This window comes from Ammospiza caudacuta, chromosome 14, assembly GCF_027887145.1.
Source record: "Ammospiza caudacuta isolate bAmmCau1 chromosome 14, bAmmCau1.pri, whole genome shotgun sequence".
Classification (NCBI taxonomy): Eukaryota; Metazoa; Chordata; class Aves; order Passeriformes; family Passerellidae; genus Ammospiza; species Ammospiza caudacuta.
This window is the reverse complement of record NC_080606.1, coordinates 2,447,257-2,504,029: the sequence shown is the minus strand read 5'-3', so window position 1 is coordinate 2,504,029 and position 56,773 is coordinate 2,447,257. Positions and strand designations below refer to the sequence as shown.

Genomic DNA, 56,773 nt, shown 5'->3' with positions numbered 1-56,773 from the left:
GGGTAATCAGAGGGCAGGGGAAGCTCTGTCTGTGCCTGGAGGAGCAGCCGGAGCTGTTCCCTCCCAACCCCTCTGTGTCTCCAGCAGCTCTTGAGCTCATCCAGCTCCTCCTGATCCCAGGGGAAACACAGACCCCGGGTGAGGGAAAGCAGAGATCTGTTCTGGACTCTGAAATAAAAACACAGACACACAGAGCATGGCACATACCTGGGCCAGCAGCCCAGATCTTCAAAGGTTTTAATTTTACCCCACGCCCCCTCCCCAGATTTTTGGATATCCTCTTGACAAATCACTTGAACAGTTTTATTTACAGTAATAAAAATAAATTACTCTTACAGATGAATGTATAATATTATACACAATAGAGATACAGTGCAATAACAGCATTGATTTGTTTTCACTCATAAAGTGCATCGAAGGGGCTTGATTGAACCATAACTGGATGACAACTGTATATTTCCCTTTGAGATCCACTTTCCCAGTCAAGTTTAAATGCTCATGACAGCACTGACAGCAAACAAGGTGCTGTCCTGATTGCTGAGGGGTGGCCTCATTCCTGGGAAATCAGGGAGGTAGGGAATGGGGGATGGATGGATGGATTCCCACCCTGCCTGTGCTGCTGGCAGTGCCCAGCCAGCCTGGCCTGGGGCTCAGCGCCCAGAGGGAGCACAGGGCAAAAAAACTCATCAAAAACACCAGAATCCCACCCCTGCCTCGGGGCTGGAGGGCTCCTTGCCCGGGAAGGACTCTCTTTATCACCGTGTGCTCTGTCCCTCCAGCCCCTCCTTGTGCTGCAGAGCCCAGGGCTGCAGCCAGACCCTGCCCAGCTGGAATAAAAGCTTTTCCTGGGACCAGCCAGCTGTTTTCCAGCTGCCAGAGCCTGCAGTAAGGCCATAAACCTGTGCTTGTGGTTCCAGTGGCCAGGGGCAGGATGTGCTGTCAGTGCCCTGCCTGCTGCAGCCCCTGAGCAGGGCAGGATCCCCCTGGAGCCCACAATTCCTGAAGGCAATGAGCTGGAGACAGCTCACTACACCCCTCCAAGGCAGGGAGTGAATAAAGGGCATCACAGCACCCCTCTGAGCTGGGTTTTGTGCTGAAAAGCCCCTTTTCTGTCTGTGCTGCAGAGTTTCCAGGGGGAATGGGGAGCTCTGGTCCCAGGGACACTGGGGGTGCTCAGGGGGGTTTTGCAGTGGGCAGCTGCACTGACAACACAGGAGATACAGGTGGAGCTGCCTCACCTCACCAGAGGCAAGGCTGAGAGGAGTTACAGGGAATACCATGTGCACCCAACAATTATTCCTGACAATTAGAAGTGAACTGTTAATTCTTCATTAGCAATGATGTGGGTGTCGATGCTGGTCAGGACACACCAATACAAGTGAGTACCAATGGCCTTGTAAAAGGTCTCCCCACCCCAAATTTGATGCTTTTACAAGAAAGAGATACTTCATCACCTCATGAGAACAGTAATGGTTTCTCGGGGGGTCATTTCAGGTTCAGTGAAAACTCTGATGTGAGCAGGAGCAGGCTGGGGCTGCCACATCAGGACTGAGACCCTTGGAACCTTTACTGCTGGTTACTGGCATGAGGCTGCCTTAAGAGAGACATTTTCACTGCTCAAAGTCCCAAACTGACCAAAAGGGAAAAGGAAAAAAGGAAACAAACCCCAAAATAAAACTAAGCAGCTTTGTTGGTAGAGTCTATACAATTTAATAGGGATTTTTGTACTTTTTTTTTTAAATTTCTCATGCTGGGGCAGGCACAAGGGCTTGTTGTAAATGCACAAGCTCCCCCCAACCCTGGCACATCTCCAGGAACCTCAGGGCAGCTGTGGTTACATCCCAGCCCACAGGTGGCCCTGGCCTTGTCACAGTGTATTTGAGGAATGTTTGCTCCTTCCTTCTCCTCCTCACCCTTTCCTCATCCCCCCAACCAGCCAAGCACCAGCACCAAAAGCTTTGCACCTCTACATTCTGCTGGCCACCAGCTCCTGGTGGAAAAGCCAAAGGCACCTAGAAACCTGTAAATAAATCAGCAAATAACCATGGATTCATTTCCCTGGCTGTGCTGATCCCTGCCATGGGCTCAGGGCTGGTTGGATGCCACCTGGAATTACTCAGGACCAGTTCTCTGCCCATTTCTGCTGCTGTAGATCCAAACCAGCTCCTGGAGAGTCCAGGAGTGACAAGAGCTCAGCCTGGCTCTGGCCTCTCATCCTTTATCATTTGCAAAGCTCAGAGTTTGAAGATGCAGAGGCAAATCCTGGCCAGGGTGAGCACAGGGAACAAACACCCCCAAGCAAACACCCCCAACCAAACACCCCCAACCAAACACCCCCAACCAAACACCCCCAACCAAACCCCCCCAACCAAACACCCCCAACCAAACACCCCCAAGCAAACACCCCCAAGCAAACACCCCCAAGCAAACACCCCCAACCAAACACCCCCAACCAAACCCCCCCAACCAAACACCCCCAAGCAAACACCCCCAACCAAACATCCCCAAGCAAACACCTCCAACCAAACACCCCCCAACCAAACATCCCCAACCCATCACCCCCAACCAAATACCCCCAACCAAACACCCCCCAACCAAACACCCCCAACCAAACATCCCCAACCAAACACCCCCCAACCAAACACCCCCAACCAAACATCCCCAACCAAACATCCCCAACCCATCACCCCAAACCAAACACCTCCAACCAAACATCCCCAGCCCTCTCCAGGCAGCTCCAGCTCCCACCTGGAGGGGCCAGGGGGGCTCTGTGGACATCAAGGGACACCTGCAAACTTCCACCAAACCAGAGACCCTGTGCTTGGCAGGGCTGCCACTGTCTCAGCTGAGCAGCACAATAATTGAATCAGAGGCTTTCAGAGCCCTCAGTTTAACAGAGATGCAGAATCCCAGGTGGAGGAGGCCTCCCAGTACATCCAACACCAGGAAAATGGAGCACTGGGTGTGCTCCAGGTGCTCTGTGTCCTTCTGGTGTGCCCAGGAGGGGGACAGGGGCTGCTGGACTCTTCTCACCAAGGTTTGGATCCTAAATGAATCCACAGAGGATCCATCATGGAAACCCCATTTTTCTTTTGGTGATTCCCTGCCCATTGGTGCCTCATCCACATGGGATTCCTTTACATTCATGGGAGCTGCTCCCTCTTTATGGCAGCAGAACCCCATCCTAAAGCCCTGAATTCCATCCTAAACACCTCCCCAAGCACCAGGACATCCCACCCTGCACACAGCAACACTGCCCCAGCAAGTCATTTCAGGTTTTAAATCAATTTTGCTGCTGCTCAGCATGAGGAGGCTCCAAAATCCATCATCCCCCTGATGTCCAACATTGCCAAACTCCAAACTTTCCCAGTAAAAGGTTTTCTCTGTGGGAAACAGAACCAAAACAGAACCAAAGCACTGCAGTAAAATGGTCAGAGGTTTCCACAAGGCAACACATGGCAGAGGAACCTAAACCTCTTTATCCTCTTCCTCACTTCCCCTCATTTCCTCTGACAAAACAGGAGAGGAAAAACAGCAAAAAACCACCTGGAAATTGCACTACTTTTATTTAGGGCAATGACTGAAAAAATGCCAATTTATCAAAATGGGGTTTTTAAGAGGAGATTTCTTAAGACTTTTCCTGCAATCTAACAAGAGTTTTTAACAACTCCCATGGGCAGCTTTAGCATCTCAAAGAGAGAGGTGCTAGACCATCACACAAAAAGAAATGAGATTTATATTTTACAGTAATTCTGAGCATGGAATGGGCTTGTACCACATCCTGGTGCTGCTGTGAGCTGGGTCAGGGCACTCAGGGAACTCAGAGTTTGCCTTTGCCAAAGGGGCTGGAAATGAGTTTGGGTGAGCACCCAATGTCCTGCCCTTAACCCTTAACCTCACCTGGCAGGGGCTGTGTCCCAGCTTTAGCTCCTCTCATCCCAAATCTTTCTCCTCTTGCTGTGGAGGGCCACAGGGAGAAATTTTTCATTGATTCTCATTTGACTTTGGCAAAAATCATCAGTGCATCTCTCAAACTGAGACACATTTTACACAAGCAACTAAACTCTAAAAGGAACATTGTTAAAATCAAGCTCTTCAGCAACAGGGAATTTATTGGAAAGCCAAGAAAATGCAACTTTTTTTGTGTCAAGGTTTCTCTGGAGCTGATTAGTTAAACTACCTTTCATCTAAAGACACAAAATGAGCTGCCCAGAGAAACAAATCCTGGCTTCTAGCTAGGGTGGTTGTAGAAAAACATTTCAAATGTTCACAATGTTTCAAAAAGGGTTTAAGCTATTGAGTTTGCACACTGAGGAACTGCAGGGACCTGGCTGCACTTTAGAAACCAGAAGAAAAAGAATGAGTAAAGTGTTTATATAAATATTAGTCTCACATATATATTTACTTTAAAACTTACATTGATTCCCCATTGTGCCAACTGCCCATTCTCCAAGGAATTCATCAGAGAAAGGAAATGGAAAAAAAACCCCAAACCCACAAAACATAACAACTCCCAAGACTGGCCACCTCTCACAGGCAGACAATAACTCCAAGCCCCAGGCACAATTGGGAACCTCGGAGCTTTCTCTTGTGCACTTGGCTCCGAGGAGCAAGAGATTCATTGCACAGATCCAGGGGCAAAACCCACCTGGAATGTCTGTACCCAGCCATAAAGTGACTCTGTACCCTCTGCAGCCACACAAAGCAAGAACAATTCTTCCACTATCACAGACTCACAGAATGTTACAGGTTGGGAGGGACCCCAAAACCCACCCAGAGCCACCCCTGCCATGGCAGGGACCCCTCCCACTGTCCCAGGGTGTCCCAGTGTCCAGCCTGGCCTTGGGCACTGCCAGGGATCCAGAGTGGGCACCCTGTGCCAGGGCCTGCCCACCCTCACAGGGAACAATTCCCAATTCCCAATATCCCATCCATCCCTGCCCTGTGGCAGTGGGAGCCATTCCCTGTGTCCTGTCCCTGCACACCCTTCCCAAAGTCCCTCTCCAACACCACAACAATTTCTCTACAGCAAAGCAGAATATTTGGGGTCTACCAAGCCCCCCATGCCAGGACGCCGGGCAGGACCCTCCCTGTGCCCAGAGCCACCCTGGATGTGCCACCCCAGCCCTGCCCCTCCCCGAGGCTTGCCTGGCTTCTCCCTTTCTCCTTTCTCTATCAGTGAATGCACGATTCCACCTCCCGGCCAAAAGAAAGCCCAGGATAAAGGACACTTCATCATCATCATCGTCATCATCACGGCCTCACCACCAGCACAAAGCAGAGCACACAGCTCGGGCATGTCGGGGCTGAGGAAGCGAGCTGAGGTGGCGGCGCCAGCAGTGACACGTGTGGTGACAGAGGCTCCTCTCTCGGGGACCCCGGAGCCCTCTTTGGATGAACGCCCAGCCCCTGTGAACAGCGGGTGTGGAAGGGGGGACAGCAGCCCCCCAGTGCCCAACTGGGCCCTTCCTGGGCCTCCCAGATTTGGGGTGCAGGGCACCCCCTCTGCCTCGAACCCCCACACCCCAGCCCTGCCCCACCACATCCTGGGCAAGGGGGAAGGAGGGAAGGGATTCCCGGGTGCCCCCAGCCCTGCCGCAGCCCCGACCAGCCTCACCTCGAGTGTCCCTCACCCGCAGCTCCTCAAAGAGCTCCTCCAAGCACAGAGGCACGGGCAGCCCTGTCCCTCCTCCCCCGTTATTGCATAGCAGCATCGCAGGCCCTGATTGCGCGGGACGGGCACTGCCACCCCACGCTGGGGACCAGCCCCGCCGGGGGACGCGACCCCTCCCTGCCCATCCCTGCTCCCGTGGGATGTGCCCATGGATGTGCCCCGAGGGCCCCGCTGCTCCCCTGGCTCCTTACCCCGAGAGCAGACAAACGCCATCGTGCGAGGATCCTTTTTCTTTGCTTTTTCTCTTTTTTTTTCCTTTCTTTTTTTTTTTTTTTTTTTTTTGGTGTTTTGTGTTTTTAAATAAAAAATAAAATGTGTAAGAAAATAACATTTCTAAAGGAAACCATTATCATTCTATCATTCTACTCTCTCTCTTTCCTTTTCTCTTTTGCTGCCTTTTTTTTTTTTTTTTTTTTTCTCTTTTCTCTTTTTGGCCATCTTTCCATGGAACGAGATGTGCTGACCGGGGAGGGGACTCCTCCCGGTAGGAGACAATAACGACAGAGGGGAAAAAGAGAAGGAGCAGGAGAGCCAGGGAGCGCCTCTGGCTGCGTGCTCAGTCCTCACACGTCGCTGGATGTCCTTGGTCTGGAGGAGAACGTGGAGGGGATGCACCCGCAGCAGGCCAGCCACAGCGACTTCTGGATGTCCGGGTTTCGGAAGGCGTAAATGATGGGGTTGATGAGCGAGTTGCAGGTGGCGGGCAGCGCCAAGGAGTAGGTGTACACCGCGGGGTAGCTGGAATCGGCCACCAGCGAGTAGATGGCGAAGGGGATCCAGCAGAGCGCGAAGGTGCCGAGGATGAGCGAGAGCGTGGAGAGCCCTTTGCGGGTGGAGGTGGCCTGCGCCGTGGCGATGAACTGGTGCTGCACGGCGATCTGCTGGGCGTGCCGGAAGGCGATCTTGCAGATCTGCAGGTACAGCTGCATCATGAGCGCGAAGAGCAGCAGGAAGGTGACGGCCAGCACGGCCGCGTTGTCCTTGGTGACGGGCCGCAGGATGCTGCAGGAGCTCTGGTCCCGCAGGCAGTTCCAGCCCAGGAGGGGCAGCAGCCCCACGCCCAGGCACAGCAGCCACATCAGCAGCACCATGGCGCAGGTGAAGCCCAGCGTGCGCTCGCTGTGGTAGGTGAGCGCGTTGTACAGCGACAGGTAGCGGTCCACGGTGATGGCCAGCAGGCTGCAGACGGAGGCGGAGAAGGCGGCGAGCAGCAGCCCCGCCGCCGCCAGCTCCGCCGCCTCGCTGGGCGGCCGCAGCAGGTAGCGCACGGCGAAGTTGGCCACCAGCCCCAGCCCGGCCAGCAGGTCGGCCAGCGCCAGGCTGCCGATCAGCAGGAACATAGGCGCCCGCAGGCTCGGCGTGTAGAACAGCACGGCCAGCACCAGCGCGTTCTCGCCCGCCACCGCCGTGCCTGTGGCGCACAGCGCGATGTCCCAGGGGCTCACGGAGCCCGCGGCCGCGGCCCCGCCGCCCGGCGCCGCCGTGCCCGGCCCGGCCGCCGCCGCCGAGGGCCAGGCTGGGGGCTCCGAGGCGTTGCCGAGCCCCGGGAGCCGCTGCTGCTGCGGCTGCGGCGGCCACGGCTCCCCCATGGCGGCGGGGCCGTGCAGCATCGCTGGGGAGAGAGAGAGAAGGGGGCGGTGAGCGACGGACCCCGAGCCCCCCGAGAGTCCCCCGAGAGCCCCCCGAGAGCCCACGAGAGCCCCGCGCCCAGCCCGGGCAGCGCCGCGCCTCGACCCCCGCCCGGAGCCCTGACCGAGCCCGGAGCCCCCGGGCCGGGACACCGCGCCCCGCACCGCCCCCGCCGCCGCATCCCCGCCAGCCCCACTGCAGCTTCCCCCATCCCCGGCTCGCCGTGCCCCCGCCCCACACGCACCCCTGGCCGCTATCTCCCGCCGGGCTGAGGCCGAGCACAACTCATCGCCCCGCTGCCCGCAGCCGCCTCCGTGCGCCCGGCTCCATGCAGGGTCCGCAGCCACTGCGCACCCGGTGAGGAACCGGCCGCCCCCTCCTCCTCCTCCCCCTCCTCCCCTCCCTGGGGCACGGCCACCTTTGCTACCTATTTATAGCGCAACCCCCCAGCCCCCCCTCCCGCAGCCCTTTCTTTTTTGCGTGCGGTGAGTAAAAATAAACACTATTAATAGGCCAGCGCCTGTATGCGGAGCCGCTGATGGAAGGAGAAGGCAGCGGCAAGGAACAGCCTACGTTAAGTTTCTCCTTCCTCCCCGCCTTTCCCTCCTTTGGAAAAGGCTGCTGCAGGATGCTCCCGGCCGGCGGCAGCATCCTGCCGTGCCCGCAGCAGTGAATCCCCGCCCGGGGCGGGCAGCCGAGGTGTGAAGGTCGGGGCTGTGCCCGCTGCCATCCCCGCCGCCACCATCGCCCCTTCCCGCATGCAGCCGCGCCGCCGGAGCTTGTTGTTTTACCTGGTTTTAATGCTCGAGGATCGGCTCGCTCCCCCCACCCCGTTTTTTTTTTTTTTATTTTTTTTTTCCTCGCCGGTCCTTCCAGCCCTCGGTGCGAAGCCTCATTCCTCGGCGAGCATCGCTAATAGCGTTGGCAGAGAGCTGGCATCACTTGCACTTAATATTCCTGCCCCATTGGATCTGCTGATAAATCTCAACTCTGACGTCAAAGTCTTCACTTATATTCATGATCCAAGTCTGTGAATCAGAGGCGCTGTGATCAGAATAACAACAAGGCTGGCTCCGCGTTCGCTCCCCATCCATCCCCGCACACCCGCGGGCACGCCCCGCGCCCTCCGTTCATTCATCAGCCTCCCGCCGCCCCGCCAAGGTCGGGCCCGCTGCACCTGCGTCCTGCGGATGCAGCTTGGGCACCGGCCAGGCCCGGGCTCCTCGCTGGGTTTATTTTTACCGCTGGTGCCGAGGGACGCGGGCATGGATGCGAAGGGAGGGCGGCGATCCGGCCCGGGGCCGCGGTGCTCAAGGACAACGCCCGGGACAGCGGCACCGAGCGGGCGCGGCGGCTGAGGCTGCTCGGGGATGCAGCCCCGACCAGGGGCATCCCTCGGCCCCGGAGCCCTCGCCCCACACGGGCTCCCTCCAGCCAGCGAAACGCTGGGATGAGGAGGAGCTCACGGGAATTGGGACCTGCCCAAGGACGCTGAGCATGGGGTCTGTCCCCCTCAGCGCAGCACCCACCCATCCCCAGAGCTTCCTCCCCGACTGTTTGGGAAAGGAACAGCCTGGAAAGGAACAAATCCCAACGACACGAGTATTTTTCCAGCTATAAATGGCTCCGTGATTCATCTCGGGAGCAGGATCATCAAAGCAGGGATGCTCAGCTCCTGGATCCACAGCATTTCAGCTACACCTTCTCCCCTTTTTCCTATTGGTTTCATAACACTCCAGCTTCCCCCTCTCATCCCCCTCTCTCTTCCAGGCTGCTGCAGCCAGCTCAGCGCTGCATTTCCAGCTCCCGGTGTGCAGAGATATTTGGGTGAACGGCAGCGATTGTGGCTGAACCCAGCCGCCCCAATTTGGAGCATCTGGGTTGCTAATCAGGCCAAGCCCCGTCCCGGGGGATGCGAATCCTCATCTACCTGGGGCCGCGTCACCGAGCGCAGCACAAAGGGCGGAGGAAAGCCGAGCAGCGAGGAGCTGAATGAATGAATGAATGAATCCCTCCCGCTGCCGGGAATTACGCACGGCCGAGGATGGGGAGAGGCTGAGCAGCCCTGCCCGGCTCCCCCGGCAGCAGCTCAACACAGAGTTATTATGAGAATTATCCTGAGAGATTCAGGGCCGAGAAGCACAAGCAGGGACTGAGCTCCTGTTTCTGGCAGAACATGTGGCACAGCTGAGTACCGGGGTTTCATGTCACTTAAAAGCAGGAGCTACAGATGACACAGAAAATCCGGTGAATATCAGCCTATTCCTTCATCATACAAAATAAAACCTGCCAATAAGCAAAAGAAAAAGTTTGTCTTTAACTGGGGCCTTCCCTTCCCTTCCCTTCCCTTCCCTTCCCTTCCCTTCCCTTCCCTTCCCTTCCCTTCCCTTCCCTTCCCTTCCCTTCCCTTCCCTTCCCTTCCCTTCCCTTCCCTTCCCTTCCCTTCCCTTCCCTTCCCTTCCCTTCCCTTCCCTTCCCTTCCCTTCCCTTCCCTTCCCTTCCCTTCCCTTCCCTTCCCTTCCCTTCCCTTCCCTTCCCTTCCCTTCCCTTCCCTTCCCTTCCCTTCCCTTCCCTTCCCTTCCCTTCCCTTCCCTTCCCTTCCCTTCCCTTCCCTTCCCTTCCCTTCCCTTCCCTTCCCTTCCCTTCCCTTCCCTTCCCTTCCCTTGTAAGACACAGAAATCAGCCCCAGGGCTGGTGTAGGTGTAGTGGTGTAAAACTATCCCCTAAACCAGGGGTAAAGGTGGCAATATTTCAGAAAATTCAGATAACAGTGTATCATCAGCAGCACTTTTTTTGACTCCTTCTGTGGTTATCACTTGATTCCATCCAGGCTGGGAAAACGGTGTTTGTGAAGCATTTCTGAAGGAGGTGAGAGGATAACGGGAATTCCAATGATGATTTCCAATGATGACCTCAGCCACTCCCCTGCTGCAGGGAGCGCTGGCGGCAGAGGCAGAGGGGATGCTCCGGCCGTGCCTGGTGCTCTGTGGGGCCGGGCAGGGCTGTCCCCGCTGTCCCCAGGTGCGGCCAGCAGGGCTGAGCAGGATGGGCACACCCAGCACACACCCTGTGTGTGTGACCCGGCCTGGCCCCTGGCCCCTGAGCTGCCCTGGCAGGGACACTGTCAGCGTTCAGAAACACATAATCACAGAATGATTTTTATTGAAGAGCTCTGGGTGTCAGGGGTACAAACCCAAATCGGACCCCGACGTGTGTTTGTATTCTATCGTTATATAACTTTCTTGTTAATTATTAAACTGATGTTGTTCTGTTGTATACATAGATTTCATCCAAGCATGGGCTCCTCGTGGTCCCCCTCAAACTTCTAACATAGCTTCTAATGATTCTTCTTACGATTAAACAATAATATGTTTAATTACTAAACAATCATCACATCTAACAATTATACCATTTATCATACACTGCTTACGCAGGTGCAATTTCACATGAGCTGGCAAACACAAAGCCTCACATTTTCAGAGTCTATTTTTGACATTTTTCCAGGGCCCCACTAAGTCTAGCTTCTTTCTAATTCCCCGAATTTTATGATTTTGAAACCTTTTACTATCACACGAGCGCTCCAGAGGGTCCCGGCTGATCTCAAACCCCGTGGGTCACTGCAGCTGCCTTGGCCCCATCCAGCATCCCACCCTTCCTGCCCTCTCCCCTCAAACACCCACAGCAGCCCCTTCCCTCCCAGCTCCAGCTCCTCCCTTCGCCATCCCAGCACAGATTTGCCCCAATCCTGGGATGTTTTTGCTGTGTCCTACAGGAACACCAGTCCCTGCAGTGTTACCCCTTGGGCTCCAGAAATTCCCTTTCCAAACACACATCCCAGTGGATTTCAGCCAGCACTGGGAGCTGCTTGTCCTCCTACCCAGGGAAAAGCAGCCCCATCTCTCCAATGGGATTTTTTGGGGGTTCCCCTGTGCAAGGGGGAGCAGTGGATTGGAAAGGACCCCAAGAATGCTGAGATTTTTGGGTGACAAATATGACATTATCTTGCTGTGCCCAGAGCAGCCCTGTTGCACATGAGAGGATGGGCCACTGCATACCCTGTTTTCAAGGCTTGACAATCTACTTTTTCAAGTTGTATTCAATATTCTGAACTCCCTGAGTAGCTGCAAGACTATTCTGGGAATATTCATATATTAGATATAGGAATTTATCTGTGTTTAAATTATAGACTCAATAGAGAGGAGCAAAGATCAAAGCTAAGCAAAGACACAAGCCTGACACTAATTACAGAGCAAGAGGCCACCAGCCTCACCTGGGAATGCTGTTCAGCATGGAAAAAGTCTCCCACCTTCATTCCTCACCATTGTCCTTGGATTTTGGCCCTTGGGAGAAAGCTCAGTGCTGAACAAGGCAGGTTTTCCTGTGGGGCTGCTGGGTGCTCCCAGCCCAGAGCAGGGCTTTACCTGGGGCCCATCCTCCCTTAGAATTTGTGCTTTTCTGGTTAAAACCAGTGGGTGGCAAGTTAAAACCGGGCTGGCAGTCACTGATGGCATGGTGTCCCAAGCCCAGCCCACTGGGAACCAAAGCTGGAGCAAGAGCTGCTGTTTAAGGCACACTGGTAGTACAGAGGGATAACCACAACTCCAATTCTCCAGCATTTTCACCTCCACAAGTATCAGCTTTTTATCTTTGCTTTGGGGAAACATCATCACCCCTGGCATCCCACCAGCTTTTCCCAGCCCAGCTCCCATTCCTCTGGGAGCATCCTGTGGCTGAGCTGGCACATCCATGAGCTCCTTGTGCCTTGTGCCCGCTGAGCCAGGCCCAGAGCTGGACATTCCCCACATTTTATTTCTCTTTTCTGCAGTGAGTGGATCCAGCCCCGTTCCAGCACCTCCCTTGTTCCTGTTACTCCAACGGTGCTTGAGGAGCTGGAAGCAGGAAAAGCTCAGCTATAATTAGCAGTGCTGACTAATCAGGGTGGCAAACAAGCCCTCCCCAAAACGGGGCCGTGGGGGCTGCGCTGCTGCGAGCGATGGAGCCCTACATTCACAGGCTTTGCATAATTCCTGCTGGAAATGAGGCCATTTTCTCACTGCTGCCACTGGAAAGATGGGAATTCTCCAGCTGCAGCATCCCAGCCTGGTGGGAAGGACCAGGGCTCTGTGGTGGGTTGGGGTGGTTGAGATGTAGGTGCCAAAGCCAGGCATGGGAGGGTGGCAGGCAGGAGTGTGGCTGACGAAATCGTCCAGCTCTGTGGAAAAGCTGCTGATTTGCCTGGAAATGCCTCTCCAGGTGGCTGGGGTGGGCCCTTCCAGGTCCTGGCTTGCAAGGGTGCCCTGTGGCACAGCGCTGCTGCAACCCTGACTTTGCCTCTTGGAGAGCCACGGGCGGATCTTTGGCTCTGCCAGCAGCAGGGATCACCTTCCTGCCCCTTCCCTCTGGGCTGCCCAGCCTGGGGACAGTGGGGACACCGTGTCCCACTGCCCTGGTGTTGAAGATTGTAATGCAAGATGTTTTCCATTACCATCTGTATGACAGATTGTCTTTATCAAGTGGGCAGTTTGCCTTATCTCTCTCTCTGAGTAACCACATTCACACCTCCCTGGGAGGGGACATTGCTGATAACAGCTATTGAATGTCACTGCATAGCTGATAAGAACTACAGCATCCCACTGGGAGATGTGAGCCCAGAGGGAGGAGCCAAGCATTCCTACCCAGATATAATCCAGAGGTTTTGAGACACCAGCAAGGCTTCTCCACTGGATTCCCCAGAGGAACAGCAGCTGCCTCTCCTTCCACTGGATCTTCAGAGGAAGAATCCATCCTTCTCTCCAGGATCCCTGCTCCAGCAGAACCACCCCTGACACTGCAGGAGGGCTGAGCCACAATTCCAATGGGACTGCTGCCAACACCCTGACCCACAGGGTGTCAGGCTGGGTTCTGACTCTGTCAGTGTTGTTCTAGTACTGCATTGTTTATTTTATCCTCTTATTTTTTTCCTTCCTTTTCCTTCCCTATTAAAGAACTGTTATTTCCTGCTCCCATATTTTTGCCTGAGAGCCCCTTAATTTAAAATTTATAGCAATTGGGAGGGGTGGGGAGGGTTTACATTCTCCATTTCAGGAGAGGCTCCTGCCTTCCTTAGCAGACTCCTGCCTTTCCAAACCAAGACACCTGGTCCTGTTACACATGCAGGGAACAATTCCCATTTAGGGGGACAGTGCCTGGCTGTGCCAGGAGGGAAGGAACAATCCCAAGTTCACTCCAACCTCTTCTCCTTAATTCCCACCAAACAAACACTCAGCCAAGCCAGGGGGAGGAATTCTGCTCCTTCCATCAGTGATATCATCCTCATACAAATGGTTTTGCTCCAAGTCCTTTCCTGAGCCAGAGGGACACGTTTTGGAGCACCTTTGCTGGCACATGCTGTGTCACCATATGTTGCTGAGAAGGGCTTCTGGGAAAAGGGGTTTTTTTGTTTGTTTTGTTTGTTTGTTTTTTGTTGGGTTTTTTGTTTGTTTGTTTTGGTTTGCTTTGTTTTGTTTTGGTTTTTTTTGTTTTGGTTTTGGTTTTGTTTTGTTTTGTTTTTTTTTTATTTTGTCTTTTCTTTTGTTTTGTTTTATGGGGTTTTTTGGCTTTTTTTTTTTCAAATAAAGGGTTTTGCACTGTGTTTTACTCCCTCTCCCAAGCTCTGTGTGCTGCTCTGGCTGGGTGCCTCACCAGGAGTGACTGTTTCCCTAAACTGCCATTCAGCCATAGGGAACACTGGGAGCCTGCAGAATATGAGGCAAAATATTCAGCAAAATATGAGTGTGATAATTAATAATTAACAATAACACAATTTACCTGATGTGACACAGGGGTAAGGAAAGTTTTCTAGGGGTTTGGATGGGGAAAAATAGGAAAAGTCCTTAAAAAATTAGAAAACTTGGAGGTTTTTGATCTGAGTGCTGGGCAGCCATCCCTCCCTGCTGTGCCCCTGCCACCAATGGGAGTTTTCCAAAACCAGGCTTGGAGTGAGCAGCTCTGAGCACCAAACCCTGGAGCCACAGCAGAGAAGCAGCTCTGAGCACCAGGAAGGTTCCAGCTCTGTGTGGAAAAACCCTCAGCTGCCCTAAGGACAGACCAGCACAGCTGAATCCACAGGCACCGAGTGTAGAATCCATGCAGGGATGGATTTGCTGCTCCATCCAACCCCTGAAACCCCTGGTGATCCCTCCTGGAGGACTGGCACGGAGAACACGAGGTTTTCCTTGGGAGAACATAAGGTTTTCCTTGGAGGAACACGAGGTTTTCCATGGGGGAACACGAGGTTTTCCTTGGGGGAACACGAGGTTTTCCATGGGGAACACGAGGTTTTCCGTGGGAGAACACGAGGTTTTCCATGGGGAACATGAGGTTTTCCATGGGGAACACGAGGTTTTCCATGGGGAACACGAGTTTTCCATGGGGAACACGAGGTTTTCTATGGGGAACATGAGGTTTTCCATAGGGAACACGAGGTTTTCCATGGGGGAACACGAGGTTTTCCATGGGGGAACATGAAGTTTTCCATGGGGAACACGAGGTTTTCCATGGGGAACACGAGGTTTTCAATGGGGAACACGAGGTTTTCCATGGGGAACACAAGGTTTTCCATGGGGAACATGAGGTTTTCCATGGGGAACACGAGTTTTCCATGGGGAACACGAGGTTTTCTATGGGGAACATGAGGTTTTCCATAGGGAACACGAGGTTTTCCATGGGGGAACACGAGGTTTTCCATGGGGAACACGAGGTTTTCAATGGGGAACACGAGGTTTTCCATGGGGAACACAAGGTTTTCCATGGGGAACACGAGGTTTTCAATGGGGAACACGAGGTTTTCCATGGGGAACACAAGGTTTTCCATGGGGAACATGAGGTTTTCCATAGGGAACACGAGGTTTTCCATGGGGGAACACGAGGTTTTCCTTGGGGGAACACAAGGTTTTCCATGGGGAACACGAGGTTTTCCGTGGGAGAACACGAGGTTTTCCATGGGGAACATGAGGTTTTCCATGGGGGAACATGAAGTTTTCCATGGGGAACACGAGGTTTTCCATGGGGAACACGAGGTTTTCTATGGGGAACACGAGGTTTTCCATGGGGAACACGAGGTTTTCTATGGGGAACACAAGGTTTTCCATGGGGAACGCGAGGTTTTCAATGGGGAACACGAGGTTTTCCATGGGGAACACGAGGTTTTCTATGGGGAACATGAGGTTTTCCATAGGGAACACAAGGTTTTCAATGGGGAACACGAGGTTTTCCATGGGGAACACGAGGTTTTCCATGGGGGAACATGAGGTTTTCCTTGGGAGAACACGAGGTTTTCCATGGGGAACACGAGGTTTTGCATGGGGAACACGAGGTTTTCTATGGGGAACACGAGGTTTTCCATAGGGAACACAAGGTTTTCAATGGGGGAACCTCCTGTGGTGGCCCTGGAAGCACCTCCAGCCCGTCCAGCTCCATTCCTGCTGGGCAGGAAGGACATTGGCTTCCAGAAATCCCAGGAACAAATTCCCAGCTTTGAAGTTGAGCACCAGGCAGCTCGACACCCCCATGCTGGTCCTGTCTATTTATTGGCTGTAACTCAGGCTTGTGAAATTTCAGCAGGACCCTGTGTGGGGCCACAGCACTGGGCTCCCCTCCTGAGCAGGGCACATTCCTGGGAATCAGCCTGGGGAACCACAATGCCTGGATGAAGAGTTTTCCAGGACTGGCTGGGTTAGGACATCACCCAGAAAAGGCCACAGCTGCAGGCTGGGAGTGAAATCATTCCCATAAACCAAGTGCTTGGCTTGGAAAAAATCTCTTTACTTAAAGAGAGCCATGAGTGGGGCTTGCCAGCAATGTAGCCACACCCCAACCCTCAGCCTGAGCTGTGCCCACCTGGATTTTGGGGGTGTGGAAGTGGTTTTCCCTCTCTGGGCATTGCAATTTCTCCTTCAGCACCACTTACAGAGCTGTCTCAGCATTTGGAGATTTCCCCAGGATAAAAGAGACATTCCCAGGGGTGTGAACACCCAGCCAGAGTGGAGAGCTGCTGAACATCCTGGGAATTTCCCTTCTCCATCCTCAGGCTGGGGTTTGAAGCAGGGAGGGTCTCTGGTCCCACAGGAATTCTCTCTGCCCTGGGGGCTCCACCCCAGAGCTGTGCTGGGCCTGTGCCCTGGTGCTGCTGGAGGTGCCTTGGCTGAGGAACATCCCCCAGAGCCCCAGGGATGGATTCATGGCACAAAGGCACCTGGAGCAGGCAATGGGAGAAGCAGCAACAGGGAAACCCCTCCCAATTCTTCAAAACTGCTGAATTTGAAGGATTAGTGGGAGCTAAAAGCAGCAGGATGGATGGGGAAGATGAGACCCAGAACTTCACCTTCCCACCCAGGTTTGAGCTGTTCCCCCGGGGTTTTTCTGATTTTTTTTTCCCTCCTGAAAGGTCAGCTCCCTTGTGAGAGCTGGAAGTCACAAGCAGCATCCCTGACCCGAGTGCAGCCGTGTGTGATGAGTCGCTTGTTTAACAGAAGAGGCTGCTGGTTGCTATAGGGATGGCAGCCGAGGGGAGAGGATCCCTCCCTTACGCTGAGCAAACTGAAAATCCCAACAAATCTGGCCCAAACTCCCCTTTGCTGGAACTTTTTGGCACAGTTTGGTACCCTGGCTGCAGGGATGGCCAGGCAGGTCCCTGAGCATGGGACATCCTGGTGTTTGGGGACATCACAGGGCTGGGAGGGGTCTGGATGAGCACTGGGGTTGGGTTTGGAGCTCCAGGGGTTCTGGGGTGACAGGGGCAGACCCTGCTGAGCTCCCCACCCCTCCTCAGGGCTTTTCCCTCCATTGAGGGAATCACAGCACTCCCAGGAGAGCCTGATCCCTCTGCCAGGAGCTGCTGCCCTGCTCGGAAAGGTGAGAATTGCACCGGGCTGGGGGAGCTGTGCCTGTGTCACCTTTGGGAACGCGGCCACCAGGGCACCGAGGACAAGGAAATGTCACTGTGCCCATCCCCTCCCAGCCAGTGTCACCGTGACCATCCCAGCCAGTGTCACTGTGCCCATCCCCTCCCACCAGTGTCACTGTGCCCATCCCCTCCTGGCTGGGTGACTGTAGCCTTCAACCCCGTTAGGGAAATTAATCCACAAACACCAGAGGTTTATGTCCAAAAGGAGACAGAGGAGTCCTTTTAATTTATTGGAATAAGGCCATGGGGCATTCCCCTGGCATTCCCCATGGGGCATTCCCCTCTCCAATTTTTGGAACACCCAGCCTCCTTTTTATCCCAATTTCCACCCACATTTCCCTTCTCTCTTACCCCATTTCTGAGGTACTTGAGAGGTTCAGACTTCCCAATACACTTGATACCAAAGATTCCCCTCTAATGTACAACCCTCCCTTTTCATTTTTAATTCTTATGGAATTTAGGAGCTTTTCTTCCCCATTGTTTCTTTCCTCTTTCAATGTCTAATTTCATTTATCAAAAAACCTGAGGTTTATTTGTAAAACCAAATGTCTTTTTCCATTCATCAATGAGGGAATCGTTCCCATTGTTTCTTTTACCTCCCAGTGCTGGTTTTATCTACCAGCAGACCCACAGCTGGTTTGGAAAGACAAATCCACCATTCCTCCATGGGGGCTTGATGGTTTTGGGTGCTCTCATGCCACGGTGGCACTGCCAGCACTGGGGAAGGCTCTGTCCCACCACCTCTGTCCTCTCCAAGCCACCACAGCCCCACCAAACCCAGCCTGGCAAATTCCCCAGGCGTTTTGGGAGCTCCTCACGCTGGCAGCACCACACCCATGGAGGGGGGAGCACTGGAATTCCCTCTGCTCCATGAATCCCCTCGTGCTTCACGGGGTGTCTGTGCCCAAATCCGCTTCGTTGGGGGCCTGAGTTCCCCAAATCCTGCCCTGCCTGGTCCCTGAATCCCAAATCCTGCCCTGCATCCCAAATCCTGCCCTGATGGGTCCCTGCATCCCAAATCCTGCCCTGTTGTGTTCCAGCATCCCAAATCCTGCCCTGCATCCCAAATCCTGCCCTAATGGGTCCCTGCATCCTCAAATCCTGCCCTGCAAGATGTTCCTGCATCCCAAATCCTGTCCTGCATCCCAAATTCTGCCCTGCTGAGTCCTTGCATCCCACATCCTGCCCTGCATCCCCAAATCCTACCCTGGTGGGTGTTCCTGCATCCCAAATTCCCCTTGTTGAGTCTCTTTCCCTCAAATTTCCCTTGTTGAGTGCTAACCCCCCAGATTCTTTCTCATCAAGCCCCTGACCCCCAAATCCTGCCCTGATGGGTTCCTGACACCCAAATCCCGTCCTGCTGTCTCCCTGCATCCCAAGGTGCACAACCCCAGCCCTGGGGAAGGCAGAGCTTCTCCGCAGACACACAACCAAATTACCACAGCCCTGTGCTTAATGAAATCCGACTCGAAATCATCCACTTCGGGATAATCTGAGTCCGGGAGGTTCTTTCAGCGAGGGAACCCCCTCGTTTTCCCCATCAGGCGTTTCTTGAGGCACAGCAGAGGTTTTTAAAGGGCGCAGCACCAGCGCAGCCCGGGGGGCGGCTCCGCACACGGATTCACACCGGGACGCCGCGGGCTCACGGCTGTTTTTAGCTGCGTGGATTTCTGAGAGAACAAAACCCCACAGAGGAAAAAACATCGCGGGGATTTTGGGAGGAATAAGCCGAGCCCGAGCTGCCGGTGCTGGGGAGGGATCCCCGGAGCATCTCTGAGCGCTCACAGCCCGGCCCCAGCCCTGCTCACGGCAGGTTTAGGGAAATGTCACAGATTTCACCCCAGGGCACAGGGTGTGGCATTTCCTGACCCTGCTAAACCGGGAACGGGGAGATCAGAGCATCCTCCCGGCGCACGGCTGGGTGCTGTGGCGTTAATTAGTGCCTCGGCTCAATTAGTGCGCGGGGAAGGGGAGGAAAGGCAGCGGGGTTGGTTTGTGGAGCACCCAGAGCAGGTGGGGCCACGCCAGAACCCCCCCCCCCCCCAGCAGCCTGGCCCGGCCCTGGGGGCTGTTTTGGGTTTTGGAGCATCCCCGGGGCTGGAGCATCCCCGGGGCTGAGCTCCGTCCCTGTGCCCCAGCAGAGGCACCCCAAGGTGGCTCTGGGAGCCCCTTCCTGCCTGGCACTGCATTGGGCAAATCCAGGGGTATTTCCCCTCTAACTGCAGCATTTTCATCCTCTAAACCTTTTGAGTTTAGAGGAAAGAGCAGCATTTTCATCCTCTAAACCTCTCCAGGTGTCACAACCCGAGGGGTGGCACAGCACGATGGGGGCCTCACCTCCTCCATGCCCCACAGTGCTGCCCAGCCAGGAGGGAGTGCCCGAGGAAGGGACCCCAGATCAGGGAGTTTGGGGTACCACGGGTGCCCTGGCAAGGGGCAAAACCCTGGTGGGGAGCAGGGCTGTGCCTGGGCAGGGCAACCTGCTCAGCAGGGTAAATAAAAGAGAGTTAATGCACAGTGAGAGCCGCTGGAAAATCCCTGAGCCAGCCCAGCCCTCCTTCCTCTGCTCCTGGCTCTGCAGGCTCTTGGGACAGCCCAAATCCTTCTGGAGTGAAGGAAAAGGGGGAAATAAACAGCTCAGCTTCTCCCAGCACCTGAGGCTCCCTGGAGCAGTGCTGGGGACTGCTCAGCAGCTTCCAAATGGAGCAAAACTCTGAAGGATTTCACCTCAGCTGGTCCAGCTGATGGAAAGGGAGGATTTTTGCAGGTGTGGGTTGGACCTACCCAGGTTTCACCATCCAGGGATTCCCTGGGATGCAGGGATGGAACTTCCCCCTGCCACAGGGAACGGAGCTGCTGATGGTGCGGCACTGGCTGCCAAGGGGAGAGCAGAGCTCAAATCCATCAAAGATGCACAAGGACAAGAGAGACCTCCCTAAACACCTCCCAGCAGGCTTGGAGGAACAGCAGGGTGCACATGGATGGGATGAAACCCAAAGCAAGGTGACTCCCCATCCGTGGAAGTGGTTGGGTGGGGCTTGGGGAAACCTGGGAGAGGGAAAAGTGTCCCTGTCCCTGGCACGGGGTGGAACCAGATGATCTTTAAGGTCTCTTCTGAACCATTCCACGATGATTCCCTGATGATAATGTAAACATTGATTATCTGCTGCTGTGGACTGCAACAGGTGCATCTGTGATTGGTCTCATGTGGTTGTTTGTAATTAATGGCCAATCACAGTCAGCTGGCTCAGACTCTCTGTCTGAGCCACAAACCTTTGCTATCATTCTTTCCTATTCTTAGCCAGCCTTCTGATGAAATCCTTTCTTCTATTCTTTTAGTGTAGTTTTAATATAATATATATAATAAAATAATAAATCAGCCTTCTGAAACATGGAGTCAGATCCTCATCTCTTCCCTCACCCTCAGACCCCTGTGAGCACGGTCACAACTCTTTTCCCCTTTGGGAGGGATGACTCTATGGTAAGCAGTTAATGTTTCCAGGGCTGAGGGCTTGGGGATTGACCAAGGGGGAGAATTCATGGGATGCTACACAGCAGCACACATTCAGTGGGTCAGGAGCCCCTTTTTATCCTGTTTTTTTGTCCCTTTGGATTGGTTTCTGTTTGGATCCTTCACTTGCATGAAGGTTTAAGGCGCTCAATTGGCCATTACAGCTCTGTCCAGGCTGGCTCATGGTGCACTTCACTGGGCAGGAAGGACATTGGCTTCCAGAAATCCTGGGGAACAAATTCCCAGCTTTGAAGTGGAGCACCAGGCAGCTCGACACCCCCATGCTGGTCCTGTCTATTTATTGGCTTTAACTCCGGCTTCTTCACTGAGGCGCGTTATGGTACCTTGAGTACCATATTTCATATAACTGCCTTTTCAATCCCTTTTACAATATAACAACCAAACTAACAGCACTAACGATCCATCAACTATTTTCCAACAGTTTCTAAGCTATTTTTACCAGCCACCACACACAGAGTGCCCCCAAGCTCTTGGTTTTCCTTTCCCATTTTCCCCCTGCTCCAGAGGATGCTCCTGCAGCCGCTGTCCCCCAGCACAGCCCAGTGTCCCCTGGCTTTGTCCCTCCCTGTTCCCAGCACAAACACATCTCCTGTTCCCTGCTCCATCCCTGCCCACAGCCCAGGATCGCGTCCTGCCCTCCCCACCTTGTTTCAGAGGGTTTGAGGTTGTTGGAGATATTTTTTGAAGATAAGGCGTGTCCAGCTCTCCCGGGAATCCTCCTGTCCCCGAGTCACTGCTCTGGAGCACTTGGCTCACACTGGGGGGAAGAAGCACAGAGAAATTGGTTTTCCCAAATCCAGCAACCTCCTCCCGTGGAAACGTTAATAAAACCAAAGCTTGGCTTTTCTGCTGGGTCTGGGGTTCAAGAAATTCCATTTAAACCTGGGCTTAGGTTCAGTTTTATAACATCCATGTGGAACCAGGGGGAAAAAAGGAGTAAAATCTCCATTTTTCACTTTACTACTCCCTAGAGGTGAGTATATATAATTATAAATAATTAAATATAAAAGAAATAAAATAACAAAAAAATATATAATGATAAAATAATTCCATTTTTGCTCTGTCTGCTGGCATAATGCCCCTTCCTGATCATCACCAACCCACACTGTCCTCACCTTTCAGGGGACACCTGGCAGGGGATGAGCACCCTCAGCACCCTGGAGGTGTCAGCACTGTCCCCCCATGCCAGCAGCAGCAGCAGGTCCCAGCTCTGCTTTGGCTCTTCTGGGCTGAAATGATGGCAGAGAATTCTGAAGGAATAAACTGGATTTTTTCCAGACTCGTGGCCTTTTGCTTGGAGAAATATTGTGACTCAAAATCTGAAAATGAGCAGTTTAACGTTCAAAAAAAAAGCAAAAAGGAAAAAGAGGACCTGGGGAGGATGGCCAAGAATAACCCTGTCCCTGATCACCCCCACGTGCTGCCTCTGCAATTCCCTCAGGATTTGCTGAGGAGGAGATGAGGGTGGGAGGGTGGGAGCAGCTTCCAAATGAAGCAAAACTCTGAAGGATTTCACCTCAGCTGGTCCAGCTGATGGGAAAGAGAGGATTTTTACAGGTGTGGGTTGGACCTGCACAGGTTTCACCATCCTGGGGTTCTCTGGGATGCAGGGATGGAAACTTCCCTCCACCACAGTTCCCATGACCTGCAAGGACCCTGCTGTGCAGCTGATGCTTCCAAAATATCCAAATATTCCAATCCTTTCACATCATCCAGAAGGACAAACAGACCCAAACGGTGGGGGATGCAAAGGAGTCCAGACAAGGAGGTCTCTGAGCTGTCATCAGTGTGAGATTCCTGGCTGAACACATTTCCCTGCTGGCTTTGAGGGGATTTATCCCACAAAGATCCCCAAGAGAGCAACCCTGTGCTCCCAAGTGTCCCTGGACACAGCTGGGCATGCAGAGCAGCACCAACAGATGGGATTTCCCTTCCTTTGGGCCATTCCATTCCATTCCATTCCATTCCATTCCATTCCATTCCATTCCATTCCATTCCCCACAGCACTTCCCTGCCTTCTGCCTGGCAATGATTTGCTGCAGTAGCTGTGGCTGCTCCTCCGAGAAGGAAACAAAACCACTTAATTGAGCGCTAATTAGGGCACTTAATCACTCCCAAACTCAGCTCCTGCTGAACTCCACCTGCGAGCGAGCTCATGGACACACAAAGTTCAGCTGCATTTGGGCTCAGCCTCCCAAGAGCCCCAGATTCAGTTCAGCTCTTGATGGCTTGGCCCTGCTAATTCCAGGCCTTAAATCCGAGTAAATGTCTCTTTTCTGCATCAAAATTCCTCACACAACACGTTCTGCTAAAGGAGCTCGCTCCATTTAAAAACCACCTGGAAAACAAAATTAATTCTGGTAGGTCTGGGATGTTCCCGACCCCAAAGAGCTCCCAAACCCCATCCTCGCCCCTCTGCCCTCCCCTCACCCTGCCTGGGACTTGGAAATCACCAGGGAAGACCCAGCTGGGACTAACTGAATGTTTTTAATTGATTTTACACGAGCTGAAGTGTTGTAACCACTGCAGTGTTTTGTATTTGTGGTTGTTATTTGTATTTGGGAGCTTTTAAAACAACTGACAACAACTAATGCACTCATTATTAGCAACTCAAACATTTAACAGCTGCTGCTGCTGCTGCGTAATTAATTCATCCTTCCTTCTCCTGCGGGTGCAGAAACATCCCCACACTGCAGCAGATCCAAACATCCCACGAGGGAGGGGAGGGGTTGGAAGGGACCTTAAGGATGATCCCAATCCATGGCAGGGATGGGGATGGGCTGCTCCAAATCCCATCCAGCCTGGCCTTGGGCACTGCCAGAGATCCAGGGACAGCTGTGCCAGGGCCTGCCACCCTCCCAGGGAGGAATTCCTGATTCCCAATATCTCACCTGAAGTGCCCCAGTGTCACTTCGAGGCCATTCATTCTGCCACAAACGATGTGTAAAGATCAAAGCGTTTCCCTTTGCAGCTTTGACTGCAGGGCACAAGGACAGGATGACGCTGGAACCACGTCAGTGCCACTGCTTCGTGTATAACCCAACACTGCTCCAACCCTAACCCTCCCCTGCTCCATCCCTAACCCTCCACTGCTCCATCTCCAACCCTCCCCTGCTCCATCCCTAACCCTCCCCACCCTGATCTCTCCCTCCAGACACCTCATGTCCCCCGGATCCTGCAGAGATGCCCCAGCCAGGTCGGGTTTGCAGGAGCAGCAGCAGCCCCGGGGTTAATAAGTGAGAGCCAGCAGCACTTCACACGTTGGGAATTAATTACACTTCAGGGATTGTTTCCTTTTGCTAAATGCCTGACTCGTCTCAGGGGGTTTTGTCAGTCCATTTTCTTTCTTGTACCCATCAAATAGGATTTGTTTAAAGTGTCTCCTAAACTGAGCTGGCACCGGGTCTTTAAAAGCTCCTGCTGGTACCCAGAATGTGCTGAGCACCACCATCAGGTCAGAGAGCACCTCTGGGCTGCAGAGCCTCTCCACAAATGTGGAATTTGAAGCAAAACATCATTTAATAGAGAAATAATAAGCATGGGATGGTCTCCACCCTCGCTCCAGTAGAGGGTCTGGAGAAGAGCTGCAGGGACCAGCCCAGCTCCCAGATCCCAGCTCCATCCTGCCCTGGTGGCTCAAACCAGCTCAAACCACTTTGCTTTCAGCCCTTCTGGGTTTGGTTGTTTTCTCCCAATTTCCAGGGAATGCTCTTCCTGCAAGTCCAGCTCATGTTCACTGCAGTTAAAATTAGCTCAACTTATTTATTTCCTGCTGAGGTGTGACCCAGCAGGACAGGGGCCAGACAGCATTTGGGATTTACAACCTGGTTTTACAGAGCAGCTGCCATCTTCCAATCTTGCCTGCTCCCACTGCATTGTATTCCCATAAATTCCTACTCACAGGATCCCATTTTCCTGTACTAAGGTGAACTGCAGTGAACCACAACAAAATGAAAACCTGTCCTGCAATGAACCTCAACAGCTCCAAGCACAGGCTCCTGTTTTTGCCTTTAAATGTCTCTGTTCCAGATCAGTCAGAAGATATTTGCAACAAAATCTCAGGGAGCACAACAGAGGGGGAAGAGGGAGCAGAAATCTCAGGGAAGGCAGGAGCAGAGCTCCAGGGTGATGGGGGAAGGAGGAACAGAGGCCCTGGATAACCTCTCCCTGCTGCACCAGCACAGCAGTTCCAGTCTCTGACACTGAATGAATTATTCATCTCTCCTGCTCCGACCCATTCCTGCACAGGTTACAGGGATGCAAACACAGCAGGATCAGGATCCTCAGCCAGGCAGCAGGCTGGGAGAGGTTAAGGAGTGAAATTCAAGGAAAAACCTCTGGGTGCTGCGGGTTTGATCATAATGACCTTTATTGGAGACAGGAGGGGTCATTTATTATACAGAAGTCACATCACACCATTCTCTTCCCATTTAATTCCTTTTAGTCTCCTTATAAATCTGTAGCAAAAGTGCACTTTGAGCAGTTTTTAATCTATAGTATATATCTTTCAATATTATCTCTCAGTCAGGTATTTTATTTGTAAAAAGGTATCACCAGATATACAAAATACATGTCTAGTGTACTACATTACTTTTTGTATTTACTGTTTAGATTATTTTTAACTCAGTGCTCTCTTTTTTTTTTTTCATTTTTTGCAAGACTCAGTGATGAGAGTCTTCTGGTGGCATCACCAGGAGAGGACTCACAGCTTGTGTGTGGAGAAGGGGAGAAGACTCTTAGCCAGGAACAATTGTCACACAACAGAACAAGATGACAAGAACATTTGCTGCTGTTGAATGTGTCTCTTAAAATGACAGTACTCTGTATAATAAAAAAGAATTAAAAAACCCAATGTCCATATTTTATCTTCTGGAAGAGATGTGCCAGGAGAATGGAAGCTGCACCCAGCTGGAATACAATGGCAAAGGTTCATTTGCATTTTGAAGGCAGGAGTTAATTGCTAAACATCACCTTTGTGGTCATGAGAGGAAGGAACAGACACAGGCAGCACGAGGAGCTGGGAGATGCTGCTTTCCTGAGGACAGTGTTTTGGTAAAATATCGAATATCCTGCACAAGCCACAGAATTGCATAAGTTAAAGATCCTCAAGAACAACAAGCACTGGGGACAGATGAGGGGCTGTGACAGCCACACTGAGGACACACAGCTCAGGGACCCAGCAGGACACATTCCCACTGGGAGGCTGGAGCCAGCTGTGACAGGCCTTGGCACAGCAACAGCACTTCTCCAAAGGAAACTTGCACAAGATTTTCTGAGATTTCTCACCAACTTCTTTAGTCTTTTCCTCCTAGTTATCCTTGAGATTAGAATATACACACATAACAGATAATTGCTTCATTTCAGTCTTCAACAGACCAACCATCTCCACTGGGAAGCAAGGCCTAGAGAGGTAAAACAATCAGAAGCATTTTAGGGGGGTTATGATTCCCAGATGGAGACAAACATCACCAGCAATGGCTCAACACTGACCAGGTAATGTCTGCTGGGTGGGTTGGTTTTCCTTCCCACTGTTCATCACCCTGAAGACTCAGAACTCCTGGATTAGTTCCCTAAACACCTTCCCTTGGCCAACCCTTCCCAACTGGTGCTGTTTCTGTGGATTAGCATAGATTCAAAATGCAACTTGCATCAGTTTGCTTGGAATTGAGTGAAATGTGGAACAGATCCTGCTTCAGAATGAGGGCACTTTTGGTTTATGCAACAGCTCCAAGAAAGGCTGGAATTCCCAACTTTTCTACAGCAGACATGGTCTTTGACAGCTCAGGGCTGCTCTGCTCCCCTGGAACCTGCAGCAACTGGAGGCAAAACTGCTGCTTGCAAAGGAAAATGCACAGCAGGAGAGGCTGGCTGTGGAGACACCTCTCTGCCTTCTGCAGGAGAAACAGAACAGCACAAAGAAGAGTACAAAAAGAAGCAGTGCTGTTAGTGTTCTCTAAACCCAAGAGAATGCACAATGGAGAGGTTTACAATGCCGCAGAGAGAAGGGTTTGTCTGCTTTTTCTTTATAAAAATTACAGACTTGACATTTCCAATATGTCTTAGCTTTGTACTGCTTCTCAAGTCTGAGTCACCAAAAATATCCAGCAAGCAGCTGCTGCTCATATCCTAAAATACGCCTTCAGCTGACACTGAATATTGAAATCATTCTGCTAAAATACAGAAAAACGATGGCAGAAACCAAGTTATAGCCTCAGGCCAACTTCAAATGGTAAAAATCCTACAATGCTACTTTGAAATCTCTTCTTGAGTTCATGAACAAATAAGCAGCCGGGTTTCAAGTAGAGGTAACACAGATTTTGGAAGATAGCACGTAAAAGAAAAAACCCAAAAAAAGCCCAGAAAGAAAACTGGAACAAAAGCTCTTCTTGTTAGGGCAGTTCAGCACTAATCCTCCAAAGGGGGAGGAGGGAGCTCTGCCCTCCCCTGGGTCTGTCCTGGTCCTACAGCACCACGAGGAGCTGCTCTGCTGGCACACACAGCGTCCACCTGGACATAGCTTGATCCCTTGTTCCTTGTGTCCATCCTTTGTGTCTCCTGTCAGTCCCTGGACTGGTAGAAGAGGATATATCCAGACTCAGAGTTTTTGGAGATGTCTGATGTTAACCCATAGAATTCTTCAATGGCCTGGGCGTCAATTTTCTGAAAATGAATGGAAGTTTTAATTAGTTTCAATCATATCACCACCCTAAAAGCCTCTTCCCAGATAAACCATTATTCCCAGCTCTTGGGAAAACCAAGCAGTGCTGACATGGTGACACTCCAACATCATTCAATCCAACAAAACATTTTTTTCCCACTTAATAACTTACTGACTACTGAAAAAAACAGGAAATGAGGATGAAATAATAAACTTTTCAGAAGGGGTGCAGTCCTAAACTGGACTACAAAAAAGTGATCCACGAAAATGGATCCTTAAAGGACTACATGACATTTTTATACTTGCTTTTCTCATGCTGGTGGTACCTTGCCTGAGTATTTTCATAATTAAATTATTTTATAATTTAAAAAAAAGTCAGTAATCAGGTAAGAAGGTTTTTGTACAGATGTGCAGATTGAAAATTCAGCTAAAATAAGTCCAGATTTCTACATTATTGTGACCCCTTTAAGGAGAAAAGTCCTGCAAGTGCTTCATGAGCTCTGTGGGTCTCATCTAATTATGATTTTTGGTCATAAAGAGCTTTCCTACCAAGCAAAGCCTGGAGTATTATCACAAGGTTTGTGTCTTAAGAAAAATTATGATTTGCTGTACTAATATAATTAAAATCTGCTTGCATTTCAAGTTGGGATTATGTGCAGAAAAGCTGCTTTGCTCTCATACTCCAAGCAGCAACTGGAGGGAATTTTAAAGGGTTTTTTAAGATGTTGTAGTTCAGGTCCTGAGCACAAATGGCTTCCCAGCAGTGAGCATAAATAAATAATAAAACTTGCCCAGGCACCTGTGCTGCTCAGCACTCCACTGGGATGGAGTTTTTTAGTCCCTTTAGGACTCTGGATGCACAGAAATGAGAGGCTGAGGAGGAGATGAGCCTCAAGTTTCCTTTTATTCCCAAGGAATAAAGCTGAGGAAGTAAAAAAATGTTGCAAACACAAGAAGCTCTGGGTTGAACACCTGCCCTGCTCAGGAGGAGCAGAGACCAACCTGTGATTACACCTTAAAAGAAAAGAAAATAAAAAAAAAGAAAGCTGCAGAAGCCACTTGGAGAAGGTGAGATCTCTGCTCCCTGAGCAGATTTTGGCAACACCACGAGCTCAGCAGCACTGCCAAACAGCACTGAGCTGGGAGCAGCCTTTTCCCAGCACAAAAAAAGCAGATTGGAGTTTTCAGAGGATGCATCAACTGCAGAAATTCTCTCTTTAAGGGCCTTGTTAAACACATTTTCTTAAAAAATCAGATGGGAAATAAACCCCCCAAACAGATTTTGTCTTTTCTCCATTCAAGGAGTGAGAGGAAGCTGAAATCCCCTGCTGAGGCTGCTGCATTTTCACACCATTTATTAACAGAACGTTACTACAGGCTGTTAGAGGCACATTTTAACAGAAATCTAGTGAAAGAACACTCCTCTGCTCCTGCAGTATATTTAGCAGACAAGTCAAACATGTTTTATTTTAAGTGCCAGCTCACTTGCCATGCAATCAAGCCTATTTCCACTACTCATCCTGAATGCAACTCAAACATTTGATCCATATTAATTCATGCCTCAGATATTTTTAGTTTCAGCACAGCAAAACTGACTTCCTCCTTTAATTTCACTATGCACAAAAAACAGAGTGGAGCTGAAAGGGGATGATACAGATTCTATTCTTCCCATTCTTACTGACCAGATATAGTTTAACCCAGTTGTAACTGCAGAGTAACTACCAGTGGATGCTGTTACTCTAAAGCTACAATTCTTAGGATTCTGCAACCTCACCTGGCATTAAAAATGTTTGTTATGAACTGAGATTTGGTCATTTCCAGACATCTATTCTGGTTCTTTAAACCAAATGCAGCCCAGCATTCAAATTCCTGAGGGATTTTTTAAGCAGAGCCATTCTGTGCCTGCCCTCAGTGTGGATTGCTCCAAGGATGGAGTTTCCAGGTAAATTCTGGCACTGGCTGCTCTGTGACAAATGTCAAACTCAAATCAGCCCCAGACCATTGGCTCAGCTTTCTCTGCCCATTTCTGGCTCAGGATCCCCCTTGGACTGAGCTGTCCCCTGGATTTGCTGTTTCCCCCATATGCTGCAGGATGTTTGGGGATCATCAATCTCCAATTTAATTGAGAGTTGGCCCTCCCATGAAATCCTAACAGACAAATAAATCTGCCTTCCCCACTGCTGACATTTAGTGGGTAATGAGGACAAACTCCTTCCTGTTTGCAGTTTGGAGCTGTTCACTCACATCACTTGCCAAAAATGCAAGAAAGCTTTTTGCATTTCAGGGGAAAAAAGCTTTTCCTGGGTTTTCAGCTGCAATATTTGTGAACAAGAGCTTTGCACTCACCTTTTCAAACCTGTTTTGTTAGGTGGCCACACCTAGAATTTAAAACCTCCAAAGAGCTTTTTTTTTTACAGCATTTAAAAAAATTTTATAAAAGATGAACTTGAAAAGCAAAAGCAAGCCAGAATTAAAGATAGAAAAGCAACATAAAGGAAAAAAATGTGGGTTTTTTCCCAGAAGAGAAGAACTACATGACAGCTCCTTGGATTTACTGCCCAATAACAGACAGCACATATAAAAGCCATTTTTGGCACATCTATGAAAGTGTCAACAGTGCTTGCAGATAAACAGAAACTTGGTTTTGCACTAAAAGTGAAGATTCAACATAGAAGTGACTGACAGAAAACAAATACAGACTAAGAGGATGGTTATTTTACATCTTTTAAAATGTGAAGTTCATCTCCTGGATGGAAAATACAGATAACACTTGCATTTTAAAATATTGGGGCGAACACTATTTCCAAATAAGGTGACAAAATTCTGTACTTGGAAAATGTTTCTGTTTCTATGACAGAAACAGAGGAAAATTACCCCAAAAATATAAAAAATAGGAAAAAGGGAACTGCTCACAGCCACACACACTGAGGAGCCACCCCTGATGCTCAAAGCCATGCAAAGATCAAAAACAGTTAAAAATGGGGAATGTCCTACATTTTTATTTCAACACAAGCATGGATGTTGCTATTTAGACACTTAATCAGGCCTTGACCACGGGATCTCCAAGACAAACAAAGCATTTTCATCTTTACAAAAAGCAGCTCTGCTGTGGCATTTGTTCTATGTTGTTTGATATTTGCTTAATAATTAGGTGAAATCCATGGATGTATAAATATTGTGGATATCAGCCTTTACAGACATGTTGGCAGAAAAGGAAAATTTGCTTGAGCTGTTTCAACATCATCACTAAAAATATTTTTCTATTACAATTTGTGGCTGAAAAGTGACTCAAAAAAAGTGAGAAGCTCTTAAGTGCAGCAAGGAAATGCAAGTTAGCAATGGAGAGGAGCCTAGAAATGGGCTGCAATGAGAGTTTTGGGGTGTTTTGTTGTTCTTTTGTTACCCACCTCTACAATGTCATCATCAAAGAGCAGCCAGAAGCCGTGGCTCTTCACGATGGTGATGTAGTGCCCACGGTTGGGGCCACTGCAGGAAAAGGAATTGCAAATTTATCAACCAGGAGCCACTGCCCTCCCCAAAACCACCTCTGCTCTCCCAGCTCCACTGCCCAGCTTTCCTCTGGGGAAGTTTTTGGTTTTTGCCAAATTGCTCCAATTAAAATGTTCAAAACACACGATGCTGTAAATATTTCATGTCATCATTCATAGATTTTAAAAAGCAAATTAAAAATATTTCAATCTCTGCTGTGTTGCATTCAGCACTGCTGAGTATTTTGACTTAAAATTGAAGTTTTGAATTAAATCAGCTCTGAAATATTTTATTTCACAGCAGGAATTCCTTTAGTTCTCAGTGTGGTTTAACCTGACTTCTGGGAGAGCTCTTCCCACTTTTCTGGTGGAAGTTTCCAATTCACAGAATGGAATTCCTTTGTTTAGGGCAACTAAATAAAACTAAATTTAAACTTAAATTTAAACCTAATTTAAATTTAAACTGAAGTAAAACCCTATGTGCAAAATATTTCAAACAAGTTCTGAGAACTCAAAATATTCACAAAATCTCATTTTTCTCAAGCCTTTGGTAAATTCCTGGTAAGAACTGAGAGCAGGTGAGTTACAGGAATCCTAAAAGCCCCATATAGGATAAAAGGTTTGAGGAAAGAAAGGAAAACCATTTAATAATCTGAATTATTAATCACCATTATCCAAACATGTAAGTGTAGATACATAAAAACTACACAAGAAAATGCATTGCATGAGATCCTAAAATAATAAAAATTATATTTAACTATAACTGCACAACAAAAACCTTCTAGAATTATATGAAGCTTATTTATAATAAATCTATGCATTATTAGCATTTTTCTCCTCACAAAGATATTTCAAAGCATTTATGTGCTGTAATAACTGGTTATTTTAAAACTCACACTTCCTGAAGGCAGTTAGAAATATTTTTCCCCTTCCATGAGGGCTTTTTCTCCTAAAATGCTTAGAAGTTTTTTCCTCTTTGCTTTTAAAACCAGAACTGAAGCTGCTAAAACTAAAATTTAATTAAGAAAATAAGGATATTTTAGAAACCCAGCAGTGCACAATTTATTCCACATGATGGCACCAGCTTCTAAAGAAACGTCAAGGGTTTGGGCAGCAGCAAGATGAAAAATATAATTTAATTCTATTCCAGTAGGTGGTTTTCCAAGATTTCTTTTTGTTCCATTTAGATTTCCTGGAAAGCCAAGTTAGGGGTGGGGGTTTTGTTGTTTTGGGTTTTTTTAATGATTGTTCTCTGCTACAGCTCAAAGAAAGAACTTGTCTGATGTGCCACTGTGCTGATGACACAAAATGACAAATCTGAACCTGTAAAGTAAAATTTAAAATAGTAAAATGTTGGAACTCTGGATGCTGAGAATTTCAACTTTTCTGTGCTGAAAGGCACAGAGCCACAAGAGAACACTGCATTGACCTGAGACTGTGGAGAAAACTTCCAAAATTGATTGATAGCACTGGGATTGTGGGTGTGGAGTTGGTTAGAAGTGTGTAATGTCACAGGGTGGAAAACTCAAGAGTTTGGGATTTTAGAATATAGAAATAAATATGAAGCAAAATGGAGGTTTTAGGGCAGAGACAGGTTGTTCTTCTTCACCTTCTTCTTCCTTCTTCATGGGTTTGGGTGATGTTTTGTAATTGGACAGAAAAGTCTGCATTGCTGACTTAGAGGGATCAGTTATTGGGTTAAAAGGGAAAATAAATTAGGTGTTCTTTCTAAATTGGATAGTTCAGTATTAAATGACCTTGTAACAAGAGACAGTTAGCTATTTTGTGCCTACTAATGAAAAGCTGCTGAACTCATGGTTGTGAGGCTGTTTTACTGATAAGAAATAATAAACACCTGAGTCTGAACATGAACTACCTCCTCAAGTGCCTTCAATCCAAACTCGGAGAAAGTGACAGTAAAAGATGCAACATAAAATTTAAAATAGCAAAAAACCTAGTAAAAACACAAGACATTTTTTTAAAAAACCAAAATACTACCAGCCAACCATCTCCTGCATTACCAAGCAGTGTTATAAAGCAGCAGAGGGATGAGAGATTCCCTCAGAATTGCAGGGGATGTGCAGAGGTACCTGCCACAGTGCACCACCACGGCCACCAGGTCGTACATCCTGTCAGGGTTGGTGGCATCCCCCGAGGTGTTGAAGAGCCTCAGCTCCAGGGGGAACACCACCCTGTAGGACAGCTTGGTGTAGCGGTGCAGCTGGTCCATGTACTTGAACCTCTTCAAGTGCAGAGCCAGGATCATGGGCAGCTTCTTCACCCTCATTCTGGAGCACAGAAATGTGGGAAATAAAGGGTAAGGGTTAGCAAATCACTCCAGACAAAGATTTGTTCAAGAATATCTTCCTTATGAGGAAGCGCCATAAAACAAATCTCATATAATCCAAAATATTGATAGCATTAAAAAAATCTTTTTTTTTTCTCTCTTAGTGAGAACAGGCAATATTTATACCAAATTATTAACAGCACAATTGACATCTGAATGCAAAACAACTGCAGGAAAACATCAATTTTTCACCCATCAGTGGGAAGAAAGAGCTGGAATAAATCTGTGTTGCTGCTCTGGCTGTGACCAAGTCTGAGGGTAGAAATAAGATTTTTTTGTACCCAGTGCTCCCAGACAAAGCAGATGGGATGTTTTCCAGTAGCTTTAAGCTGATTAATGCTAACTGGGGAAAATGTGGATGTCTGGAAAGAGCAGATAGAAACTCTTCAGGGAGAAACACAGAATGAATCTCCTCATGACGAGGCTGCCATGAAGTTACTCGGTCTCTTCACTTCTCCTTCACCAAACACAGACCTAGACAACCTCACCTTTTCTTTGCCTGAATTCACCAGAATTTGCCCAGAAATGTAAAGAGAACATCTCCCTCAGGCTGAATGTTTGGCCCTTACCTCTTCTGTGCCTCCTGTTTGCTTCGGCACTGCTCACAATAGTATTTGTATTCACTGCATAGAGTTTCAGTGTTACTAAATCCCCTGTGGAAATCAGAGAGTGGCATAAGCAGGGATATTCCAGAGTATCCAGGCTGAAAATGCTGAAAAAAACCCCAAACAACACACAGAGGATGAAGCTCCTTTCATTCATGGTGCTCCCAGAGAAATTTGATGTGTATTTGTCTCATTCCTGGGATGCACCATCAATGTTCAGCTGGAAAAATCTGGAATTTGCACTATTAACTGCCTATTTTCTGGCTAGGAAAGGTAATAAACAGCAAGAAGGTGACTGAGTTTTGTTTCCATCAGTAGCCATTCCATGTTTTCTTTAGTGGCAGAAATTAAATGTTCACATCTCCAGTCATTAAGTAGCAAAGTCTGGATGATCCTTCAGCTCCCAGCAATTAGAGATCCATTATCAGCTATTAAATAGCCAGATGCTGGATGCTAATTAAATATCCAAGCAGCTGATAAGCCTTGGATCCAGCAGACAAACACATGGAGCAAATGTCTACCAGGAAAAACCAAGCTGACCCTTAACATCAGGGCCAGGCATTGAAATTCAATAAGAATATGAAAATAATCAAGAATTTATTGTGAAAACAAACAGTGCATGTTTATTTTTGATAAAGCCTGGCTGTGTGATGTAACAAATTCAAATCTCCATAAAACAAAGTAAAAAAATCAATCTTATCTGCCACTAGTATTTATTAACTACTAAAACCTTCCAGAACTCACAATATTTTACCTCATGTCAAAGCCTACAGAGAATAACTAATCCAGGCTCTTTCCTTCTGACCAGGGCAGGTATTTTTTCCATTCCCAAAGAATTCTGTTTACCTTAGACAATGTGTAATTGATGTATTTTGTTCCACATCAACCGAGAGGTCCAGAAAGTCCTCATCTTTGCTACTAACCTTGAAAGAAAATAATAATAAGAGATATTTGGTAACAATTTAGAGCTGGCAGATTTCTTTTATCCAATTCTGGAGTGGTGCAATGTGATTAAAAATAAATGTACACGCACACAAAGAGGCCTTTTCTTGAGGTAAACTACAAGTGATTAAATAGTCTGATGTGGTGTTAAAATCTGAAGAGGAGCATTAAAAAAAGCAACAAAACAAAGCCAAAAACCCATGGAAAAAAGCACAAAAACCCAAATACTTCCTCATGAAACATCTCTTCCCCCTTGAGACTTGAAGGCATTTCTGATTATTTCTCTGGCAGAGCCAGGTTTAACCACCCAGAGCTCTCACTGGAGAGGTTTTAACCACATTCCATTTTCTCTGCAGCCTGCTGCAGCTTTCTGCTGCATTTCAGGGTGTAACAGTCAATACTCAGAGAAAAGGCAGAAACAGGCAGATGGCTCCTCAATTAAATGGGTTAGCAGGGAGGAAAACCATCCTTCCATTTGTGGAACAGTCACATTTCATTGCAAAAACCTTGAGACAGAATCCTATTAATGTCATTTTTAGAGCTTCTCCTCACCACATAGCCATAACTTTAGATTTTAAATGCCAAGATCAGTCTTTTCTGTTGTAATCACTTCTTGGGTTTTTTATTTCTCTCCCCATCTGGGTTTTCTTTTTTTTTTTTTTAGCACTATTAAATCAGAGCATATGACAAACTACAAATCTCTGGTCTGAAGGTGCTGTGGTTCTAATTCTAGACTTCATGCCACTTTTTTTGTTCTCAAACAGAGTGGCCAAGGACCAGCACCAAGCACAGAATTCCAGTTCAAGCAACTCAGTTCATGCCAGAGTTAAATTAAGAGCAACTCTCATGTAGGAACACAATATAAACTCTCAGCCACTGACACAGGGAATAACATGGAGACAAAAAGGCAGCTTGGGTCAGCCAAGTGCAGCTGCCTCAATGGAAACAGGGAGAAGAAACAGGGAAAACACTGGGCTTTTTCTGGGCAACATACCTTAATGAGCACTGGTTTGAACATAGAGTCCTAAAATAGGCTATGCTCCATATTTTAATAGAGACAGTGCAATTTCATCTAGCCTAATGAATGAAAAAGGGTGCTCAGTGTTAGGGAAACCAATCCAGGAGCTGGGAGAAAGCTAAGGAGGAGTGGTTTGGTGGTGCACGTACAGCCTCACAGTTAAGACATCTGGTTTCATTGGTTAGTGTTCCTTGGAAGATTTCATGGACCCACGTCAGATCAGCCTTGTCTCCTTCTTCACTCTCAATGCTGCCATTCTGGAGCTTCCCATTCTGCTTCTCCTGCTTCTTCTCCTCTTGCAGCAAGTCAGCAATAGTGTTCAGTAGGTAGTTCAGGAATTCGTGTGCATCCTGCTGCATGTAATTATCAAATAATTCTGGAAAGAGAGACAGGAGGAGAGTGAACAACTACAGACACTTCCTACACCAGGTCACTGTGGTTTTTTCCCTTCCCTCCTCTCCCCTGTTACACAGCTCTGGTGAGTTTGGGGAGAATTGCACTTTGTTGTTCCCTCAATGATTATCTTCAGGTTGCAAGAAACAAACAGCTGAAAAATATCACTAAGAAAACTTAGCTTGGCCATTTCTTAGAACTGAAGAAACCACGATTGGTTTGGGGCTTTTTGTAGTTTTTTTCCTTCTTTTCTTTGGAAAGGGAGAGGAATAAAGAAATTCAGATGTGTTGCCTTGGGCCACTGATTCATTAAGTCCAGCACCAAGGGGCAAAAATCCCCTACTGGAAGTTTGTTATCTTTTCAAGTTCAAGCAGAGAGGAGAAATCAAATGAGCCAGAAATGTCCTCATCAAACAGCCCTGAGAAATTACCACCAGTTCTGATCCTAAGGAATTCATCCTGCCACAAATGCAAGGGAACAGGCTGTGAGTGGCTGGGTGTCGCATACATCTTTTATAAAGATTTTTTCTTAAGATTTTTCCTCCTGAGAAGCTGAGAGGCCTCAGGAACAAAATGTAAACAATGGTTATCTGCTGCTGTGGAATGTAACAGGTGCATCTGGGATTGGTGTCAGAGTTGTTTGTAATTAATGGTCAATCACAGTCAGCTGGCTTAAACTCTCTGTCCGAGACAGAAGCTTTTGTTATCATTCCTTTCCTTTCTATTCTTAGCTAACCTTCTGATGAAACCTTTTCTTCTATTCTTTTAGTATAGTTTTAATGTAATATGTATTATAAAATAATAAATCAAGCCTCTGAAACATGGAGTCAGATCCTCATCTCTTCCCTCATCCAAGAACCCCTGTGAACACCATCACAGCTGGGTCTCCTGTGAGAATTCATGAGAGCAATGATCTGCAGTGTGCTTTGTTCCTCTAGGGAGCACCATGCCAGGGTGGAATATCTGGACATGTGCAAGTCCAGAAACACAGACACTGAGGACAAGCACACAGGTGGTGAACTTCACACCACAAAAATCTCCAAGAAACCTGTTCAAACTTGACAATTTTTACTCAAAAATACTCCCTGAATTTAACATTTTACATCCTTAAAAACACATTTAAAAACCATTTCCTCATTTACCATTTTCCTTCCTCAAGCGGGAAATAAATTTCTTGGGTGGGATGACTCCCACCTTCTTCTTTTGTGTGGCAATACTGTTGAAGAGATCAGAGAGGCAGGTCAGGAGGCTTTCCTTCTTTCGAGGCTGCACCTTGTAGGCCAAAACCTTTTCCCGAAAGGGCCGACAGAAATACAGGGCCTGCAAGACGGAGTTGCAGTAGCAGGTATTGCCGAACTGGTCAGAAACAGAACACAGGGAGAACAAAGCCTTTGCATTAGGGCTGCCAAAAAGCAATCACAGGAAGAGTTCTGCTGCTTGGAGTGAGGGAAACATTGGTTGGGATGGGGGGAAACACTGGTTGGAAGGGGGGGAAGAAACACTGGTTGGAGTGGGGGGAATAGGGGGAACTGCTTGGGATGGGGAGAATGGAGGGAAACACTGGCTGTAGTGGGGGGAAATACTGGTTGGAATAAGGGGACACGCTGGTTGTGGAATGGGGGAACACTGCTTGGAATGGGGCAAACACTGCTTGGAATAGGGGGGGACGGGGGGAAATACTGGTTGAAATGGGGCAAACATTGGCTGGGATGGAGGGAAGAAACATTGGTTGGAACGTGGGGGAAACTGCTTGGGATGGGGGAAATATTGCTTGGAATGGGGGGAAACACTGGTTGGAGTGGGGGGAAGAAACACTGCTTGGAATGGGAAAAACTGGTTGGAATGGGGGAAACACTGCTTGGAACGGGGGGAATACTGGCTGGGAATGGGGGGGAAACAGGTTGTGGGATGGGGGAAACGCTGGTTGGAATGGGGGAAATGCTGGTTGGGATAGGGGGAAATGCTGCTTGGGATGGTGGAAAATACTGCTTGGGATGGGGGGAAGAAATGCTGGTTGTGAGATGGGGGAACACTGGTTGGGATGACGGAAACATTGCTTGGAATGGGGGGAAACACTGGTTGGAATGGGGGGAACTGCTTGGGACGGGGGAAGAAACACTGGTTGGGATGGGGGGAAACACTGGTTGGGATGGAGGAAACACTGGTTGGGATGGGGGGAAACACTGGTTGGAATGGGGGAAGAAACACTGGTTGGGATGGGGGAAATACTGGTTAGAATAAGGGGAAACACTGGTTGGGATGGGGGGGAAGGTTGAGCCTTTGTGACAGCAAGGGAAGGGAGAGGAGACATCACTCACAGGATACTGGGAATAAGTAATAAAGTAATTAAGGGTTCAGCAAAGAATCAAAATTTGTGGAGACACAGCACAACTCATCATCCTGAGAGGGGAGAGGTAGCAAGGACACTAAATAAATAAATGATGAATTCCACAGAATATTTTAAGTTGGGAGGGACCCCTGAGGATCACTGAGTCCAACTCCAAAGTGAACACCCCATACAGGGATCAAACCCACAGCCTTGGCATTACCAGCACCCTGAGCCAATCCCAGGGGCAAAACCTATTATAAATTAATAATAAAACCAGTATTTCCTGCTCATAACAGAATGTTTTGAGCAGCACATGATGCAGGGCCAGGCACAGAGCAGCTGGTTTGCATCTGGCCTGTGTGCAGGCAGTGCCAGGCACAGATAAGGCCCTGCAGGGGCTGCTCCCCCTGGCTGAGCAAGGAGGACACCAGGATATCAGCTTATCACCCACAACCACAAACCATGGCTTCAGAGCTGCTGCTCTGCAGTCTACTGTGCTGCTGCTTCAAAGAAGGGACACAAATTCTGGGTTTGCAGTCCCCAGATGTTCTGGTAACAAGGTTCTGCACCCCAAGAGCAACATATTTTAAATAAACCAAAAAAGCATAAAAATCTGTCTGCAGAGCAGACTGGTTTTAGGTGATCCACTGAGACATGGCCACTGTTCACCCAAATTTGGTGTGATCACTGCAGAATGGTTTCAAGGTAATAATCACTTGGACTGAAACAGAAGATGAACATCTTCATTCATATAGCTCAAAAGATTACAGATTATAGCTCCAGTAACATTGATTTACACCATATGCAAACAACAGAGAACGACAGTGAAAACTTATTAACATGAGGAAAATCATATATGTAAACTAAACAAACACATGAATTAGGAGAGAGAATCACTCACATGCTTGTTAGTGACCTAGAAAAACAAAGAATCATCATGCTAAATAAATCTGCACACAACACAAAACAGGCATCCTAGGTCTGAAAGCTTATTTGAAGATAGGAGCTTCTTAAAATGAAAATTGAGATGAAATTCTGGAATAACACCATTGTTCCATCCCTCTTGGGTTTTAGTAAATATAAACTATTTTAACATTTTCCCACATATTCTGCAGTGGCTTTAGACACAGTTTAACAGACTCAGGTTGCTTTAGCTCACTGATCCAAAAATTAAAGAACTATTTATAAAATATACTATATTATATACATAAAATATAGAATATTATATAAAATATACTAACATACTATACTATAAATAATTAAATAACTATTCAACCCAAAGTTTTGGCCTCCACTGCCCATGAGTTCAACACCTGATTGTATCTGCAGTGCAATGACACATTTAACAGCACTGATGCTGAAGCCATGAAACTGCCCTCCTTAAAATGCTCCCATTAATTCCAAATCATGAAAGAACCAGAAATAACTTCAGAAAAAGCTCAGCAGAACCACAGTGTGAAAACACCACCCTCAAGAAACCAGTTGCATGAAATGAAGCACAACAGTGTTAGTCATGTTTTGTCCTTCAAAACAGAGAATGGATGAGTTCTAATAATTCTGGTTATTTTTAGGATGCTGTTTTTCCTCCTCACTCCATTCAGTGCGCTGCTATTTCTGTCACAGTTCCATTTTTGCCATTATGGGGCAAACCTCAGCAGCTCTGGAATGGCCACCAACACCCCATGAAGGGAACAGAATTCTGGGTGTTTGAAATGTAAACTGCTAGAAACCCACACAAAGTCAATTAACTGGGTCTCTAATGAGCTCAATAAATACTGTTTAGTTGGCCTTACTTGGTGGGTGAAGACATGGAGCATCTCCCAGCTCTCAACACAACAGGAATAATTGTTTCTAGTGAGTTCTGCCAAAATTGCATTTTCCCATCATGAACAGGATGCCACAGAACCTCTGCTGCTCTAAACTCACCAGGATCAACATCCTCTGCACAGCTCTGCTGCCCCACAGCCACACACACTGCAAAAATTCAGCTTTTTTGGAGGGTTCATGGCTACACCAAAAATCCAGAAGGAGTATTACAACATGAAGGAAATATCCACCCAGTCCATGTCATTCATCTCCTGCACAAAACTTCCATTCCTCCCACGAGAGGAGTGTTTTTAGAACTAAAAAGTAACACATTTTAATTTTAAAGCCTCCCCTGCACTGCAGCATCAGTGGAAAATCTTCTCTGGAACAGCATATGAACAATGGACACACTTTATTATTTCCAATTTTCCAGCTAAATATTAAAATCTTATAAGTAGAAATGTACTGGAGGAAGAAGAGTTCTCTCAGAGACTTTACAAGAAATACATTTATTTTTCTGTGTTTCAGATGAAATGCTATTTTGGTAAATAAGCACACTGCAGGATGTGGTGTCTGTGCTCAGTCCCACTCCAAGTGAGAAGTTTCATCAATCAAGTTCTCAGAGAATCCTGCTAAGCTCCAAATTAGGATGTGAATTAAACCCCAGCATTTTAAGCATAGAAAATTCACTTACATTGACCAAGCCAAAATAATGCTCATTCACAGGGAACTGCTCAGGACCAATCTCTTTCTCCAAAGCAGAGGCATTGGCGCCCTACAAAAAACAAAATTAATGTTAGAGAAAACAGAAATTTCCTAAAAAACCCCAAAGCTTAGGAAATCATTTATTTCCATTGAAAATCAGCAGTTTGTCAGAATTAAATGAATGTGATGCTTTATTATCACAAATGTACCAAGGTGTCATTTAAAATCTCAACTCCCTCAGCCAAAATTAGTGATCTGATCTAACAGAAGGGTTTGCTACATTTGAGTTTATTTAGAAATTACCACAATTAACTGTTCTCACTTAAAACACCAGGTTGGCAAGAGTGATCTAGAATCAGCAACTTAATTTAGTCAAGAATGCACTGTAAAAATAAACTTATCCTGTCTTTTTCTAGGTTTATTTTGCAAAATACTATGGACAAATGGAGGTTTTTTTACAAATCCCCAGCAGAATGGAAGGAAGAATTTTATCACAGATCACCTGAAAGTGCTTTGCCTTGGTTACCTTTAATTTCAAGGCAACGTATGAAGCTCACAGTGCATTTTGACACATCCTTGAGTTTCCACAGTGCAATGAGGATGGAATTTGCTGTTTTGGATACAACTGAAAACCACCACTGCTCTTATCTGGCACATAAAGCAACAACTAAAGCATTCCAATGTTTTATTTTGAATTTTAACTTGCTCCACTTCATATTCAAAGTGGTTTTTTCATCTTTCTCCATTTTCAATCCACCAGCTCCTTATGGATGGGAATATCTGGGGTTGGTTCCTTCCCTCATTCCTCTCCATCTTGTTCTTTAATGCCTCTTGCTGATGCTCCAACAGTCCTGAGCTCCTTTGCGCAGAATCCACACTTTGGATTCCTAATTCTGTTTTAAATGCTCAAGTGACTCCAACTCTAACCTTGCCCAAACAGAAATACTCCTGCACAGGTGAGGCACCTTCAGACACCTCAGAAAAACCTTCAACCAAACATTACAGCCCAGGAAAACTCAATTTATTTCTTCCAAAACTCAATTTATTTATTCCCCTGAAGCTACCAATGCTTTTCAATTCCTGAGCAAACATTTCCATCATCTCCCTATTAATATAAACCACAAGTAGAGACTGTAAGGACAGCTCCATCCAGATTGTTTTTAACAGAGAAATAACTCAAAATTTCCTAAAAACCAGGAGAGAAAGCAAGAAACAATCAGGTTTAACAGCTGTAGTTGGATGTCCCCCATCAGATTTATAGTGAGTTACATTTCCCAGAGCAGATAAAATGAGGCAGGCTCAGAACTGGGAACTCCAAACCCCAGCAAACACTCACAGGGTGCTGACAGATTTACAAGCAGAGTCTGCTCCAGCAGCAATTACACACAACATTTCTGAGGCATCAGTGCCACTCCAGGCAGCTCCTTTCATTTGTTTCCTTGCAGTCATTCCCTGCTTCTCTTTTTCCTCCAATATTTCCCCTGAATAAAACCCAAATCTAACCTAAAATAAAAGGAGAACCATCAGCAAGGAGGATTTGCTGGCAGGGGTCTGTCCTGGGCTACCTCAGCTCTTCACTGCTCTGATCCACACTGCCTTTGGGAAATGCTGTAAAATTCAAAATTCAACATTTCCAAAATTCATGGAAATGCACAGAAGGGGAAAATTCTGGAATTTTCAGCCTGGAAATCAGAATTGGCCCCTGCTGAGGTTGTTTTGCTCTTCCATGCTGCATGTTTGGAGATTAGGAAAGGAGGATCTGTAAATCCTGAGAGCTTGTGAAGTTCAGTTTCAATTTCTCAGGAGGTTCCTCACCCTCTCCATGATCTCCAGAATTTTATTAGGGAAACACTGGGGAAAAGCCCATTAAAGGAGGTACCAAACCTCCAAAACCAGTGAAAACTGACAGCCCAAATGCTGCAGCTGGAAAGCAACACATGGAATAAATATCTGAACAAATAAATAAAACCATAAGAACTGTAATTTTGAATAAAGCTATGATATAAAGAATTGAATAGCCTACTATAAACCAGGCCACCAACTTGTATCCATTTAACCTGACAGGTCACAGGTGAGTTTTTTCCCAAGTGTTTCCTTGTATTTATTGCCCAAACTTTATAAATTTGGGTAAATTAACTGCAGAGGCAGATTAAAAATTAAGGTTTCCTTAATAAATTACATTATATTTAATGTATTATTTCCAACTGAAGTTGTAGATGCCTCATCCCTGGGAGTGTTCAAGGCCAGGCTGGAGCACTCTGGGATAGTGGAAGGTGTCCCTGTCCATGGAATGGGATGAGCTTTGAGGTCCCTTCCAACCCAAATCATTCTGGGATTCTGAGATGATTCTGACGTTTCTTGCTAGAGAATATTTTAAATTTTTAAAATCATAAAAAAACCAAAACAGGACTCAAAGCACTTGTGGGAGGAATAAAAAAAAAATCAGAGATGAATCATAAATAGCTCTGAAGATGCAAACTTGCAAATTAAGCAGTGAAAAAGTTCCAGGAAATGCAATGCCCAGTGTTCCATGGAAAAAGAACTCCCCTGCAGCAGCACAGATGATTCACCACGGAGTCAATGGCCAGGAGAACTGAACAAGGACATGGGGAAATAAATTCACTTTATGTGAGGGCACCACTTGGCCCCAGTCACGTTTTGGGGTAAGGTCCAGAAGTGCAGGCAAAGTCCAGCTCCTCCCAACCAGGGATCCCTGCAACTCAATTAACAATTACCAATTAACCCAGTGCACTGAAACCTGCTCCAGCCTGAGCCATGTCCTGCTGCAATGAGGCTTTGCTGTCACCCTGACAGGTGTCACATCCCTTTGTCCACCCAGTTAAAAGATTTTTCCATCTGCCACAGGAATAACATGAGAAACAATCCTCGCTTCATGATTCTGGAAATATAAAAGTCACACCTTGTCCAGAATTAAAAATCTAACCAAAGTGGCAAGTGTACATAATATGAAATGTATTTTGTTATTTGGGGAATTAATTAAATTCTCCTCTTTGGGGTGCCACAGCCGAAGTGTTCTGCATCTTGTGGTACTTTGCACACCTAAAACCATCAGAAAATCAATAGAGTTTTGCTAAACTATGTCATATATTGTGGGAGCAACAAGAAATGCTACGAAAAAATCCCTCATCCATAGCAATTGAGCCTGCTTGGTGTAAAACAGCTAAGCAAAACCACAAAAAACTAAAATACAGCCGAATATAAAGATTAATGCAGGGGATTAGAACTGACTTCTCACTGCTGGTGCAGGGCAAATAAATGAATGTTTTAACAACCCCAGAGTACATCCCTGACTTGTGGGAGGTGCAAGGAAATGCTCTCAAGTTGCTGCTCTGCTTCAGGACCATCAAACTCAGCTCTGTGAGCAGAATAACCCCAAATTTCTGCAACACACAATTACCCCAGGAGGAAAACTTCTCATTTAACCATGTGGTAATAGTGATTGACTTACATAATGAGATGTGGATTTAGTGTTCCACAGTGCTGAGGGAGGTGACAAAGGAAGTTTCAGCACTTGTAAGAAGAATTTTCCATTTTCTAGAAATTCCTGGATTTCAAGTGTTGTCTCAGAGCTCCCCTTTCCTGCTCACAGCCCACTCACAGAACGGGCTGTGCTTCCACAGCTCTGCAATTATCAGTCGAACAGGAAAATGAAAAACTGCCTGGCCCATCACCACCTCAGCAGGAATACACACAGCTACAAATGGCCAAGAAAACCCCCAAAGAACAACAATAAAATATTTCCTGTCACAGCTGAAATCATTTCACTTTGTGCATATCAGCTAGTTAGAAGAAGGTGATGAACATTTCCATGAACATTTCATGGCTGAAAAGACAAAGAACACCCTTAAAAAATCCAATATACCAAATATTGAAGCACAAGGAATTGGTAATATTCAAGTTTTCCTCACTTTTTCATACCAACACAGTGAGGGACATCACACCAATATCCTGATTTAAAAGTGCAAGAAAAGGCTGGATGTGGCACTCAGTGCTCTGGGCTGGTGACAAGGTAGGGATTGTCATTTTGGGCTCCATGATCCTGGAGGTATTTTCCAACCTGAAGGATTCTGGGATTCTATTCCATGCTCAGAGCTGGATAAGACACAGAGAAAACAGCATTAAGGCAAACTAATATCTACCCAGAGAACAATCAAGGAAAGTTTTGCTGAATTTTTAAAGAAAAGGGATGTGAAAGGAGCAGTTTCAAACCCCCTTACCTGAGGGAGCTGTCTAACCAAGCCATGCTGAGGCAGCGATCCCACAGTATTCCTGAAATTTTAACTGAAAAACCCATCAAATCCAGAAGAGAGATCTATCAACTCCTCCAGCTTGTAAGCTCTGAGTGATTTTTGCTCACTAGAGAAGTCTTGAAGATTTATTTCCAGTTCAATGCACCATGCAAATGGAATAAACAGTAGTAGACTTTTGTTTCTTAGCCACTGCAGCACCAAAAGGAGATCACAGAGAAGGATAATGAGGCATTAGCAAAAAAAAAATCCTATTCCTGCAAAGAAAATTAGTATTTTGCATAGCCTAGATTTAATTGATTTCAGAAATGTATCAAACAACAGGAGTTTCACTACTTGGTGACCTTAAATTTACTGGATTTATAATTATTCTTACAGACAAAAGATTGCATTATCTGACAGGAATCAGAGGAGTGCTCACTTTTGTCTGTATTATATTTAATTATCTTTATGGCAGAAATTGCAATCAGGCTCTGAGTTGAGGAGTTTTGGTGAAGCTGTGGATGATAAAAGCTGGGAGTGATTATGAACAACCCCTGAGCTCAGGACAGGAGCTGCTGTCAGCTGAGAATTCCACACTTCCAGCATCCTCATGGCTCCTGCTTCAAGCTACAACCTCTCTCCTTCTCAACAATATCAGTTTTACTGAGTTTCAGTGAAATCCTGCCCCACCACAAACCCTGGCTGACAACTAGTGCACTGTTAGTACAAACTACCCATTTTTCACCCTGAATTCACACTTTCCCACTCGGCTGGAATCCCCATTTCCATTCCCAAATATCTGCTCTCTGTGCTCAGAGGTCACTCTGCCCATGTGGGGATGGTCAGAAAAGCAGAGAGAAGGGTGTGAGGGGACCAGAGCATGGAGCAGCTGCTGCTGCAGCTCCAGAGAGAAAAGGACCAAAATTAGCACAACTCTGGGGCAGGACCCTCAGTGCTATTCTGAGCTCTTGTCAGAACAATCAGGTCAGTGCTGTGCTGCTGCTCAGCCAACAGTGAGCTGGAAAATGAGGGAAAAACCCACAGAGCAGGGAAGGAGTCACGAGAGGGGAGATCCCACTGCCCTCAGAGCTCATGGCATTCACCCCTGACAAGTTCTGAGGAGCTGTAATTACACAGGGTTGGAATTGCCAGTGGGTTTAGAGCCTTTCCATAACCATCACTGGCCCAATATAATGACAAAAAATACTCAAGATTTATCTGGTGCCATTAACAGACACAGAAATTCAGAAAGACTTGTCAAACAAATGCCCCATGAGGTTCTAATTGATGGTTTTCAACAGGGATGCAGCAGCTGCTTCAAGTACAAGGGAATTCACTGAAATCACAGAATCACAGAATTTTCAAGACTGGAAGAGACCTATAAGATCATCTAGTCCAGCCGATGTTCTAACTGTTCAGCTAGATCATGGCAGCAAGTGCCACATCCAGTCTTTTTTTAAATTCTTCAAGGGATGATGCCTCTACCACCTCACTGGGTAAATGATTCCAGTTTCTGACCACTCTTTCTGTGAAGTATTTCCTTCTTACTTCTAACTTACATCTAGCTTGACGCAACTTGAGACTGTGTCCTCTTGTTCTATCCGTTGTCGCCCGGAGAAAGAGGCCAACCCCCAGCTCACTACAGCCACCCTTCAGGAAGTTGTAGAGAGCGATGAGGTCGCCCCTTAGTCTCCTTTTCTCCAGGCTGAACAACCCCAGCTCCCTCAGTCGCTCTTCGTATGGCTTGTGTTCCAAGCCCCTTATTAGTTTCGTTGCTCTCCTCTGGACACGCTCAAGTAACTCAACGTCCCTCTTAAAGTGAGGGGCCCAGAACTGGATACAGTACTCCAAGTGAGGCCTCACCAGTGCCGAGTACAGGGGAAGAATGACCTCTCTGCTCCTGCTGGTCACTCCATTCCTGATACTGGCCAGGATGCCAGTGGCCCTCTTGGCTACCTGGGCACACTGCTGGCTCATATTCAATCGACTGTCAACCAGCACCCCCAGGTCCCTTTCCACCTGGGCACTATCCAGCCACTCCATCCCCAGCTTGTATCGGTACAGGGGATTATTATGGCCGAAGTGCAATACTCGGCACTTGGACTTATTGAAGTTCATCCCATTTGATTCTGTCCATGTGTCCAGCCGTTCCAAGTCTCTCTGCAGAGCCCTACACCCCTCTAGTTGATCTACACTCATACCCAATTTGGTATCATCAGCGAAACTACTAATAAAAGACTCTAAGCCCTCATCCATATCGTCAATAAAAATATTGAACAAAACTGGTCCCAACACAGAACCCTGAGGGACACCACTTGTGACTGGTTGCCAGCTAGATGTGACACCATTCACCAGCACTCTTTGGGCCTGGCCATCCAGCCAGTTTTGAACCCAGCAAAGGGTATTCCTATCCAGACCACGGCCAGCTAGCTTGTGTAGGAGCAGTCCTCCCAACCTTTTCAAAAATACAACTACAAACTTACAGCTTGGTCTTTTTTCAAAATGAATCCTGCCAAAATCTACAAGAAGTCAATTTTAATTTTATTTTTTTTGTTAAAGTCTGCTGTGTTTATTTTGGGCACTCCACTACTTTAGATGGACACACACAAATATACACACCCCAACAGATGCTCCATTTACACCTCATTTGTGGACAGTTGCAGATTGTCAGAAGAGAACTTTTAAAATCTGGATTTGTGTCCCAAAATTTCAGAAAATTTCTATTTGTTCACTGTATCCTGTTAAAACTCTAGTTCTTTATGGTGGTCGCCACCTTTCAGCTGCTTCTGGCCTGTCTAAAATACACCCAAGATGAATTAATTCCATTAGTTCACTTTTAATAATCAATTTAAAGCCCTCTCCATAAATGCAAATTGGAAGATTCAGCCTTTCTTTATGGATAATTACTATTATTTTAGCTCAGTACTAAATATTGATTTCAAATTACCTGATTTTTATGCATTTCTCTCTTTGCAATGAATCTAATTCAGTTCAAGTGAAGGAATTAAAGGCTCATAACTCAGGGGATCTCTAACCTTTCCCTGCAGCTGGATGCACACCCAGGAGCTGTGGAGCATCAGTGGAGTAAAAACTTGATGAAATAAAATCTCTGAGGATATTTGGCTTGGACTCTACACCATTCTAACTCCTGGACTGGAACCAGCCGGCAAAAAACATTTCCCTTTAAAAAAACACAAAAAAGGGGAAAATCTACAGGATTTCAGTGTCCAGAACATGCCTGGTGCACAACTTGCTCTCTAATTACTCATTTAGCTTTGAACAAATGAGAGTAGCAGAAGACTGAGGGTTTGAAGCAAGCTGGGAAGCAGCTTTCAGGTTGTGCAGAAAGGCTCCCAGGGACACCATGGTGCAGCACTCCAGATTAGAGGAGCTGCTTAAACCAACTGCTGAGGAGTTGTTTAAGAGTGAATAAACAAATCAAAACAAAAAGGGGGAAAAAGAACAAGTAGGGGAAAAAAAAAAAAAAAAAGCTGCTTTTGCAGGAAAGAAATCTGCATGAGCTGATGTAGAATCTGCCTGCACTTGCTGTATTTGCTGAGATAATAGTTCCAGCTTCAGGACTATTAAAATTACCCTGGGGGGAAGTGGAAATGGAGCAGATTGGGGTTGTATTGCTGCAGGTTTATAGAACACACCGGCATGGCTTTGTAAACACAGATTAGATGTTGCTCTCCCCATCCTTTAAAACTCGGGGCTGTGGAGCACTGAAGTCAGATAAAAAGAGTTGTCAGCTCTGGTTTGAAAGGATCCCTTTTCACAGATCTGGGAAGGCTGTCTGTGTTCCAGGCATAACAAATTACTGTAAATTGAGCCCTGGATTGCAGCACTTTGCCTGCATAAGCACTCCAAACAAACTGATAATCCTGGAAGGAGCAGTGTCACAGACCATCCAAGGCTCCACCTTCCAAATGCCACAGAATCTTCCTCCTGGAAAGGCTGTGCCCATTTCCAGCAGAGAGGAGAGCTCACAGAGCACCCTGACTGCTGCCATGGCACCCAGGGAAACTCCAAAGTGCTGCATTTCCAAAGGAATTTCCTCCTAGGAAGCCTTAACTGGAGTGTTTAAATCAATGAGAGCAGAGTGCTGTGTAAACTCCTCCAAGCACGTGTTTATTCTGTGAGGAGCTGCTCCTGCCAGGTCCTCAGGATCCACACTCCCAAAGGACAGCTCCTGGGAAACCCTCTCATTTATGCTCTGTGAGGGACAGCAGAGCTGGCTCCAGTGAGAAAACACCTGGAAAGGATTGGGGAGAAAGGGCAGGAAAAGCAGAACCACTGCTCAGGGCTGAGCTTTGGCAGCAGCTGCTTCCTCTCCTCAGCCACTGCCTCCCACATCAGCACTGCTCCCAGTGCATCCCAGTTCATCCAATCCTCAGCCACTGCCTCCCACATCACCACTGCTCCCAGTGCATCCCAGTGCATCCCAGTCTCCTCAGCCACTGCCTCCCACATCACCACTGCTCCCAGTCCATCCAATCCTCAGCCACTGCCTCCCAAATCACCACTGCTCCCAGTGCATCCCAGTCTCCTCAGCCACTGCCTCCCACATCAGCACTGCTCCCAGTGCATCCCAGGCTCCCAAATCACCACTGCTCCCAGTCCATCCCAGTATCCTCAGCCACTGTCTCCCACTGTCCTCAGCACATCTTGAACAAGCTACACTCTGTTATTTTTGCATCCTTCCCCAGGTATTCACACTTCATTTTTACATGAACTGAAGCAGAAATTCTCTAATATAATCAGTGTCTACTTTGAACTAATGAACCATGGAGTGCCCACTTTCCCCAACTCAAAGGCACAACACAGCTGGGAGCTCTCATGATCTCTCATTTTCCTGAGGACAATTAAAACATTACATTTTAGAAGTTTACAGACAATCAAAGCAGGCACCAGAACAGCACAAAAGCTCCTTCAGGCGTTCAGGACTCCTGTAAAATCCCAAAGCTCATTCCAAGGGAATCTGTGTGGTGCTCCCAGTCCATCCCAGTCCATCCAATCCTCAGCCACTGCCTCCCACATCAGCACTGCTGCCAGTGCATCCCAGTCCATCCCAGGCTCCCAAATCACCACTGCTCCCAGTCCATCCCAGTCTTCTTAGCCACTGCCTCCCACATCACCCTGCTCCCAGTCCATCCCAGTTTCCTCACCCACTGCCTCCCAAATCATCACTGTTCGCAGTTCATCCAATCCTCAGCCACTGCCTCCCACACCACCACTGCTCCCAGTGCATCCCAGTGTCCTCAGCCACTGCCTCCCACATCACCACCACTCCCAGCTCATCCCAGTCTCCTCAGCCATTGCCTCCCACATCACACTGCTCCCAGTCTATCCCAGTTCATTCCAGTCCATCCCAGTCTCCTCAGCCATTGCCTCCCACATCACACTGCTCCCAGTTCATCCAAAGCTCCCAAATCACCACTGCTCCCAGTCCATCCCAGTCCCCTCAGCCTCCCACATCCCACAGCTCCCAGCCCATCCCCCTGATTCCCCCCCAAGCCTCGTGGTGCCCCTGTGTTTCTGCAGTGACCCAGTAACACACACAGCAGGGGAGGCTTTGCCAGCTCAGCTCCCAGGGACTCTGCAGCTCCCTGAGAGAACAAACACAAACAGCTCCCAGCTGTGCAGGGCCCAGTGTTTACCAGCATTGTTCTTTTGTGAGCTGGCAGGGAGATTTTATCAGGAGCCTCACACATCAAACAGGGCAGGGACAATGCTGTGGAGGGTGAGGAAGTGGATGCTGAGGGAGAGCAAAGATTTATAAATAGGTTAATATTTCATTTATAACTTCAGCTATTACACAGGCACAGCGCAGTAAAATTCAGCTGTGAGCCCAATCAATGGATCTGAATGGGGAGATATATTCACAACTCGGTGTGTGAGGGGTTAAGTGGATAAATCATGGAATAGTTTAGGCTGGAAGGGACCTTAGAGCTCATCCACTGCCACCCCCTGCCACAGCAGGGACACCTTCCCCTGTCCCAGGTGCTCCCAGCCCTGTCCAACCTGCCAGGGATCCAGGGGCAGCCACAGCTGCTCTGGGCACCTGTGCCAGTGCTTTACCATCCTTAATGAAAAATATTCCTTCCTTTCTAGTCTAAATTAACCCACTTTTCATTTAAAACCATTCCCTCTTGTCCTTTCACAACAAAGTTTCTCCCCATCTGTTTTACAAGCCCACTTTAAGTGTTCACTATAAAAGGAGCTGAAAATAGAAAATACAACACACAAACAAACCATAATGATGCACAGTGCTGCCCTTTCTTTTGGCAGCAAGTGCAGGAATCCCCCAAACTGACATCTGCTGGAGCAAGCACTGAAAGCCATTGCTTTTTTAATGGCAACAAGACAGCAAGTGATGTGCATGCAAACAGATGAATTCCAATAAAAGCATTTCCTCTAAATCCTGATTAAAGAGCCAAACAACAGAGATTGAGTAACAGAGCACATCTTGAACAAGCTACACTCTTATTTTTGCATCTTTCCCCAGGTATTCACATTTCATTTTTACATGAACTGAAGCAGAAGTCCTCTAATAAAATCAGTGTCTACTTTGAACTAATGAACTATGGAGTGCCCATGGCACAACACAGCTGGGAGCTCTCATGATCTCTCATTTTCCTGAGAGAAATGTCATTAAAGAATGACATTTTAAAAGTTTACAGACAATCAAAGCAGGCACCAGAACAGCACAAAAGCTCCTTCAGGTGTTCAGGACTCCTGTAAAATCCCAAAGCTCATTCCAAGGGGACCTGTGTGGTCCACCTGAACTGCAGCCTCCTTTGCTTCCAGCCCCAAACTGTCAGAAACCCCAAATGTGCAGCAACAAACACCCATCACACACAGCATTAAACCACAACACAAACAGCATGTGGGAAAACCTTGAAGTGACCTCCTCCCTACTTTGTAAAGGGTTGTATATTTTTTTTTCCCCCCAAAACAATTATTCTCAGTTATTCTCAGGCTGGGCTCTAAGTGCAAAGATGAATATTTGGTTTCTTTCAGCTTAACAAGTCAGTCAAGAAGCAGAGCACTGCTGGAGACAGAAATCTGCTTAGCCAGCTCCACCCTCCCTTCTTGCAGTGATAAAAATAAAAGCTATAAATGTTAATTCTCTGATAGAGCCAAAGCAAAGTCCTACAGCTACAGGTGACAGCACGGAGGTGACATTCCACACCAGGGACACCACAGCTCTGCTTGAGCTGCCCAGTGTAAATTATTCAGGTGGCAAATGGAAATGTGGCACTTACAAATGCTGCAGCCACCTCCCCTGCAGCACTGAAGTCAATAATTATGTCCTGATTCAGACTGTGTAAGGCTACCCCCAATTTGTAGCCTGGATTGGAGCTCTTCAGGCATGTCCTACTGGTTTGACCAACAATTAGACATGAACCTAGAGGAAGTGGCCCTAATTGCCTACAAGAAACAAAATTCTGCTCACAGCTTGCTACAGACTCCTCACAAGCTGCCAGGGAGGAAAATCCCAGCTCTGGCCTTTGCACCTTGCTCCCTTCTCAAGTTCTGGTCTGCTTTTCCAAAAGTTCTGTCAATTCGACAAAATCCTCAAGTTCTGACTGAGAAACTCAGTTCTACAACTGCCTCAGAGCACAGCAAACACATCCTGGGTCAGAGGATGCAGTCAGACCCAAGGAATTCTGCCCCCCTCTCCAAGAGAGCATTCCCACCTGTGCACCCCAGACTCCCCTTTAAACACTTCTGAAACAGCAACTGTAGATTGTTTAAGCAAAATGCCTCAGCAGCGCTCTCTGTTTCCACCTCTGCAGCCATTTCCCTCAATCCTGCAGCTCCCTGCAAACAGAAGGAAAAACCCCAAAGCCCAGAGCAGAGGGAAGGGCTGGGACACAAAGCTGGTGCCAGGGAGGCAGAGCTGGAGCAGTGGCTCCTGGCCATGGCTGTGCTTCCCCCGTGGTGCCACAGCCTCCCCAAGCCAGGAACCACATCCCAGGGAACAACCCCTGCTCCCAGTCCTGCCCAGGCTGGAGCTGCCACAGGGATGTGGTGAAACTGAGGCCTTGGGAAGGCTGAGCTGAGCAGAGGCTGGGCAGAGTTAAAGAATAAAGCAGGGATGTATTAAAAGGATCTCCTCCATGGATCCACCTTGGGCCATACCAGGGTGCACCCAAGATGAACCAAAATGGTCACAAAAATCCCTGACTGGTCATGGGCTCTCTCACTGTGATCAGTTCTGCTCCATTTCCATGTTGCAGTTCACTGTCCCATTCCAGCTTTAGCCCATTCAGTCCCACCCTGCTTGTTTTTCTCTCTCAGCCCACGGTGTTTGTGCTCTTGGGCTGAGATTTGGATCATTTGTCCTTGGTCCCCAGCTGGAGCAGGAATTGTTTTGTCTCCCTAGGCTCACCATCCCATAATATGAACCCAGACCCACACACTAAAGCAGCACAGAATGTGAAAAACAGAAAAGCTCAAACCTGAGGCATCAAAACCCTGGAAAAGGGATGGTGCTCCCACCAAGGAAATGCCACCACCCTGAGGCACAGCAGAGCTGATCCTCCAGAAGTGATTTCAGGGAGGGGAGATGATCCAAGCTCAGCCTCATCACTGGCTGGAATGAACTCAAGCTTGGGATTTCATTTTTAGAGAGACATTGGAGAGGAATGGGGTGGCTGAGGAGCAGTCAGGAACAGCAGTCCCTGTGAGGCTGAAGGGTCTGACAATGTCACAAACCTGGGTTTCACTGTTCCAGCCTGGAGCGCAGATGATGACTGGAAATGCTGGTTAAAACTGCATATTTTACTAAAAAAAATATGTAAAGTTCTGTACAATCACTCCAGTTTAGCATAATCCTGGAGAAAGCAGCTCCCAAAGGGACTTTGTTCATGTATTTCAATGTTTTTAAAAAGAAAGCTCAGCTTTTTCATCTACCTTTTTTTTAACAGTATTTTTACTTGCTGGACATGCAAATAAACTGATCCAGTTCTAAAATCCAGCACCCAGACCTTAATTTCCTGGGCTAGATGAGGGAATAAATGTTAATATTGACAGTAAATTTAGCCAAGCTACACATGCACCTAAACACTGATGCTGACAGATCCCACAGCACTTGATTAAATGACTAATTAAGAAATTTGGAGGACAGTTTCATGCAATTATTTCTGCACAGAACTGAAACAGCAAATTCTCCACTTGAAACACAATGGGGAGAATCTGCTGCAGTTCTTGGAAAAGAATTCCCAGAAACTCAGGAGGGGAACGGGAGGAACCTGCCCAGCTTCCATCCATCCTCCCAGCCAAAATCAGGAGCAAAAATGCCAAAAGCCCACAGGGATGTGCTCAGGTGTGGCTGCACAGTCCCAGGGAAATGCTCTGCCCTCTCAGTCCCAGCTGCTCCCAGGAATGCACCCAAAATATTCCAGGGACTGAGTCAATCTCTGCCCCTGGGTGCAGAACTCCTCAGCAAATTCCTGACTCACCTCTCATGGCCTTCATCTCACCTGGGTCTGTCATGGCAATTAAAAAAAAACAAATTATGTAGGAAAAAAACCCATTTAGTGACATTAAGGAAGGATGAAGTTCTGGGAAACTTTCTCCCAAAGACTTCCAGGGAGGTCTCCGAGGCCAGGGATTTGAGAAGCAAAGGTTGATGTCTCCTGTTAGGGTGTGAGGCTGCAAATGCTCAGTTTGGAGCTGGGCATTTTGGTCAGTTTGTACTGGCTCAGCTCAGCTGGGCCTGGACTCACACTGGGAGGCAGCACCTGCACGGAACAGAAGGAAAATCCTGTTCCTGTCCCACACAGGTAAAACAGAGCCAGTGACCGGTGTGCAGGCTGCAGAGGGAGAGGGGAGCTGAGCAGTGCAAAGGAGGGACTGTGAACACCGAACTGCTCCAGCGGGCACCCGCTGCAGCCCGGGCTCGCAGCACGGAGCTCCTCCCAGAAGGTTCTGTGAGCTCAGCTCCGCTGTTTCACGGCCGGGCTCAGGTATTTCAGCCGTGCCCAGCGCCAGCCCGGCCACTCCGGGCTCTATTTACACAGCAGCGGAGCTTCATTAAGAATTCTGCATAATCATGCAATTACCAGCCTGCCTCTCTGCCCGGCTGGCGGCAGGGACGGTCCCGGTACACGCATGCACGTGGAGCCACTGCAGAGCTCTGACAAACGAGTAGAACGAGCTTTAAAATGAACTCAGTTATCACAACAACCCGACACGACCTGGGCACAAGGCCAATTAATGCTCGATAATTCCTTTTCTCTGCGAAAGGCAGCACGCACCGACCCGAAGAACATTTCAGGGCACGGGCGGCGCAGACACACCCACCGGGAGCGCCGGGCTCGCGTTCCTGCCGAGCCTCCGGCGCCTCTCCCACCGGGATTTCACCCCATTATCCCAAAGCCCCGCGAGCCCCGGCCAGGCCGGCACCCGCGCTCAGCCCGGCCGCGGCTCCCCGCGCTCCGCTCGCCCTGCCCGGGCACAGCCGCTCCGCCCCGGCCCCTCCGAGCCCGGTGCCGGCGGCGGGGCCTCCCGCAGCGGCGGCTCTGAACTGCCCGCACGGCGCCGGGGCGCGCAGCGCGGGCTCTCCCCGCCGCTCGGCGCGGGGCACAAGGCCGGGAGCCCCCGAGGAGCGGCGGCGCGGGCCGGGCGGCCCCAGGGCTCTCACCATGGTACAGACGGCGGCGAGTCTCCGCACCGTCACCAGCGCCTCCATCCGCCCCCGGCCGCCGCCATCTTGGGCCGCGACTGACAGCGCCACCTGCGCACCCGATAACCGGCCCGGGCCGTGCGCCGCCGAAACAGCGCCGCCTGCGCCACGAAACCACCGTTCCGAGGCGTGCTCGGTCCGGGGGGACGGGCTGCGGAACGGGATCGGGAATGGGGATGGGATCGGGAATGGGGATGGGATCGGGAATGGGGATGGGAATGGGATCGGGAATGGGAATGGGAATGGGAATGGGATCGGGAATGGGAATGGGGTTGGGAAAGGGATCGGGAATGGGGATGGGAATGGGAATGGGGTCAGGAATGGGAATGGGATCGGGAATGGGGATGGGAATGGGAATGGGAATGGGAATGGGGTCGGGAATGGGAATGGGAATGGGAACGGGAATGGGAATGGGGTCGGGAAAGGGATCAGGAATGGGATTGGGAATGGGAATGGGAATGGGAATGGGAATGGGGATGGGAATGGGAATGGGAATGGGAATGGGAATGGGGTCAGGAATGGGAATGGGGTCGGGAAAGGGATCGGGAATGGGGATGGGAATGGGGAATGGGAATGGGAATGGGAATGGGAATGGGAGTGGGAGTGGGAATGGGAACAGGAATGGGAATGGGAACGGGAATGGGATCAGGAATGGGAATGGGAATGGGATCGGGAACAGCACAGGGATTGGAACAGACAGAGATGGGAAAAGGATTGGGATGGAATTGGGTTCATTATGGGAAACAGTTTTCCCAGAG

General features: G+C 48.1%; 2 protein-coding genes across 3 annotated transcripts; both read right to left on the bottom strand.

The window, feature by feature from the left end:
• Positions 1-6,237: 6,237 nt before the first annotated feature.
• LOC131564045 (G-protein coupled receptor 12-like) lies at positions 6,238-7,284 on the bottom strand. The gene has a single exon (XM_058814307.1). The coding sequence runs from the start codon at positions 7,282-7,284 to the stop codon at positions 6,238-6,240; it is 1,047 nt and encodes a 348-aa protein (XP_058670290.1).
• Positions 7,285-25,149: 17,865 nt separating this feature from the next.
• On the bottom strand, positions 25,150-56,042 carry LOC131563739 (ubiquitin carboxyl-terminal hydrolase 12-like). Of its 2 annotated transcripts, none has more exons than XM_058813851.1 (9): positions 55,974-56,042; positions 41,059-41,139; positions 37,372-37,585; positions 35,986-36,212; positions 34,723-34,799; positions 33,841-33,924; positions 33,015-33,212; positions 30,844-30,922; positions 25,150-27,438 (listed from the first exon to the last, which is right to left on the bottom strand). In XM_058813851.1, exons 1-9 carry the CDS (start codon positions 56,019-56,021, stop codon positions 27,337-27,339), a joined length of 1,110 nt encoding a protein of 369 aa, XP_058669834.1. In that variant the 5' UTR covers positions 56,022-56,042; the 3' UTR covers positions 25,150-27,336. The 2 variants fall into 2 exon arrangements, with proteins under 2 accessions (XP_058669834.1, XP_058669835.1); XM_058813852.1 differs by lacking the exon at positions 55,974-56,042 and adding an exon at positions 44,999-45,130.
• Positions 56,043-56,773: the final 731 nt, after the last annotated feature.

Excerpts from the sequence above, each read along its gene's own strand:
- LOC131564045 (XM_058814307.1), bottom strand. The coding sequence starts at position 7,284 with ATGCTGCACGGCCCCGCCGCCATGGGGGAGCCGTGGCCGCCGCAGCCG.
- LOC131563739 (XM_058813851.1), bottom strand. The coding sequence starts at position 56,021 with ATGGAGGCGCTGGTGACGGTGCGGAGACTCGCCGCCGTCTGTACCATG. Across the intron at positions 37,586-41,058 it reads ATTATTTTGGCTTGGTCAAT|TTCGGCAATACCTGCTACTG; the intron begins GTAAGTGAATTT and ends GTTTCTGACCAG. Across the intron at positions 33,925-34,722 it reads TCAATTACACATTGTCTAAG|GGGATTTAGTAACACTGAAA; the intron begins GTAAACAGAATT and ends TGATTTCCACAG.